The sequence below is a fragment of the Lycium barbarum genome, chromosome 11 (assembly GCF_019175385.1).
Source record: "Lycium barbarum isolate Lr01 chromosome 11, ASM1917538v2, whole genome shotgun sequence".
NCBI lineage: Eukaryota > Viridiplantae > Streptophyta > Magnoliopsida > Solanales > Solanaceae > Lycium > Lycium barbarum.
The window spans coordinates 8,800,523-8,872,611 of record NC_083347.1 but is presented as its reverse complement, the minus strand read 5'-3'; the positions used below and the strand labels follow the sequence as shown (position 1 = coordinate 8,872,611).

General features: G+C 34.0%; 4 protein-coding genes across 14 annotated transcripts in view; 3 read left to right on the top strand and 1 right to left on the bottom strand.

Annotated features, from left to right (window-relative positions):
• LOC132616686 (E3 ubiquitin-protein ligase DA2L-like) overlaps positions 1–7,306 on the top strand; it is a 9,024-nt gene extending 1,718 nt beyond the window's left edge. For both annotated transcript variants that reach the window (XM_060331261.1, XM_060331262.1), the window contains exons 5-9: positions 15–96; positions 227–371; positions 452–554; positions 5,583–5,649; positions 6,270–7,306. In XM_060331261.1, coding sequence (XP_060187244.1) covers positions 15–96; positions 227–371; positions 452–554; positions 5,583–5,649; positions 6,270–6,854 — 982 coding nt within the window. In that variant the 3' untranslated portion in view covers positions 6,855–7,306. The remainder of the gene's footprint in view (positions 1–14; positions 97–226; positions 372–451; positions 555–5,582; positions 5,650–6,269) is intronic.
• Positions 7,307–37,010: 29,704 nt separating this feature from the next.
• LOC132618264 (interactor of constitutive active ROPs 4-like) lies at positions 37,011–40,613 on the top strand. 6 transcript variants are annotated; one of them, XM_060333327.1, is made up of 4 exons: positions 37,069–37,165; positions 37,280–37,316; positions 38,976–39,048; positions 39,221–40,613. In XM_060333327.1, the coding sequence occupies exons 3-4, from the start codon at positions 39,035–39,037 to the stop codon at positions 40,308–40,310; spliced, it is 1,104 nt and encodes a 367-aa protein (XP_060189310.1). In that variant the 5' UTR covers positions 37,069–37,165; positions 37,280–37,316; positions 38,976–39,034; the 3' UTR covers positions 40,311–40,613. The 6 variants fall into 6 exon arrangements, with proteins under 6 accessions (XP_060189308.1, XP_060189310.1, XP_060189309.1 ...); XM_060333325.1 differs by lacking the exon at positions 37,280–37,316 and having other exon boundaries at positions 37,011–37,165; XM_060333326.1 differs by lacking the exon at positions 37,069–37,165 and having other exon boundaries at positions 37,184–37,316.
• A 3,832-nt stretch (positions 40,614–44,445) lies between these two features.
• On the top strand, positions 44,446–57,877 carry LOC132618247 (vacuolar sorting protein 39-like). Of its 4 annotated transcripts, none has more exons than XM_060333306.1 (13): positions 44,446–45,051; positions 47,089–47,300; positions 47,958–48,089; positions 48,202–48,345; positions 50,974–51,086; positions 52,240–52,666; positions 53,218–53,259; positions 53,439–53,753; positions 54,160–54,381; positions 54,600–54,842; positions 55,373–55,822; positions 56,901–56,999; positions 57,375–57,877. In XM_060333306.1, the coding sequence occupies exons 1-13, from the start codon at positions 44,610–44,612 to the stop codon at positions 57,573–57,575; spliced, it is 3,042 nt and encodes a 1,013-aa protein (XP_060189289.1). In that variant the 5' UTR covers positions 44,446–44,609; the 3' UTR covers positions 57,576–57,877. The 4 variants fall into 4 exon arrangements, with proteins under 4 accessions (XP_060189289.1, XP_060189290.1, XP_060189292.1 ...); XM_060333309.1 differs by lacking the exon at positions 44,446–45,051 and adding an exon at positions 45,169–45,967 and having other exon boundaries at positions 47,089–47,295; XM_060333308.1 differs by lacking the exon at positions 44,446–45,051 and adding an exon at positions 45,174–45,967.
• Positions 57,878–66,223: 8,346 nt separating this feature from the next.
• On the bottom strand, positions 66,224–68,648 carry LOC132617661 (gibberellin 2-beta-dioxygenase 1-like). 2 transcript variants are annotated; one of them, XM_060332715.1, is made up of 3 exons: positions 68,223–68,648; positions 67,765–68,122; positions 66,224–66,444 (listed from the first exon to the last, which is right to left on the bottom strand). In XM_060332715.1, the coding sequence occupies exons 1-3, from the start codon at positions 68,573–68,575 to the stop codon at positions 66,385–66,387; spliced, it is 771 nt and encodes a 256-aa protein (XP_060188698.1). In that variant the 5' UTR covers positions 68,576–68,648; the 3' UTR covers positions 66,224–66,384. The 2 variants fall into 2 exon arrangements, with proteins under 2 accessions (XP_060188698.1, XP_060188697.1); XM_060332714.1 differs by lacking the exon at positions 66,224–66,444 and adding an exon at positions 66,484–66,947 and having other exon boundaries at positions 68,223–68,646.
• Between the last annotated feature and the right edge of the window lie 3,441 nt (positions 68,649–72,089).

The window sequence follows — 72,089 nt, the reverse complement described above, 5'->3', positions numbered from 1 at the left end:
CTTAACGATACAAGATGCCCTTTTTGTAAAACTTCAAATTATGCGGTGGAATATCGCGGGGTTAAAACGAAGGAACAAAAGGGGATTGAGCAGATTGTAAGATCCGATCTACTGTTTATTTCCTTTGTGTGATTGCATGAATACAATTACATGTTGCTTTAAGGAGCCTCATACTGAATTTACGATATCTATATCCTTTTCTATCCCCGTCTTGTTGTTACTTTAGGAGGAACAACGAGTTATAGAAGCCAAAATAAGGATGAGACAGCAGGAGCTGCAGGATGAAGAAGATAAAATGCAGAAACGAAGAGAGCTTAGTTCTTCCAGTAGTATTGCTGGATCAAGTGAGATAGAGTGTTGCTCTACAGCAGGTAATTACTTTAGAAATTTATCCTTTTGGCTTCACTACTTCTGATTATGATCCAGTCTTATTTTTCCATCTTGTCTGCAGGACCATCTTTTGCTTCTGCTGTAGAAGGTGGAGAAGTCGCTACTTCTCAAGAGACATGTGCAGCTCCAGCAATCAGACAGCCTCAACGCATGAGACAAAATAGGTACAAATTTTTTTTGGTGTTAATTGGTTCAAATCCCTTTTCCCTAATTTGTGAGAAATTTTGTGAAGAATTTGGGTCATGTGGATGGATCAGATAGTTTGATAGTAGCCATTATATCATCTTAAACATATTAAAAAAAGTAACCCAAATTGCAGAAGCGAAGTGAATAAGTTAGTAATCTGGGTCTGCATGTTGTTTTGAACAAAATATTATTTGCTTCTTTGTTTGCATTTTTTTTTTTTGAAAATGTTGCTTCCTTCTTTGCATTAATCAAGTAATATTGAATTTCACTTGATATAGCTTTGAGCTGATGGTACAACTGTGACAGTGGAAAAAGAATAAATAAGAGAGAAAGGGTGTGGATAGGGAATGAATGTGAGCATTGGGGGAAGAAAAAAAATGGGTTTTTTTCACATTGACACTAGTTTCTTGTGTGATCTATACCCATTTTGGCTGGGTCAGCCAAACCAACGCCACACAAGCATGGTAAAGGGTTGGAGGCGTTTTAAAACATATGATATGACCAACTAGAGGTGTATAATTTTGACAACTGTAAGTTTAAGGCTATTAGAGGTGTTAATTTGATTTAGCCTTTGTACTGAGTCCTGCGTTTCCAAGAGGCCTTTTAGTTTGGTCAAAGATTTGTGTACCAATTCAGGAATGAATGTGAGAATTAAAAAACCTTAATTTGTTTTAAAAGACAAAATATTGAGTATTTGACTGATATCGGCATGAATGGAGTGCACCAGATAACGGATTGATGTAGTTGACGCCATTTGTTTAGGATTGAGGCTCAATTGTTTGATTGAATTAGTGATTGGAATGTCAAACAGGAGAATAAAAAATAATGTTCTTCAACTTTTGATGGAAGCAAAGGAAAAGGTTAATATGGATAGAGTATCATGCAGGTCTTAAGGGCCACGTTTTGTTTGGACGTCAGCTTATAAATTTAATTGACTTAGTTTTATTAATCAGAATTAGTATTTGGTTAGAACAAGAAATCAACTTTTACAGATGGCAAACTGTTGCAAGAAATGAATAGAATTGGAAAATTGATATGTTCAATTACCAAATAATCACTTTTGAGATTAATTAGTTTAGATTATCCAAAGTTAGATGAGCCCTTGTGCCATTGTTTTAAGTTCTCTTTTAATGTTTAGGCTCCGAGTCTAATTGGTCACCGAGAAGTCTTGATTACAACCGCTCCAAGTAGTCTGGATCATGAATCTGGTGCTACAGAAAATGTCGACTTGCACTATGTATTTATAAGAAGAGGCAGAGGTTAAATCAGGTTCTAACAAGTGTATCTGTATCCATGTCCAGGAACCTTAACAAAACTCAGTTCCCACCTAGTCTATTTCGAGAGATAACCGAGAAAACTTAAAAAGCTATCTACATCATATACATTCTGTATGTTACACCAAAAGGCTAAAAAAGATAAGACGTTAAACTTCAGTAGGTGAATGTCCTCTCTTTTGCCTACAACATCCCAGATTTCTTTCTTTCCGTTTGATTCACCGAATGCTTGCTGGTAGGGTTTTCCAGATTTTCTTCCTGCCTTTTCCCACTCCTTCCCCTGTCCGGCAGAACAGCTCTTTGGTAGACTTTGGCATTGCACATTTGAATCCAAAAACACTGAGAAGCAGATTCCACAGTTGAGAAGGCTGTTGGCAGTGAATGAAAAGGTGATTTGCATGTTCTCCTGCCTTCTCACACATGTAACACTTGTTACAAAGGTTCATACCTCTTTGTTGAAGGTTATGTTGGGTCAGGATTGCCTCATGCCTCTCACACTGTATTCACTGCTATTTCCTTTAAAATGAATCCAACAGAATCAGGTGATGCTTATGTGGCATCAGGTACATAGTGATTCCTGTTTCCTGTCATGTTAAACCATAAGACAGTTATAGATAACATGCAAGCAAAATCAAAGTTCAAGCTTTGATCTTGTTGAAACGGGAAGTAGCAAAACAGAGGTTTAACTTGTTAGACAAAGAGCTCATTAGGGACGAAATTACTCCATTGGGACTAAGTTTGACTCTGACAGGCATCTTTTGACTTCAAATAAGCATCATCCATGCATCTTTTCCTTTACTCCACTAGGAGTTTGATGGTTGTGGTGGTTGTAAGGGATATTGTAAGCAAGTATTTTTGAACTTCTATTAGTTATTTGTTTAATATCATTTTCTCCTTATATGAGGGTCGAAGTTAACCGATTTTCAAAGTGAGACTAATTGATTACAGTAATACTTTCGTACAAATAAAATAGATGCAAAATTATTTGTGCTGCTGTGATGCAAGATAAATGACATCATATTGATAATGTTTTTCTGAAAATGAAATAATTATAAATGAATGGAAGACTCTAGAAATGCAAGACATTGGAGGAGAATTATTGAAAAATTATGGATAGGTAAAGTATGTAGAACAAATTGTAATAAAAAGCTCCTTCAAAATCCTTAATCTAGTTCATGCAGTAGCTTTTCTTTAGGATGCTAGGCTTTAGAAGTGTTCTATTCGTTAGTTTCGACTAGTTTATTTTTAAACAAGTTTAGTACGCCCTTCAAACACGAAGTGCAATTTTAATACAATGTCAATGAGATGCATATTCTTTCTCTCAGTCTCAGCTATTTCATTTTGTTGAGATGTGCAAGGACAAGTCATCTCATTAATGATCTCATGAGAGTTTATAAATTGCAATTTGAAGAGGATATTATTCTGGTGCATTATCAGTTTATCACTATGGAAAGTGCGGACCCAAAACCCAAGTTGAATTTGGATTTTTAGTATAGAAAGTCTAAATGGAATGCGGCTTGATTGATTTTTCATCTAGAATATTCCAGTGCATCTTGATTCTTGAATAATCATCAATGGAACTGATAAAGTAGCGGAGTCCCAAAGTAGAAATAATCTGATTAGGAGCCCAAAAATTTGTAAAGAGAAAGGAGACTCTGCCCAATTATTAGGTGTCAAGGGAAGAGGAATGAGTATGCTTTCCGTGTGGGTGAGACTGATATTTTAAAGTAAACAAGTGAGACAAACCAGATACCATCAGCTTTGATTAGCTTGGATGTCTCAATCATCTATGTAATTGATTAGATGTCTCAATCATCTTTGTAATTGATTAGATGACAATAACAACATAAGATGTGGACGATTAGGAAGGCTAAGTTAATAAAGTCCATGATTATGTGATTCATTTCTGGTACCAATTATCTGTTCCATATTGCATTTTTATATGATAACAGAGCTGTAGAGGAAAGTCACTTAGCATTTAGGTGTTTGGGATTAGTGATTGATGAATATGAGATTAAAAGTACAACTAGGAAGATAAGAAACTGTTTAAAGTTAATGAAGTCGGTTAACTTGACCTATTTCGGTTGCTATGGTTTGAGATCCATCGACTGTGGAAGAATTGGGACATTGTACAAAAATGTGATTACCAATGATCCAAGGACTGAGAGTAGGAGAATGGGAGATATGAGCCATGCTACGCTATTACCCGTCTGAATGACAGAAGCTATCTGACAAATGTCTATTTAAGTGTTCAGTGCTAAAGGAACTTATTAGGTAAGACCATCCGACCATACCTATCTGACCAGTCAACTATTGTTGGATCCCATTTTCTTGCAACCAAGTTTCTCAAAAACTAGTGACATGTTGGACGGGGAGAGCTTTAGCAAATAGTATCAAGAAATAATCAAGCTGTCCGAAGCGAAAAGGATCAAAGAAATTGAAGATTAATAGAGAGATTCGCCGACCTCATCCAGCCAGACAGTGTTGAAAAATCGTGAATTCACTGCAAACAGAGAAAGTTGCCGAAAAAATTGACTAGGCTTGGTGAACATATCTAGAGATCTGAAATTAGCAGAAGTCAATGGGTCAGTCGGAAGTGGTAGTTAGCCCCAAAGGAACAAGGATTGGAGTCAGGGATAGCCTAAAAGTGGCTTACACGCTTGGCGCATTTTGTCCACGTGCGGAGGATCAGGAATCTCGTCAGCGCATCCGGCAGTCTTCGGTGAAGCTTGCTGAGTTTTGCTCATCGCAGGTAGAATCTTATAGTGGTGTTGGTTTTTGTACTACACCGATGAAAACTGAAGATAGCGCGAACAACCCTTATGGTCACCAGAAAATCTGTGATCACTATCTTCTTTCTGATGATTGTTGAGCGAGAACTTTCTCACAGTAGCTTCGGTTCCATGTTAATAAGGTGGGCCTTAGTCCTAGTTTAGCCCCAAATGCTAGCTCATGAGATGAGGATTGCCCGAAATCATATAGGGGACAATCGCCCATTCCCTCAACCAATGTGAAACACTTGACACTCGTTGTTACCTCTGCTCAATAGGATTTATACTTGGTATCTGTTGTAGATGTTGGTTGCACGAATGAGCAATGAAAGGAACTATCTGATCAGCCCCTCGATTGTGGAAAATTATCTGAAAGAGAGATTCCACAATACCTGTGTGGTTCCTAGTTCTCTGGTTTATAGGAGAAAAGGTTACATTTGGTGAAGTTGAGACCAATTAACCATTTTAGGGAAGTATGGGTTTTGCAAGTATATCCTAGCAGTTGATTACCTGGAATAGGAAGAAAAGCTAAGGAATCAAATTATATTGTCTTGCTTAGTTGTACCTTCTTATCTTGCAGTGTTAACGTGCAAATCTGGATTGTATTAAAACATTTCCGGGAAGTTAGTGGAGATGAGATGGGATTTGGTCCCATTAGTTGAAATTCCCAGCTATAGTATCACATAACTTTTTAACTAGTCATTACTAACCCTGTCCATCGTTTGTCTCATCGATATCAGAGAGCTAGAGGCACAGCTTGGTTTTGCTGCTTATGTGTCAAACTTATTGTGACAATTGTTATCGACGTTTGTTAAAGAAACTTTAAAAGCAATTGAAGGATGATATTTATATATGTTCGCATTCATATCTGATTGAGTTTTACTACCCTGTGTTCCTAAAAACACTGAGCTTATCTGTAATGTATACACGGTCTGACTTGTTTTCCTGGAATGTGACATAGGGAGGATGATTTTGACTTGGATCTTGAGGATATAATGGTTATGGAAGCCATATGGTTATCCATACAGGTAAATTATGCACACTATCGTTTTGCTTCTTCCTTTGTCATTTTTTTCCTATTTGGGGGGTCACAGTGTTCCAGGTGAAAGTTAGAGCGTCCTATCGTTTGTCCCATGGATTGTTTGAACTTTTTTTTTTTTTCTTTTTCTGAAAATGGTAAAGTTGTATTCCTCAGCATTAAGGGTATGCTGGCCACCTCCAAAAAGTGGGTAACCAATTGAACTTTGAAGTGTTCGATTTCTATTTTCTGAGTGAAGTGCTTGATTTCTGTTCTTCATTGTGGATGGTTGTGGTATAAAGGAGTCAAATGTTTCAACCTTTCTCTCAGCTCGAGTGGTGGAAATGGGCAGTTCTTGTTTTTCTTTGGGGTTTATCATGTTGATTTTGAATTCTGGATTTTCATCTTTTCACATTTTGAAAATCTTTTAGCGGAAAATATTTGACAGTGTGATGTTCCCATTGAAATGGGATATCATTTCTTTTCTTTCAGTGCTTCACCTATTGCCGCTTTTAACATGCTGATAATCTTTGGGTTTGGTTGATAAATTGGTCATGCTTTTTACCCTGTCGAACTTGCATTTTTATGGTATAGCACTTAATTTACCACATGAAACTGATCACATGATAGGAGAATGACAGAAATCGAGCTATGGACTATAGTGATGTTGGTCCATCAGAACAATATACAGAAGAAGATCATCGATGTGTCCCAGCAGTCAGCGCTCCAGCAGCTTCAGGCTCATCTTCTTCTCCTTCTGGTGGTCTTGCTTGTGCAATTGCAGCCCTTGCTGAGCGCCAGCAAATGGGCGGAGAGTCAAGTAGCTACAGTCGGAACATGTCATCGTACAATGAGCATCTTGCATCTGATCGGTTTTCCAATAGGGAGGAACTCGAGAATGATGATTACCCTCATGCTGAGGGCCCCATGCATGTGTCACCTGAAAACCAGTTGGAAATAACAAGGGAGGACGGTGAATGGGCTGATCACGGGTCCATGGTGGCCGAAGTTGGAACTAGTTATACAGTCTCTGACGAAATGGAAGACGATGCTTCTTCATTCCCTATGCAGGGCGAAATGGTAAACGATCTTCAACCCAATACCAGTTCAATAGTTCCTGAGAATTTTGAAGAGCAGATGATGTTAGCGATGGCTGTTTCACTGGCTGAGGCAAGTCATGCGCGGTCTAGTCCACCTGGCGTGGCCTGGCACTAGTAGTGCTAGAGATGTGGGGTTGTGAGGATTCCACTCGTATTACAATCGCCACTCATCACAAAGAAAAGGCCAAAAAAAAAAAAAAAAAAAAAACGAAGTCAGGGACAAGAAAAGAAAGTGCAACTAGTTTTTTAACCTCTCTTGTCCTCTTACCTTTCTTCATCTTCCTTTTCCTACTTTTCCTCTCTTTCGTATTCTGGTTTACTGCTGTACGAAAACAGAGAAATTGATTCTAGTGAATGAAATGTTGCTTGAGCCTGCACATAACAAGTTTTGCAAGTTTAACTCATTCATAAATTGATTGTAAATAGTTGTGGAGTTATAACAAGTTTTGCAAGTTTAACTCATTCATAAATTGATTGTAAATAGTTGTGACTTCAAGTTGTATACTCCAAGTCAAGATTAGTTCGATTATTGAAAAAGATAAAGGGCACTGGCCTCGGGTTTGCATAGTTACATAGTTTCTTCTCGTTTTCTTTTTAAATTAGCCAAAAGGTGAAGATTTCATCCTGATTTAGACATTTTGATTGTCCAATGTTGAATACTAAGATTTAGACCTTCTGAGGCCAATCATCTACAGATAGAGAAGAAGAATCTATAGATGAGAAGTGAGATTGGTAGTATCTTCTATTATCTTAAAGGTGTATGGTGCCCGCTAGATGAATTAAAAGGGATCCAATTGTATTCAAAGATCGACACGACGGTCGGTTATCATCAAATGAGAATGCATATTCGACAAATCATAGGCATCGGCAATAAAAATCCATGCGGATTGACTACTAATGTGCCTGTACATTTTAATCTTTGATATGAGGTTGTCACCAACTTTTCCCTTTTCAGGTCGATATTAAATGCTAATGTACTAGTGGTTAAGCCCGTCAACCGGTTCGGTTTTACCGGTTCAAACCGGTAACCGGACCAGTAAAACCGGAACCGGTTATTATATACCGGTCCGATTTCAATTTTTTTGAAATCGGAACCGGTTAAACCGGAACCAGAACTGGTAAAACCGGTGGAATTTAATTTAATTTTTTTTTAGTTTGTAGCCGTTGGCAGGCTTGGGGGCTCCAAATTGGACCGTTGGGCAACGATCCCCAACTCATTCCCCCCCCCCCCCCAAACCCCCTAAACTTTTTTATTTTTAACACTTCAACCCATCCCTCACCCCTATATAAATCCCTCTCCATTTCCATTTTAATTCACACCAATTCACTCTTCTCTTTCTCTCAAATCTCAATCTCTCAATTATAGTTACTTTGCAACAATTAGCCACTTTAAATTTCTCTCAAATAAATATTATAAAGTCTTATTATAGTTTCAATTATTAATTTTGCAATTATAATATTGTTGGTGGAGTTGGTGATTTTGCAACAATCCGAAGTAGCTTTGGTGGATTTGCAATTGTAGCCGCCTTCACTTTGTTGGAAATTAGTCCGGCAATTTGGTACCTTCGTTCCAACTCTATCTTTATTTTTCGCAATTTAATTTACGCAATTTAATTTGTTGCAATTCATTTTCTTGTGATTTATTTGAGTGTGATTTAAATTAATTCTATTTAATAATGGCGAAGAGATTTAGACGTGGTGCCGGTAGTAGTGGTATTGTTAGGCGTGGGCTTAATGAGGAAACATTTGTGGAAGAAACACCTAATTTAGGTATGGATATTGGTGGAAATAATCCACTTTTAGGTCATGAGGCAATGCAACAACATTATACCGGCACTTTTTGTTACACCCCAGAAAAATTTTGCGTTACCAAAAACTGTAGACGGCTTAGAATGGGCCAAATGGCCAATACAGCGCGAACGAGCCCCCAACGTGGCGCGAACGCGCTGAACAAAAATCTGAAAATCAATTTCAGAATGAAGGTTGTGTTATAAGAAGGTAATAATGGCATATATATGACATTTGGAGACCATATGGTGTAAATTAGTTCATATGTTAATTGACGAAAAGCCCTCGTTGCTGCAAGCTAAGTGGGGCCCACATGTCAAAGTTTTATAAAGGACATATGAAGATGCATACGAGTAGTATATGGAAAGTTGAAGCTAATATAGAAGATATTCCAACAGAGTTGGCAAGCTCCACTTGTTCCTGGAGTGCTACCGAGTCAAAGTACATGTGCTACGATGTCTGATAAATGTTAGAGACTTTGCAGACAGAGTCGTGGGTATAGAGTGTCGGTTCTGTCAGCAGCCTATGTGTCATTTTATGTTATGTTATAAAGTCCATATGATCACAGATTATATTTGATTTGAGTATGATGAAAAAAAAATTATGTATGTAATAGGAGTCAGAGGGTTCGCTCGGCCCTAAGTAAGGGTCGGGTGCCCATCACACCCTAGTAAGATCGGGGTGTGACACTTTTAATGAAATTGATGATGATGATGATGATGAGGAAACACAACCCCTCGAAAATCCCATAGGAGATACATGTCCTGCACAATCACATACACAAGACAAACCGCCTAGAACTCGTAAGTCAACCGCTAAAATTTGAAAATTTAGAACTCGTAAGTCAACCGCTAAAATTTGAAAATTTATGACTAAGGATAGGAAAAGCCAAACAGCTAAATGTACCCTATGTGGACAAATATTTACTTTTAAGCAAGAAACTAGTAAGGATGATGGAACGGGTACACTAAATGGTCATATCAGAAAGAAACATATGGATGTTTGGGGAGAGTAAACGGGTTCAAATGTGGGGGTATTCAAATGACAATAGACCCACGAACCGGTAAAATTTTTAAGTATGACAAGAAAAAAGAGCGTGTAGAAATAGCTAAAATGGTAGCTTATGATTGTTTACCATTTTCCTTTCCTTCGGGTTTAGGATTTGTTACTTACATTCAACGTTGTTATAATCCGTTATTTGAGGGTATTCTTACAAGTACTTGTAGAGCGGATGTTATAGATTTGTATAAAAAATATAGATTTTATTTGCGTCATGTATTTAATTCTTTAAATTGTAATGTTTCTCTTACCGCTGATTTGAGTCTTAGTCCTAACAAGTTAGATTTTTTTGCTATTACATGTCATTGGGTTGATGACAATTGGGTTATGCAAAAAAGAATTATAGCTTTTTTATATGATGAAGGAAAAGGTCGTCACGATGAAAAATTTTTAGCGGATTCAATGTCTACTATTATGAGATTTTTTAGCATTTATAGAAAAACACTTTGTATTGCTTTAGATAATGTTTCTAATAATACAAAGGCGATTGGTCTTTTAAAAAAAGAACTAAACCCTTTGCGAAGAAATATTTTTCATGTAAGATGTAGTTGTCACATTTTATACTTAATTGTTAAAGATGGTCTCGTGCGTTTTGACGATTCTATTCAAAAAGTTAGAGATGCGGTTGCGTTTCTTTTTTGTAATGCTAATAGGGGAAGAATTAGAGATTTTAAGAATGCTCGTGTGGAAAATAACCTTAGACCTAGGAAAATTCAAGTAGAAATTGAGACTAGGTGGAACTACACTTACATTATGCTACAACAAACATATGAGTATATGATTCACATACAATAAGTTCACAACAAATATAATATTAATAGTGATGATTGGTTAAATTTTACGGATTGGGAAGATGTTAAGGAATGTGTTGAACTCTTAGAATTTTTTTATAATGCAACTTTTGCTTTTTTCTAAACAATTCTATCCCACGGTAACCGGAATTTTAGCCTATTTAGCGGATATAGCTAGAGTTTTACAAGAGTATAAATATAAACCCGGTTATCAAGCGGCTATTTTTGATATGACAACAAAATTTAAGAAGTATTTTTTTCCCATCCCAACTTTATTTATATTGGGTTCTCTTTTAAATCCTTGTTTAAAAGTGTCTTATACTAAAGCATTGGTTGGTCAAATTTATACATTTTTAGAAATTGAAGAGGGAGTTCAACCATCTTTAGCTGAAGCCGAAACCGCTATTGATGACGAGTTTAGAAAAGTTTTTACTCATTATTCTAATTTGGAAGAACATGCTACACCCGTTGCTCCACGCCCTACTACTTCTCAAAGTAGCAAAAAGGGCTTGTCGGGTTTAAAAGTTTTACATTCACATCCAACTCCTTCTTGTAATGCAAACTTTGATGAATATCACTTTTATTTGATACAGCCAAATGTTGATATCAAGGAACTAGATAAATTGGACGTCTTAGCATGGTGGAAGAAATACAAGGCAAGTCATCCGATACTCTCAAGAATGGCTCGAGATATCCTTACGGTTCAAGTATCAACCGTGGCTTCGGAGAGTGCATTTAGCCAAGGAAGACAACAAATTGGAGACCATAGACACTCCTTATCCGGCTTTAGCTTGCAAGTACTAGTATGCATTCGCGATTGGATTAGATCGGAGCGACGCAACCAAAACTTAGAAGCGGAGGAAGCGAAGAGGAAGAGATTGAAGATTTGATAGCAAGTGGACCGGACCAAATGGAAGACTTTGAAGATATCTCCATGACCGAATATGATATGGGGAAAATTAACCAAATGATTGAGAATTTGTGATTTTATTCTACTATTTCTTTGCAACTCATGTATTATTTGCAAGTTAAAAAAAAACCACATCTTGCAAATAAATGTTATCCAAGAATGAATAAAATATATGACTCATTGAGCTTTCTTCTATTTACTTGTGTTCATATTTTTACTTATATTAAGTTAGGAATATACCTAAAATATACTAAGAATATACTTATAATATACATCTACTTAAATTAAAAACTAAAAAGTTATATACTTGAAAAATAACTAAAATATACTAAGAATATACTTATAATATAAACATACTTAATTTATAAAATACGAATTTATAAACTTAGAAAAAAATTAAGCTATAAATAACTTAAGTTATAATATATAAGTATATATAGTATACATATAACTTAAACATAGATATATAAGTTATAAGTCAATATAGTATACATATAACTTAAACATATATATATATATATATATATATATATATATATATATATATATATATATAAATATATATATATGTAAATAACTAAGTTATAATATATAAGTATATATAGTATACATATAACCTAAAACACACACACACACACACACACACACACACACATATATATATATATATATATATATATATATATATATAACTTAAGTTATAATATATAAGTATATATAGTATACATATAACCTAAAACATATATATATATAGACAAGTTGTATAACCTAAGTATATTCTTAATATATGAGTATATTCTTAATATATTTTAGGTATATGTAGTATAACTTAAGCATATAACTAAATATATATATATATATACGTATATGCTGCCTGTATTGCTGTTAGTCAGTTAATATATAAACCTTACTTATAAATAAATATAACATATGTAAATATACCTACAATATACAAATAAATACTATAATATATATATATATATAATATACAAAAAAGAAAGGGGTTTTGCCACTTTTGAACCGGACCGGTCTGGTTCCTGTTTTTGAACCGGAAACCGGCCGGTTTGTTAACCGGTTACCGGTCCGGTTCAAACTGGTTAACGGGCTTACTAGTGCTATGTTTGAGGTTTCATAGGGACTTGTATCAGTAGTAATTTTCACGGCAGAGTTTTGTAGGGAGCTACATCTGAGTTAAACTTGGAGATGAGACTCTTTATTTTGGGGGCGTATATGATACCTGGGCTCCAGGAGGGGGAGATGTAAGAAAAATTACCAACTTGACCCTCGCGGCCCGCACCGAAATAGTGCTTTACTCCTAGATGTCTAGTCAACTGCTGCGCCTCAACGCATTTCGGGGAGAACCAACTAGCTCTGGGTATAGGGAAGGACTCGGAAGTGAAAGTTTTGAAAAAATATGAGGAAAATTATCTCATTAAAATTTGGAATAATATAACATAGTACAGTATTAGTTTAATTAGGGTATGCAGAAGTAATGTTTTTCCAACAGTTTATATCGCAGAAACCATATATTCTTAAATACATAAAGCACCTTTAGTAACTACTGACGGTCTGTTTAGTTTTACCAGATCCGTTAGTCATCGGACTAAAATAGCACATAGCACATATTGCTTAATTGAAGGTCAAAAGTGCTTAGTCGAATATCACAGAGATTAAAATTAGAATTACGCGATAACTCAGGGGCTAAAAGCACCGTTTTCCCTTACTTAACCATATTAAATGATAAAAGTTTATATGCAAGGCAATGTCTTGAATTCATTCGTGAAAAAATTAGTAGGTGTTTAGTTTTTTCTCTTTGCATAGTAAGTCGAAATAACTTAAATCCAATTGTGATTCAATTTTATTAATATGAATCAGTAAACTATAGAAACCCCAATCCATTACAGAACAATCTACAGAGAGATATTAATAGATTTTTTCCCAGCTCAACAGATAGAGATATTAATGAATTGAGTGGTAATTTAGGATGGCTAATGGATATCTTTTCCGTTGTTAGATGTCCCAATTGAAACAATTCATTATACTAGTTTCACAAACTTGACGAATCTAAATTCATCTGTTATTATTCAAATCTTTAGGAACTAAGTTTGCACGCTACTACAAATATGAGACTGTAACATTTACATTATCTTAAATCAGTATCCGTTCAGTTCAATTACAATACCAAAATAATATGAGACAACAAATAGTAATTAAAAATGCAGGTCTAAATCCATTGATAGGATTTAGTACATATCCGGGACTGGCAATTATATAAGCTACATCAATTGCAGCTAATGGAGTACATTATCCAAGAAATATAAAAGGCCACTAATTCACAAAAAGAAAGCAATGGAAATCATTAGACAGAACGTTTTTCAATGTTCCCGAACACCTTCATATGGGCAGTGAGACTGATATTGCAGGTTGTGATACTGAGATGAGAAATTTGAGACTGTGTTGGTGACTTTGGTCCCAAAAGTATAATGCTGTCTCATACGACGATGTCGTCACTGCTTTATTAGTTTGGTACGACGGATAAAGGGTAAATAATCACGGGATTAAATTTTAGATGAGTTTATCTCACGTTTGGTTGAGATAAAATCGCAGTATAACTAATTTCGGAATTGGTTATTCCAGGATTGTAGTGTTATTTTATCCCTGTAGAGGGTGGAATAACTAATCTCGGGATAACTAATCACAAGATAAATAATTCTGGGATAACTTGTTTCCAACCAAATGATCCCTAAGTATATTTTACTACAGGGTTTAACTACTGTACATTTACAGTGTAAATTTTATTCCATGATTGTATCATTTAAAATGCAATTGTAGGTGATTACACAAAACAAGTGAATATAAGTTGAATCCTTTTAATTATAATACTATTGAGTACAAGACTACAAATTACCTGTTTCAAAAAGAAAAATGACGTTTTTAATTCTAAGTAGTAAAATAGGACATGATAAAAATAACGCTATCCCTTTCAATTGTGTGCGCTACGTTTTCAAAAGTTGTATGCTCCTGAATTACCATTTTCATTATCCCGAAAATACAAAGTAAATACTCCCTAAAATGTTCTAAAGTTTAATTTGATCTCAAATTAAAATTATATTTCACCGAAATTCTTCATAATTTGAAAATAGAGTAGGTAATATTAGATAAATTAAATCTTAATTTTGAGACACTAAACACATTTGAAAATAGAGTAATAGGTAATATTAGATGAATTAAATTTTAATTTTGAGATACCAGTTACATTGCGCAAAACGTTGATATTGAACGACTTAATCTGTTGGTGAAATTGGAAAGGTACTGTAACTATTTATAATTAAAAAAAAAAAAAAAAAAAGAGGATAAATAACATTATACAGTGTATACCAGCAGAACAATGATAAGCAGCAACACTCTTTCGAGACCAAAATCACCAACAAAGTGTCATTTTCTGCTACTTCTACAATTTCCCCTTGGCATCTCCAGTGTAACAAATTTGACTCCTTTTTATAGACTGTTGATGAAGTACATTCTTTTACAAATAAGAATAGCAAGTACATGTTTGATTGTACTACAGGTAGTAGTGAAACCTATCCATTTTATCATCAAGAATGTCCCTATCCATTTTATCATCAAGAATGTCCCAAGTTAGTACTACGTACATTTTTACTATAGTACAGTTTTAGTACGTACTCCAAACCTTTGTACATTTTATCATCAAGAATGTCTCAAGTTCTTAGTACTACAATTTTACTACAGTACAGTTTTATTACGTACTCCAAACCTTTGTACATCTCATTTCATAATACTAGTATACGTACCCACGCGATGCACGGTGAGTATTAACTATTTGAGTTTATACTCAATCTTTTTATATATACATAAGTCTTATTTCTTTATATTTCTACATTAAAGTTTTGATGTTTGTATTCTTTGTTTATCGTTATAGGTATTATATTCATTACTTGGCATCATCACATTGCCAAGGCTTGGAATTCTTTTGTTGTTCAATATTTCTTATCTTTAATTTTATTTGTTATGGTTTGAGTTCGAATAATCTTACTCAAATATATCTACACTATAAAAAATAATTTTAGAAAAATTCTCTTTTCTACAATTTTGTCCATTACTTAATATCGTTTCATTGACATGTGACTTCATACTAAATTGTCTTTTGTTCACTTCTGTCTATTTAATAAAATGTATAACATAGATTTTCTTACTCTTGAAATATTTTTTTATTATAATCTCAAAAAAATTATTATTTATAATTTTGCATTTATTTTTATAATAATATTCTGTAGATTTATTAATTATATTATCTAAGTTAAGATAGGCTCAAAAGTGAGCTAGGGATGGAAATTGCACGGTAGTTCAGCTTCGGAAATATATTTTCATTATTTTAAAAAAAAATTGTTTTTTTCCTAAAATTTTAGCCAAGCACCTCAATTTCTAGAATAAACATTAAAAAAAAAAAGGATTTTTCATAAGCTTGGGTTAACAGGCTAAATTACCTAGTCCTCAATCTTCTTTTCTATGGGTAATCCATCAATATTTCTCTCAAATTTAGATTAATAGATAAATTATCACCATCATTAAACAACAATAAAAACACATACAATCAACCAAAAGATCAAATAGTAGCTTGAAATTACGACAACAATTAAATACTGTCAAATAACTAAACATGATGGATAGCAGAAAAATACATGTAACATGAAATAAATTACATTCATATAATAATTGTGACTATACCAATCTTATTTAAATATTAAATAAAATAAAAAAATTAGAACCTTCATGACACCATTAACCAATGCCAAACAAATTCTTCAATCAGATCACACAAAAAAATTACTATATCTTTATCATTTCCCATACATTTGTAGCACTACGAAATAAAAAATTTTTTTTGAAATAAATGGAGATTCTTTAACCAATGTACATACATAATGATAGATCCCTCTTTTTGAAAGGAAAAAAAAAAAGAGGAAAACATAATTTTGAAAGAAGTGGTGATTGGAGGAAGAGTAACTTTATGGAGAAACCCTAATTTAACTTATGTATTATTGGAAAGGTATATATAGGAGGTTAAGCCTAGAACTATCAAAAGAAACTAATCGTAGCATATTGATATTTATATCTTATTATAATATCACATCAAAACTAATTTATTCAATATGACACTAATTTTTTTTTTGTTGAAGCCATTTGCTTCTCCCTTGATAAATCAATTTCTCAAATGCCTACACATAAAAATAAATTAGATATTAAAGCAATCCTATACCCTCCCTATTCTTTCTCTGATTTTCTAAAATCTCCTTGCGTGCGAAAGATTCAAAATCATACAAATAATATATAATTGAAAATGTCAACTTTAAAACTCATAGAGAGCCAGATACGCTCCTCCCTGCAAGATATGCTCCTCCCTAAGTATGTAGAGTATATTTTAAAAACCAAAAAAAAAATGTAAATTTAACTTACTTTGGCTTCAATATATAATAGGTTAAGCTTTGTCTTCTTCATTTGAGAACTCAATGAGAGCATTGACACAAAACAGCATGTTATTATTAACAATATGAAAATCGAATTGTCAAGTTTATATGAAAGAGACACAGATAAATTCGTTAATAACTAAATTTCCTTAAATCAAGAAAAAAAAAACATTAAAGCTCTTCAAAATATTTAACTACTGCAAAGGAAATACGAAGTGGCCATAAAAAATTCAAACATCAGTGTTTTAAGTTAAAACATTAATAACTCAAATTCCAAAAGTAAACGTATAAGATGATCAAACATTTCATCTAGACCGCACCTCTTTTTCCACCAAAATCAGTACCTGAGTCTTTAAAACAAATATTTGCACAACTGTCGAAAAAATCTGAAAGAAAAGATATGAAAAGAAAATAAGCAAAGCAAAGAAAGGAAGGAGTACTACTCAACTTTGTTCATCACAACTCATTCTCAATTTATACAATTTATGATTACAAAAAAAGGGTAAACCTCGTATTATAATTGAAACTCTAGTCAATTATTTGTTCAATTTGAATTTACTTATAAATTATTCCCTTAATCAAGGGCAGTTATTTACTAACGTGATTTTCTACATATTTAGATGATATAAAATTGATTGATTGCTAATTGATTAACTTTTTTCATATATGTTAATTGAATGCTAATTGATTAACTTTCCAACTTATTTTACACCATATGAATATTCTCTGTCATACATAAGTCTTCTTATATCATTTCAAAATTCAAATACACAAATATTGAGCAACATTATTATTATTATTATTATTATTATTATTATTAATGCTAATTGATTAACTTTCCAACTTATTTTACACCATCTGAATATTCTCTGTCATACATAAGTATTCTTATATCATTTCAAAATTCAAATACACAAATATTGAGCAACGTTGTTATTATTATTATTATTATTATTATTATTATTATTATTATTATTATTATTATTATTATCCAATCAAATACATCAAATTAGGTGACTATAAATAATATGTCATGCATTTATTACTATTAAGGATTGCTATTGTATTGCCAAATTAGTACGTATACATTTCAATTATGTACCTTTTTTTAAGTTTTTTTAATTAATTATATCGTGTAATATTATATCTTACCATTTAAAGGAGTATTCTTGATTATAAATTAGATTCAAGAATATCAATTAATTATATTTCTTCAATCATGTACACTAAATTAGGTGAGTTCATTTAAGAATGTCAATTTTTTTAATATAGATATAGATATTATTATTATCATCATCATCATCATCATTATTATTATTATTAACAACTCTACTATTATGTGTTGATAATATCGTATGAGTCTATTAGGTGAGTTCATTATTATTTTCTTTATTATTATTAACAACTACTACTACTATGTGTTGATAATATCGTATGAGTATATTACCCGAGTTCATTATTATTATTATTATTATTATTATTATTATTATTATTATTATTATTAAATTAGGTAATATTTTGAACTACAATTAATACCTTCCTTTATAATTAATGCAAATAGAATTTGTTGCCAAGTGGCTTGTTTATATTACACCACTTGGTTTAATATTAAGCTAAACTACTCTCCTTTTATATATATATATATATATATTATTAAATTAGGTAATATTTTGAACTACAATTAATCACTTCCTTTATAATTAATGGAAATAGAATTTGTTGCCAAGTGGCTTATTTATATTACACCACTTAACTTAATATTAAGCTAGACTACTCTCCTTTTATTTCTACTATATTAGAAGCACCGGATGGTGCACTTTTTGTCGTTCGTTTGTGGGCCCAAAAAAATTGTGGGCCCACATATTAAACACAAACCATCCAATATTAAAAAAAAGAAGTGTGATCCCCATATTAAATACAAACTAACCAATATAAAAAATAAAAAATAAAAAAAGTGGAACCCACCATCTCCAAATTCACGGAGAAAAAAAAAGTGAACCCCATATTAACAAAATCAAGCGATAGAAAAAAAAGTGAATCCCATATTAAAAAAACAAACAATGTAAAAAAAAATGTGCAGACTTTGTATTCGTAGCAAACACTAATATAATAAAGTTTTAGATACGGAGCACAAACTATAATGTTATATTAATCGTGTTTTGAACATTAAAAAAAAAGTAGAAAAAGGTGGAACCCGCCATCTCCAAACTCACGGGGAAAAAAAAGTGGGCCCCATATTAACAAAATCAAGCAGCATAAAAAAAAAGTGAATCCCATATTAAAAAAACAAATAATGTCAAAAAAAAAACGTGCAAACTTTGTATTCGTAGCAAACACTAATATAATAAAGTTTTAGATACGGAGCACAAACTACAATGTTAATTGTGGGCCCACATATTAAACACAAACCAACCAATATTAAAAAAAAAGTGTGGTCCCCATATTAAACACAAACCAACCAATATTAAAAAAAAAAAAAAAAGTAAAATAAATGGAACCCATCATCTCCAAACTCAAGGGGAAAAAAAAAGTGGACCCCATATTAACAAAATCAAGCAATATAAAAAAAAGTGAATCCCATATTAAAAAAACAAATAATGTCAAAAAAAAAAAACGTGCAGACTTTGTATTCGTAGCAAACACTAATATAATAAAGTTTTATATACGGAGCACAAATTACAATGTTATATTAATCGTGTTTTGAACATTAAAATAAAAAAGTAAAAAAAGTGGAACCTACTATCTCCAAACTCACGGGGAAAAAAAAAGTGGATCCCATATTAACAAAATCAGGCAATATAAAAAAAAGTGAATCCCATATTAAAAAAACAAACAATGCCAAAAAAAAAACGTGCAGACTTTGTATTCGTAGCAAACACTAATATAATAAAGTTTTAGATACGGAGCACAAACTACAATGTTATATTAATCGTGTTTTGAACATAGTAGGGCACTTTTTCGTCGTCCGTTTGCGGGCCCAAAAAAAATTGTGGGCCCACATATTAAACACAAACCAACCAATATTAAAAAAAAAAAAAAAAGAGGTAAAAAAAGCAGAACCCACCATCTCCAAACTCACGGAGAAAAAAAAAGTAGACCCATATTAACAAAATCAAGCAATATAAAAAAAAGTGAATCCCATATTAAAAAAACAAACAATGTCAAAAAAAAAAAAACGTGCAGACTTTGTATTCGTAGCAAACACTAATATAATAAAGTTTTAGATACGGAGCACAAACTATAATGTTATATTAATCGTGTTTTGAACATAATATATAGTGTATATCTATATATAATCACTATTTAAAGACAACTACATACACATAGATGCATTATAATCTAAAGTGTTGAGCCCGTGCTCGTAGGCCATCTAGTATATATATAAATATAGATTTTGCAAACATCATGATATCGTGGAGCATGAGTACTACCGAGTGTACTACCCAATTTGGAGTACTACCAGATTTACAATCTGTGGAGATGCTTAACCTGCTCTGGACCATTTTAACTAAAACAAATACTATTAGTATTCATTTAATCAGATAAGTTCAATCTCTAATCAAATTCGAGTTTGATAGGCTCTCTGTGTATTACCTCAAGACCTCTCTGCTACCATCATCACTTTATTTATTGTATAACTACTGTTCTGGATCTAAGTTTAATTACTGGGTATTCGAATTTACTACCCCATTAATTCAGATTTGTGACGTGCATGCACAATACTTCTCGCACGTATAAGATTTTTTTCCTTGCATATTTCTTGTCTCTTTTTTTGTTGTTGAGAATATTGAAGAGTGCACCTGATTGAGAGAAAGAGAGAAATCAAGAATGGACTTGGAGCTGAAAGGAGAGTAGGTTCTAGAGGTTAACCTATACCAACTACCAAGTCGCAATTGAAACTATTCTTTATACAAGTTTCAAAAATTACTTGATAATATTATTTAAGACTCTATATTACAAAACATAAGAATATTTTTCCTTCTTTACAAAATATACCAATAAAATTATAAAATATACCATATTTGGAATTAATGTAATACCCCCGATTTTGAGTTTTTTTTAGAAAGAAAATCTGATTTTTAAATGTGAGCTTAATTTTAGGATAGTTATCAATTAGTTTCTTGTTCTTTACCATCTTCTTCTTCTTGCCTGATTACCATGGATGTTGATATTTATAGTCCTATATGTCTCGTTTTCTACTTTTATTACATGATGATTTTTTGTTGTGGATATATGGTACATAAATTTTGTGTACTCCAATCCGGTTTTCTTCTTCATCGGTTCAACCCCAACTTCACCTCTGCAATTTTGCTTCAAACAAGACAAAACACAAAGCATTATACTCTCTCCACTCTCAAATATTAGTATAGTTGCTTTAGCAAATTGAATTTATTTCAAAATAAATAAAGTTTTATATGAAGATGTTCCTTCAAGCCGTACATATGATTTTTATCGAATACAATTTTCTGCAGAGTCCTATTTGTATCTATGAGATCGAATATGGAATTCTTAAAGAACAAATCATTTATCCCCCCATTTAACATGAACCTTTATACAAATTTTATACAGTTATATACATATTTCATACCATTTTTATACAGTTTTCATGCACAAAAAATGTGAGAATTCTAAGCTTTGAGCGAGATATACATATTTCATACAATTTTCATACACAAAGTTTGAGCAAAATTTTTAAGCCTTGAACGAGATATACATACCTCATACAGTTTTCATACACAAATATTGAACGAAATTTTTAAGCCTTAGCGAGATATACACATTTCATACACAAATATTTGAGCGAAAATTTTCGTATATGTCTTGTAAGAAATCTATTGATATGTTTTGTAAACCGAAAAGTATTGTTATTGGTAGTATCTTGTATTATCTAAAGGTGTATGGTCCCTTGCTAGTTGAATGAAAAGGACTCAATTGTATTCAAAGATCGACACGACGGTCGGTTATCATCAAATGAGAATGCATATTCGACAAATTATAGAAATTGACAATAAAAATCCATGCGGATTGACTACTAATGTGCCTGTACATTTTAAACTTTGATATGAGGTTGTCACCAACTTTCCCTTTTCAGTTCCATATTACATGCTAATGTACTATGTTTGAGGTTGCATAGGGACTTATATCAGTAGTAATTTTTAGTGCTGAGTTGTTTTTCACGGCAGAGTTTTGATAGGGAAGGACTCGGAAGTGAAAATTTTGAAAAGATATGAGGAAAATTGTCTCATTAAAATTTGGAATAATATAATGTAGTACAGTATTAGTTTAATTAGGGTATGCAGAAGTAATGTTTTTCCAGCAGTTTATATAGTAGAAACCATAAATTCTTAAATACCTAAAGCACCCTTAGTAACCACTAACGATCTGTTTAGTTTTACCAGATCCATTAGTCATCGTTCTAAAATAACACATATTGCTTAATTGAAGATCAAAAGTGCTTAGTCGGATATCACAGGACTAAAACTGGAATTACGCGATAACTCAAGGACTAACAACGTCGTTTTCCCTTAACCATATTAAATGATAAAATTTTATATGCAAGGCAATGTCTTGTATTCATTCGTGTAAAAATTAGTACGTGTTTAGTTTTTTCTCTTTGCATAGTAAGTCGAAATAACTTAAATCCAAATTTGAATCAATTTTATTAATATGAAATGAATCAGTAAATATCATTATCAGAACTTCTATAGAAACCCCAATCCATTACAGAACAATCTACAGAGAGATATTAATAGATTTTTTCCCAGCTCAACAGATAGAGATATTAATGAATTGAGTGGTAATTTAGGATGGCTAATGGATATCTTTTCCGTTGTTAGATGTCGCAATTGAAACAATTCATTAAACTAGTTTCACAAACTTGACGAATCTAAATTCATCTGTTATTATTCAAATCTTTAGGAACTAAGTTTGCACGCTACTACAAATATGAGACTGTAACATTTACATTATCTTAAATCAGTATCCGTTCAGTTCAATTACAATACCAAAATAATATGAGACAACAAATAGTAATTAAAAATGCAGGTCTAAATCCATTGATAGGATTTAGTACATATCCGGGACTGGCAATTATATAAGCTACATCAATTGCAGCTAATGGAGTACATTATCCAAGAAATATAAAAGGCCACTAATTCACAAAAAGGAAGCAATGGAAATCATTAGACAGAACGTTTTTCAATGTTCCCGAACACCTTCATATGGGCAGTGAGACTGATATTGCAGGCTGTGATACTGAGATGAGAAATTTGAGACTGTGTTGGTGACTTTGGTCCCAAAAGTATTAATGCTGTCTCATACGACGATGTCGTCACTGCTTTATCCTTAAGTATATTTTACTACAGGATTTAACTACTATACATTGACCGTGTAAATTTTATTCCATGATTATATCATTTGAAATGCAATTGTAGGTAATTACACAAAACAAGTGAATATAAGATGGAATCCTTTTAATTATAATACTATGGAGTGCAAGACTACAAATTACCTGTTTCGAAAAGAAAAATGACGTTTTTAATTCTAAAGTAGTAAAATAGGATATGATAAAAATAATGCTATCCCTTTCAATAGTGTGTCCTACGTTTTCAAAAGTTGTATGTTCCTGAATTATCATTAACTATCTCAAAAATATAAAGTAATTAAATACACCACCTACTTAAAATGTTCTAAAGTTTAATTAGATGTCAAATTTAAATGATATATCACCTAAATTCTTCATAATTTGAAAATAGAGTAATAGGTAATATTAGATAATTAATTAAACTTTAATATTGAAATACTAAAAACATTGCGCAAAACTTTGATATTGAACGACTTAATTTGTTGGTGAAATTGATAATGAGTTTACCAGGAAATTAGAAGGTACTGTAACTATTTATGAGACTAATAATCCGAATAAATAAGATAAATAACATTATACAGTGTATACCAGCAGAACAATGATAAGCACCATCACTCTTTTAAGACCAAAGTCACCAACAAAGTGTCATTTTCTGCTTCTTCTACAATTTCCCCTTGGCATATCCAGTTTAGCAAATTTGACTCCTTTATATATAGATTATTGATGCAGTACACTCTTTTACAAATAAAGAGTAGCAAGTACATGTTTGATTGTACTACAAGTAGTAGTAAAAGCTATCCATTTTATCATCAAGAATGTCCCAAGTGTGTAGTAGTACTACATTTTTACTATAGTACAATTTTAGTACTGCTAATTATTGTACATCTCATTTCATAATATTTTGCAAACATGATATCATGGAGCATTAGTACTACCGAGTGTACTACCCAATTTGGAGTACTACCAGATTTACCATCTGTGGAGCGTGGAGTGCCGAAGATGCTAGCTTAACTTGCTCTGGACCATTTTAACTAAAACAAATACTATTAGTATTAATTTAATCAGATAAGTTCAATCTCTAATCAAAATCGAATTTGATACGTTCTCACTAAACCAAAAGAGACTTTTACTGACAATATATTTTCCTTTTAGCAGCAATAGTTATTGCCACAAAAACATTTACCAGCAATTGGTTAATGTCATTAGATCCACGGTCGCTAAAGCCTTTAACGACATTTATTGTTAGAGCTAAAGTTTGATATTAATGGTAATAATTGATTCTAGAATATAATTAGCGGCAAATAAATTATTGCCGCTAAAAGCATATTTTGTGGTAGTGTCTCTGTGACTTTATTTATTGTATAACTACTGTTCTGGATCTAAGTTTAATATTGGGTATACTGGCTGAATAATTCAGATTTGTGACATGGATGCACAATACTTCTCGCACGTATAAGATTTGTTTTCTTGCATAGTCTTTTCTCTTTTTTGGTTGTTGAGAAGATTGAAGAGGACGTACACCTGATTGAGAGAGAGAAATCAAGAATGGACTTGGAGCTGAAAGGAGAGTAGGTTCAAGAGGTCTTGGAGCTGAAAGGAGAGTAGGTTCAAGAGGTTAATCAATATCAACTTTATAGTTTATATGGGTTAAGTTGTGAGAAAAGATCAGAACGATGGAACGTGATGAGAAAAAATAAATGGCAAAGAGCTCACTAGAATTATGTTATGAGATAATGTGAAATAATTTGATTATTCAACCCCTCCAAACTCTTTCAGAACCGATGAGGGATAAGTATTTGTCTAACCCGGATTATGCGTGAATGTGTGCTAACTAAAGTAAATACATATTGAAGTGTGTGACTATTTCATTTAAAAGCTTAAGTAGTTAGAAAGAGCACACTTTTATTTACTTGATTATATTCTCAACACGTTCCTTCATGTGCGGGCTTGATTGTTTTTTCATGGGCCAAGCATGTGATTTTTTTTGATTTTTTTGATAATGATCCGGGACCTCTGATACAATGTAAAGAATGGCCTTACTCAACCCCAAAAGCTAGTTCATGAGGGGAGGATTGCCCAAGTCCATATAAGGATATTACTCATCCCTTAAACCACCGGTGTGGGACTCTTCAACACCCCACCTTACGCACAAGGCTGAACATCTAGTGTGTGGGCAATTTAAAATGGGGGGCCCAACATCGAGAAACAATAATTGGGACGGGCCCTCCTCTGAGACCATATAAAGAAATGGATTTGGGTCTAACTCAACCCCGAAAGCTAGTTCTTGTTGCTAGATCTACAAAGAGCTCTTGGTTCGAAATCGTCACTATACGCTGATTTCTTTTTAGATCTGTCCTTGAGAATCTTTACGACGAAATGCTCAGAATCTTTTAATTATTCTGCTTTCAGGGGGAGGAGGCAGGTAAAGTTGATCTTGCTGAGGCACAAGCATGGAAGGGGGAGGAGGTCGGGGAAGTTGATCTTGCTGAGGTACAGGCAGGTGGAATTGTCGTTGTTGTTGTGGCACAAGCTCAACCAACTCAGCCTTAGGCTCGAACTCATGGACGACCTCATCAAGACCACCAAAATGAAAATCCGTGTCATCAGGAGCAGTAAGATTTGTGGTAAGGCTGAGAATGACAGCAGTAGAGAAGGAATGATTGTATCCTCACTAACAACATTAACGGTGTCCTTAACAGTGCTGGAATAGAAGGAATGATAGTGATGTCCTTAACAATACTAGAAGTAGAAGCAATGATGGTGGTTCCCTTAACAGTGTTGGAAGTAGAAGGAATGATGGTGTCCTCACTAACAACATTAATGGTGTCCTTAACAGTGCTGTAAGTAGAAGGAATAATGATGGTGTCCTTAACAGTGCTGGAAGTAGAAAGAATGATGGTGGTGTCCTCAACAATGCTGGAAGTAGAAAGAATGATGGTGGTGTCCTCAACAATGCTGGAAGTAGAAGGAATGATAGGTTTCCTCACTAACAACATTAATAGTGCTAGAAGTAGGAACGGTAGAATGAATGATGGTGTCATTAATAGTGTCCTCACTAAAAACATTAACTGCGCTGGAAGTAGGAACAACGATGGAAACAACAACAATAGAAGGAATGATGTCCTCACTACCATCATCAGTATCCTCAATAACAACATTAACAGTGTCCTCACTACCAACATTAGTGTCCTCATTAAAAACATTAGCAGTGTCCTCAGTAACAGCATTAACAATAGGTTTAGATTTACTAGATTTACCACGTTAATGGACTAATCTACCACGTTTCCACTGTTTCTCCCGGGCTGGGTTTGGGTTGTGGGACTAGTGGTATCTGCTCTTTGACCTTGCAGGATTTGATCCATTTGTTATTTCAGCAATAGGATGTCATCATTCAGTTTCTTGGCTTTTTTCAGATCAAATCCTTTCTCATAGATCCAGAGGTGCATTGATTCAGTATCATTAGCGTCCTCAAAATACTTGATTTTTTTAGTAAAAAATCCTTAAAATATTTGTTCTTAACTAACCGATCTAAAATATCCTCTTTCCTCTTGAAATAGGGAGTGAGTGAACAGCCCCTACAAACGAGGCTTTTCCATGTGAAGAAACAAGAAAAACATGGAAAATCGGCCATGGCGGTGGGTTAAGGTTTCAAATAAAGTGTTTTTTTTTTTTGTGTGTGTGTGTGAGAGAGAGAGGGGGGGGGGGGGGGGGGAGGGAAGCTGTAATATAAACAACTGAATTTTGGGCCTAATTCAACCCCAAAAGCTAACTCAAAGGGAAGAGGATTGCCCAAGCCTTATAAGGAGCCTAGTGTTCTCGTCAGTCACCGATATAGTATATTTGTTTCACCCCCACGCCCAGAGCCGAACATTCTTTTTATTCGAAATCTACTGTCCGGTTTGGAGACTGCAATTCATGGACCGGGGTATTTCTACCCCCATCGGCCCGAGATCGATCAATTGGTCCGAGGACATTCCGCCTCCTTCATTCGGGGGCCTATATCTGATCAAGCATGGGTTTGGCTCTGATACCCTATTGAAGTGTGCGGCCATTTCCAAGGACGTTTCAATAAAATTAGTGGCCTAAAGCCAAATTTTAATGCAAAGCCTTAAGTATATACATATATATAAGAATATTTAGTGTTGCCTTAAAGTGAATCAATCCTCACTATTATAAATATCAATGTTACTATGTGAAGTAACGGCAACAACAACATACCAGTGTAATCGCACAAGTGGGGACTGGGAAGGATAGAGTGTACGTAGATCTTACCCCTACCTTGGGAGGTAGGGAGGCTGTTTCCGAAAAACTCTCGGCTCAAGAGAAAGCATGACAAAAAGGGGTCAGATAAGAAATGCCAATAGAAAAGAAGCAATGACAAAATACTATAGCTAAGCATTACGAAGACAGTAACAGTAACTGCAAACTAATACAATAAAAGAAGTACAAGAGACAACAGATAGTCGAAATACTATAATACTACTACCACGACTATAAAAGGGTAAGTAGGACAACACTCAACTACCTACTAACCATCTATCCTAATTCGTGTCCTCCATAATCGCCTATTTAAGGTCATGTTCTCGGTAAGCTACACCTGTACCATATCCTGTCTAATCACCTCCCCCCAATACTTCTTCAGCCTACCTCTACCTAATACGCTCAAATTACACCTATTAATGATGTAAAGCGGACATTGTCAAATATAGTAACCCAACAAGGTTGGGGTCGAATCCCACAGGGAATATGGAGAGAAAAGAGTACTAATCGTATGCGATACTAGTCTTTAAAAGCTTTAATCCTATTCCTGATAATTTGAAATAGTTGTTGAATAATGTAATTAAGTATTTTGACTGAAATTGTATTTAATGCGAAATAGAGACTAAGGTTGTGTTCCCCAATTTGATTAGATATTATGCTTCAGGTTTCAATGTGATATACTTCTAATGGTTGTTCTATGAATATGCACTTGGTCTCTTAAGAACTTCTTAATGTTTTCCAACAGTTAAGTCGTATTTCCTCTTTATGATTCTTCCAAATGTAAAAGAGTTGCAATCGAAGAATGACCAAAAATGTCAATTTAGACTTGTTCTCATCCCTAAGTTAGTCTATTAAACGAGGGTTAACGCCTCGAGTCATTGTCATTCAATCTTACCAATACTAATTTTCTTTCCCAAGAAAAGTTAATATAATGGCTTAGGATAATGCTTGCAATCATCACCCAACGCTAAATCACAAAAACTGAATGAATACCAACAACCATTATGCATATATCAATAATAGAAACTCATTCACATAATATCCACCATGGGACTCACAACCTTAGCTTTAAAATTAGCTACTCATAATCTTGACTAACAAAGAAAGCTTAAAAGTTGACATAATGCACTTACAATGCAATTACAAGGTGGAATGGAAGTGAAGTAGTTGCCTTAAATGCTCCAAAAACTTCTAATATGAAAAACCTAGAGTTTATGTTCTCAAAAATGAATCTGACTGCTGAATTAAAACCCTACATTAAGTATTTATAGAGCCAAAAATCGCGCCAAGTTTCTGGACAAAAATGCCCTTACGCCGCATCGTTACGGACCGTAACTCAGGTTACGGTCCGTCCTTCATTTCGTCATTTGTCCACTTGTTGTTACGGCCACCATGCGACGGACTGTAACCTGTGTTACGGTCCGTCCTTCGGAAGCGTAACTTGTGACAATTACTTGGCAACTCTCTGGAATTTTGGTTGATGTTACGGTGAGATGTTACGAACCGTAACATGGGTTACGGACCGTAACACGACATCGTAACACTGATGTTTCCATGAAAAATTTATGGAAATTTGGCTCTTGTTACGGTTCAATGTTACGGACCGTAACATGAGTTACGGATCCAGTTACGGTCCAATTTGTCCATTTTTCAGCATTTCATCTCATTTCCGATTCTTAGTTAACCAACCCTATAAAACACAAAAATAACATAAGAAACAATGTAAAAACACTTAAAAACAAGCAACACTTCTAGTTACAAAGGCATAAAATGTGCCGAAATTCACGGCACATCACTACCTCTCCTGAAACCGACATAGCCAACCTCTCACACCTCCGCACTGGGGCATCAGTGCATCTCATCTATACATGTCCGGACCATCTTAGCCTCACTTCCCGCATCTTATCCTCCACCGAGGCTATTCCCACCTTGTCCCGGATATCATCATTCCTAATTCTATCTCTCCTAGTATGCCCATACATCTATCGCAACATCCTCATTTCCGTAACTTTCAACTTTTGAATGTGAAGTTCTTGACTGGCTAACACTCTGCCCCATACAACATAGTTGGTCTAGCCACCACTCTGTAGAACTTGCCTTTAAGCTTTGGTGACACCTTTTTATCGTACAAGACTCCAAATGCGAGCCTCAATTTTATCCGTCCTGCACCAATACGATGTGTAACATCATCGTTAATCTCCTCATTCCCTTAGATAATAGACCCAAGATACTTGAAACTTTCTTTCTTTTGAATAACCTGATTACCAAACTTCCATGCTTGTCTCAGGCTTGTTAACATTACTGAACTTGCACTCCAAGTATCTCATCTTGGTCCCACTCAACCTGAACCCTTTAGACTCCAGAGTTTGTCTCCAAACTTCTAGCTTAGCGTTCACAACGTCGCGAGTCTCATCAATCAGGATTATGTCATCCGCGAATAACATACACCATGGCACCTCACCTTGGATTTGACGCGTCAATAAACCCATCACCACGACAAATAAAAATGGTCTCAGAGATGATCCCTGGTGCAACCCCACCACCACTGGAAAATGCTCTGAGTCACCTTCCACTGTCTGTACGTTGATCTTCGCTCCATCATATGTCTTAAATACATTACCTTGGATGTTGTTGTAAAAACTTTATTTGTTTAGTTCAAAGTTATAAAAATATTTCTCTTAAAAAGTAGATAGTTCTTCTTTGTTTCTTTTATTATATAATTTTGTACTTCTTTTGACAATCTTCAATATTGTCTAAGATGAAAAAAAAATCATAAAATCCATCTTTAATTTTGGGGCCTAAAGCAATGGTTTACTGGCCTCACGACCTCACTCTTGAGTCACCCTTGACCATTTCATCTAAAAGCTTAAGCTGTTTGAGAGAACACATTTTTATTTACTTGAAACCTAGAATTTTAAATTAATGTTTGAAATAATTAGTTACATTTATTCTTTGGGACCATTAATAGAAAACTGTTGATGCAGAGCTCCTGCAACTGTATGCATCCGCCACTAATGATGGAATTCAGTTGATTAAAATGTTACAAATTGAGCTTTCTCAGTATGATTTGAAAGGTTTTAAGGCAGAAAAATAAATAATTAAATTTCAGGAAATGTTCTACTAATTGAATTTTGTAGAAGACAAAGAACTTTGAGATACAAATTAATGCGTATGTGATTGATATTGCACCGGCATTCACATATCACTTTTAAATTAGATATTGATGGGGAACCACGCTTGAATTTCAATCAATCATTTCTTTATTTAACCTGTAATAAGAAAAGTCTTCGTCCGTGTTATTATGACCCATCATCTGATTAATTAATGCATACTCCCTGCAATTTATGTTTCAAGATCTAAACTAAATCAAATAATTCAATATTTAAAAGTAAAATATTAAAATAAGAATATATATCACTTAACTATAATTTGGTGATAAAGTTTTCTTAACTAAAATGTTTTTCTGAGGGTGTTGAAGACTCAGTTACGTATTTAGGTACCTCCACAAAGATTATTGAGTGCAACTATCTGAGTGAGGTTGGAGATTCAATCCTATGTTTATCTTATTATGTTTTATTTTTATTTTTTGGGATGGGCATTTCTGGTATCCTTTTGTGCGATTTAATTAAGCATTTTTTTTTTATTTGGTTTATTCTTTCAAAAAATTCAAGTGTAACACATTAAAATTTATTTTCTCCTTTTGTCATCACAAACTTTTATATAGTTAAACCAAATGTGTATACTAAACTCAGTACAAGTGAAGGATGTAGCAGCGTATAGTCAATGAATTCAACTAATAGCAAACATTTAAATTAATAAACCCCTCCCCCCTCCCTCCCTCCTCCCCTCTAATCTTTTCATTTTATTTCAAAATAAGTGGCGTTTCACATAATCGAAGATGCATTAATGATGTTCTTCTAATTTTACCCTTATTTAAATAAAGGGATTTTACATAGCCAAGAAACTACTAAAGATACATCTTACTTTCTAGGAATGAGTAGTTTTCTTAAGGGGTGTGCCCAAGCTAAAAACACCATTTATTTTGAAATGGAGGGAGTGTTATTTATAATAATGTGTAGCACCACGTACCTCCTAACTAAGTTATGTTCATAATTCGAGACTTAGAAACCAAGACGGGAAGTGGTTGGATTAAAATTTCCTTTGGAACGGTAAAAATACGCCTTACGTCAAATTGTGTGGGTCGTACTTTTTGGACGTACCTCTCATGGGAGAAAACAGAACCACTAGAATTTGACATTCCAGGTACGGCCTGAATGTACAGGCTGTACTTATTGGCCGTACAATTTATACGGGACATACTTTAAAGTACGGGCCGTACTTTTCATCATGTACCTCGCAAACTAAAAATCGTGGTTTCTGGAATTTGACATATGAGGTACACCTAGATTTTACGGGACATACAATATTGTACGGGTGTACATTGTGCCCGTGCTTTCCCTGCTTCAGCAAATAGTATAAATTCGGGACTTCAATTTTTAATCCCATTTTTCATATTCTCAAGCCCTAGCACGAAGTTCTTCTCCTTCTACCATCAAGATACACTATGGTAAGCCTATTCCAAGCCTTTCCAGTGAATTCTAACATATATCCATGATTTCTAAATAAGAATTCATTGTTCCTAACCTAGGGTTTTCAAGAAAACCTATTTAGGGGTTTCAAGATTAAGGCTTTTGGATTTCTTCTCCAAGTTTAGATAATTGTTTCAAGTTTTATAGCGATTAAGGTATATAGGGTTTCTATCTACGGGTGGAAATATCATTGTTCTTCCCCACGCCACGTTCTTCCATGATTATACGAAAGTTCACCAAAAACTAGGATTCTAGACATGTTCATTATAACCCTAAGTACATGTACCATGATATACCATGTTTGTATTATTAAATTCGTTATTGTGTTCTTAATAATCCATTTTGGTTCTTGAGAATCTGTCTGTAATCCATGAAAACTGATACTTTGAATTCCATGGGTTCTTAAATGCAAGATATGAACTTTTATGTTTATTTTCATGAACTTTTACATGCTTCCATGTTTTCATACAAGTTATACTATATATCTATCTTCATGTTACCATACAATCACGAATCATGTTTATATAATTCACAGGCTACAAAGCAAATTATATCCATGTTCATGTTTTGGGAGTTTCACAGATTACCGAAAAGGTTTAATACCTGAAACTACGTATGCCAACGTAAGATAAGGATCACTCCACCCAGTTAGGATGATACCTTCATGTTTACCCATTACGAGTTAATGGATCCATTCATGTCATATTCATGTCTTGTACCCTGGCAAGGTACATGATGGCTTAGCTGATCAGACAAAAATCAAATGTCACGTGCTTACGTGGTGGTTACATGTCGGTTATACTAATACTCTCCCACAGATAACTTTACAGACTTAAAATATCTTATTCATGTTATACATATTCAGGTTAGATGATATTCATGTTCATGTTCAACTTACAGATACAGTTTCAATTTCAATTTGTTATTTCATGTGTCATGCTTATTTCATACAGTTTCAGTTTCAATTTGTTATTTCATGTGTTGTGCTTATTTCATTCAGTTACTTTACATACCGGTGCAATTCGAATGTATTGACGTCCCCTTTTATTTGCGTGGGGAGTTGCATTTCACGATGCAGATTTACAGGACGATAGATCAGCTCGTTAGGACTCTACACGTATCAGCTATTGGTGAGCCCCATCTCATTCGTGGTTTTATCTTTATTTATTTATTGTCAGTTATGCAATAAAGGTATGCCGGGGGCCTTGTCCCGATAAACAGTTTAGCAGTCAGACTCAAGTCAGAGGTTTCATAGACTAGACTAGTTCAGTTATGTCATGTCAGATATTCAGAGTCGTATAGCCAGTATTGGCTCAGCATTTATCATTTAATTTCAGACTTATGATTACTTAACATATGCTTCATTGTCACCATGCATGTTATATTATATTCTGCATCAGTACATGCACCATATTGATTCAGCAAGTCATGTGGTTCTCTCGGTCACATACGGCAAGACACCAAATGCCGTGTTACGCCCAGACCATGATTCAGAGCGTGACATAATGTTTGACTAATAATTTAAAGAAGTACAATCTGATTCGTTGGAGCAGTTGGGATGCATTTAGACCTCACATGCAATGTTTCTTTTCATATATTAAAGCCCAGCTACTTTTTTTCTTTTCTTATCTAAATAAATAATCACGGGCCAGTTCTCCTCACCACCCTCTAAACTTTTTTAATTGTCCCAATCCATGTCCTTAATTGATGATGAGGGCCACTTGATTAATTGATGATTGAATGACTTTTCAAGGTCCTGATTTGAAATTTGCACTATTAATTAAATAATTCATGAAGATCCAGAATGTCTAGAGTCCTTCATAATGAACTAGAAGTGTAAGAAAAACATGCTGCAAGTTTTGGATAAAATCAAGCTAAAGACAAAAGTTGTTTCTTTTATAAAACTACGGTATTGCCGTTAACAAAATCAAAATATAGTTGAATCTTAACATCATAATAATCCATTTAAATCATTATGTGAGAATTTGAATAAGAAAGAAAGAAAATAAAAAAAGAGAAAAATAGTAATGTAAAAAGAATAAAATCAAACATTAGCAGCATATTGCCTCATTCATCCATTAATTTAATTTGATCAAAGTACTAACATACATATCTCCCGACATGTCATTAGTAATGACATGAAAATAAAAAATTCTTCTTCTTTATCACAAAGCCACACTAAAAGAAGGGGAAAAAAGAAGAAAAAATTAGATAAAAGATCATCATATCCACATCACACGATCACAAAAGCAAAGATTGAGATTCATTCACAAACCGAAAAGAAATCCACACTTTATTTCAAACTTCTTTAGCAATTTTCTCAACAACCAAATAAAAATTGAGAAAAAAAGAGCCAATTATCTTTTAAAACGTAGAGATACGCAAATATCTATTTGTGGGACGATCATAACTTGTAATACTTGATATGGGTTCTTCCAAAGTTTTTTTGAACCACATCCTATTTTTTCTTGTTTTCAAATTTTTATAGAAGTGGTTCCATTTCATATCCATGGTGCTCTTTGGATCAGTAATCCTTAAATAGTCAATATTGAGAGCAGGGGAAGAGTTTTGCAACATCAATACAATAATTATTACAGTATTAATATGGTGGTAACTGTTGGGAGTTTATAGAGAAAGCAAATGACATTTATACTAAGCCACTAACAATAACAACAATTGAAAATCAAACGGACAACTTTAACTTTTACTTGATAGGACTTTAATTACTGCCCTTTTAAATGTACATATAATTGTCATTATGAGCCAGCATACGTACCAATGATTATTAAATTAGTAGGTAAATTCAAATAAAAGGGATAAAAAGCCAAAAAAAAAAAAATGAGGTACTCCCTCCATTCCAAAATAAGTGTCTCTTTTAGCTCATGCACACCTCTTAAGAAATTGTTCACTCCTAGAAAATTAGAAGTGTTTTTACCAACTTACCCCTAATTAATGCTTAGAAAAAGAAAAGTTATTTAATAATTCTTGATAATAATAAGGGTAAGTTTGGAAGAATGGAATTAATTTCTTCTTGAAATCCTAAAGTGTCACTTATTTTGGAATAAAATAAAAAGCCTAAAAGGACACTTATTTTGGAATGGAGGGAGTAATAGATAAATATGAATGCTGGCTGCCAACATTCATATAATAGATATGGGGTATATTTGACCATTTTCCGATAGTACAAGGGTATATATATGGCTAGTGTTAATTATCTGGATTCTTGCATAATGGCTGGATTATGTCTAGGATGGATTCTAATTTTGGGCAATAAAATTGGACTAATAGAGTCAAACATAATGTATATCTTATCATTAATCTCCATGATTAGCTCAATAATTTAATTGACCTTAAAGATTTGCCTTTTAATAAGTCTACAATGAGAACCATGCATAGCAAAAACAGGTTGGCTTTTTATTATTAAATCCTGCCTAACTAAGAAAAGTTTCTCTAAGTTATATAGTATATAGTATATAGTATCTGATATATAGAGAATGCATTTTCTTTTTTCTCTTTTGGGTCTAAAAAATGATGAACAATCATATCTCCTTTTCTTTTGAATTTTTATCTTAGGTCATAGACAAGATCATTTAGATGAACCAAAGAGTAGCAAAAGTTACCTGAAACTTTAAGGTATAACATGGATTATACCGGTACTAATTTTTATACCACGTTTGATATAAGGTATAGATTTATCCCGGGATTATTTTATACCTTGTACCAAACGTGGTATAAAAATTAGTGCTGGAATAACTCAACTTATACCTTCTTAACCCACTTATACTGGTATTATTTTATACCATCTTTCAGATGGTATAAAATAATACCAACAGATTGTATAAATTAGTCCCGGAATTGTAATCCCGGGACTATTTTGACCTCAAACCAAACGACCACTAAGATCATAAAAAATCACTCCCTCCGTCTCATATTACTTATTCACTTTTTTTTTTTTAAAAAGTCAACCTATATAAACTTTGATCAACATTTTGAGATATCTTTTTTCACCATATTAATATGAGAAGAATTACAACTTGTAGTACTTTTCGTGTAGTTTTTAAATATCTAAATTATAATTTTAAAATATGAAATTGATTTAATCCAATTTAACTCTGAAAATTAGTCAACTTAACTCTCAAAAAATGAAACAGGACAATTAATATGAGATAGAGGGACTACCTAAAGTATTCAACTGTTTTTTAGCAATTGCCTTTGGTCAAGAGCTAGTTACAAGTTAGACCAAATGGAACACACAGCTCCTTTTTTTCATGCTTCAAAGTCCAATTTTTGTTTCTTGGTTTTGGTGGGTAAAATCCAAAGGTTAAATGCTCTTCACTATTATCCATAATTTACATGTTGATAAAGAGACAGAGATTCAGTAATCAAGAAAAGTAAGTAGTTTGAAAAGAAGAAAAGGATAGTAAAAATAAACAACAGGGAAAATGGTCAGCTTTGCTATTGTTACACATGGATTTTTCAATTAAGGTTGTGATTGAGTGATAAATACTACTCTCTCTGGATCAAAAAGAGTATTTATTTACTTTTTTTTTTTTTTTTGGTTAAAAAAAACTTTTCACTTACCAAATCAACAAACAGTTATTCTTATTCTCCCAAAAGTGTCCTTATCAAATGTTAAATGATCAAATCTCAATACCTATTTAATTAAGGATAATTTAGTCAAATTACTTATTTTTGTCAAGAAGTTAGTATTTTCTTAAGGGATATGCAAATGACTAAGTGAACATTCTTTTTAATCCGGAGGAAATATTATTCATTCTTAATTAAAGGTATCGGGATCAAACTCTCTGAATAAGTATTCACTTTTATTAGAATGAGCTTTACCCCAAATGTGATATATTTCGGCATAAATATGGATTTAGTTAAAATTCCGATACGAATACCGAACGCAGGTGTTTAAAAAAAAAGGAAAAAAAAAAGAGATGGAGTTTTCCTAGAACACAGTGACAATATTTGGTGTCCCCATACTTTGAACGTTCAAATTTACTGTCTTGTCCTCTTCCCTCTCTCCGTGCCACTGCCTTTAATTCAAACTTCAAACATCCAAAGTTCAAACCTTTAAAATATTCCTGTACTAAGCTTACTTGGGTGGAAAATTTTACTGCTCCACTGAAATTATATTGCTGCTCTCTTTCAAAAAAGGAAAGGGCTTTTAATGCTGGTAAGCCCTCTCATTCATCCAACAACTAACTTTCAATTCTCAAAAAGCTAAAGCCTTTTTTCTTGATTCTGCTTTATTCTCATTTGGCTGTTTTTTTATTTCTTCATTCTGAAGGCTTCTTGTATCAACTACTTAAGGAATAAAAGGGAAGGTGTAGTTTTGCTGAGAACTAGCAATTCTTACTATCTTAATTTTTCCATTTTTCTCTTCTTTTGTCATTTCTTGTTGCTTTGTCTTTGTACCAATTAAATAAGTGATGCATTTAGTGTCAGAAAAATAAAAGTTTGTTCCTTTTTAAGGCCTCATGTTTGCTTGGTCAAAGTGATTTGTGATTGTCGTACTGTTTCAAGAACCTCAGTGGGCGTTTGGCCATATTATTCACTTTTTTTCCAAAAGTTTTTTCCATTTTTTTATTTTTAGCGTTTGGTTAAAAAAAATTTTCATTTTTTTTTTTGAGTTGTATTCCGGAATACTGAAAACAAGACAAACTTATTTTTCAATTTTTTTCCACTTTTTTACACTATATTTCACCAAAAACTATGGCCAAACACAACTCCAACTTCAACTTCAAAAATTCCAAAAAAAATGAAAAAGTTTTTGATATTTATGACCAAACGAGCCCTTAAAATAAGAGAAAATCTCACTTTTTTTGAGGTTATTAAACTATAGTCATTCAAAGAATTCAAGTTTATGTTTTCAACAGGTATTCATCTTCCTATTCTTATATACCAATGATTTATTATTGCTGCGACTCTTAAAAATGTTAATCAGTGCATGTTGGATAGTGTACCTTGGAAAATATAACGATATTTTTGAGAGTTCGTTAATCATGGGCTGTATTGTTGCTCCGATTTTTTAATGATGTTAATCAATGCATGTTGGAAAGTGTATCTTGAAAAATACAACGATATTTTTGAGAGTCCACATAACTAATCATGGGCTAAATTGTTGGATAGTATCTTCATTTTGGTGAACATTTGAGTATATTCATGCAAACAGACATTATAAGAGTAGTTTGAAGTAGTTCCTATATGAAAATCTAATAATTGAACACCACCCACCCCCACCCTTTCTAGTGTTTTGAATATGTGCACATCTTTCAATGACATTGACCTATGCATGGGATAAAGGTGACTGCAAATTTTCCTTTTGCTCTGTTCTAAGCGCATGCTTCACAAGTCTCTGCTGATTTTTGTCTCCTTTTCCTGCAAAGAATGTTTTCCCTTTTCTTTTCCCTCTTTCTTTTATTTTGTACTTCCTTCTGTCCAAAATAATAATCGAGGATTTAGCTTCTAAAAATTAATTCAAAATAATTAAAATTTTAGTTTTTTTTTTTTTTAAATTTACCTTAGACACATTCTCATATTTCATAATAATTATGTCTTTCTAAAAATAAAGAAAACCATAATTAAGGATATGTTAAGAAAATCATAATTAAAGGTATGTTAGTCAATAGCTCTCTTAACTTTGGGATTCAATAAATTCTTCAATTTATGTGCCCAAGTTTAAAAACCTCAATTATTTTGGACAATAGGAAGTACCTTTTACTTTTGGATTTATTACAAATTAATTACTTCCCTAAAAAAGTGTTCTAGTATATTTGTGGCTTTGCTGGAAAAGGTGTAATTCAATTATTCACTCCATTGAGATTAATACTCAAAACTGTTTTTTCCAGCTTCTATTGTGGTTGTACTTGTATATTCTTTTCTTGAAATTATTTCAACTTTCAATTCCAATTTAATGTGGTTCTACACTTCTACTTAATGCATTTTGATATACTTAAAAACTGATTGATCCTCCACTTCCACAGATCAAGACTTGAAGTGCTAGCACTCTTGCATCATTTTAACATTTTAAGAAGGTACAACAATGCCACGATCAAGGTGAGTTCTTGTGATGAATTTTCACTCCCTCTAAAAGCAGTAGGAATAGACAATTTTTACAATGCCAGTGTATTTTAACATGTTCTAGCAGATTATCTGAGTCTCCTATGTTACAATTCATAGTTTCTAACAGCACCTTTTGTTTTATGTTTTTGTCATTTTGAGAGAATAGGGGATCAGAAATGCCTCAAAGGCAATCGCCTCGAGGTCCTCCACAACTCAGAACATCAAGCTCTGATTCCGATCCTCTACACCATCGGTCAGTGCCTGACCGGAGTCCTAAATTAGGCGATCGTCGCTCTCCACGAGGTGCTCAATCTGATCCACTGAACCAAAGGAAACTTGGTACAAGAATTGCAGATTTGGAATCCCAACTTGGTCAAGCACAGGATGAGCTCAAATCTCTTAAAGGACAGTTAGCTTCAGCCGAGGCTGCAAAAAAAGCAGCTCAAGAACAGCTAGAGAAGAAAAACAAGAAACCAACTGTTGCTGAGCCTGAACAAATCCAAGAAACTGACAACAACAACGACGACGATAACAAAAACAATCCAACTCATGAAATTCCAGATAATGATGAACTGAAAGAAACTGATGTTTTTGAAGTTCCAGTTGAGAAGGTAACTGTGGAGCGTCCTCCAAATGTTGAAATTAGCCACCCCTCTACTGAATTTGAACCAGAGAAACCATCAGTCGAAGAGCTGAATTTGAAAGATGAAGGAATAAGCTCATTGAAATCCAAGTTGGAGGAGAAAGAGAAAGAGGTTCAGGCTTTTTGCCAAGAAAATGAGAGCCTGAAGAAGGAGTTGAACGAAAAGATGCTAGAGATATTGTCCGTTAAGGCCAAGGAAGACGAAATGACCCTCAAGCTAAACCAAGTAACACAAGAGCTTGAAACAAGCAAGAATGATGGAGTTAACATAAAGGAGAAACTCGAAGCCACTGAAAAGGTGAAAGAGGCATTAGAAAATGAGATGAAGAAACTAAGAGTCCAAACAGAACAATGGAGGAAGGCTGCAGATGCTGCTGCAGCAGTATTAGCGGGAGGAGCTGTGGAGATGAATGGGAAAAGGATATCGGAGAGGTGTGGATCAATGGATAAGCACTATGGTAATGTATTTGAACCAGCTGTTGGAGGATATGGAAGTTACATGGGTTCGCCGGGGTTGGTTGATGATTCTGATGATGTTTTCGCACATGGTAAGAGAAAAGGTTCTGGTATTAAGATGTTTGGTGACCTCTGGAAGAAGAAGGGCCACAAATAAGTGTCGTTTAGATTAAGAAAAATGCCTGTCATGTTTTGCCAGCAAAATGGCCGCTCGCCATTTTAACATTCTTGGCTAATGTATGAATCTTCTTCTTGGCATCTGGCCAATAGTACTACTATAATGCTGAGTTTAGATTTCTGTATTTGTAGTCTTATATCTTTGTCATTCAGGGCAGTGTGTTTAGATCCATAACTGCAGGTCTGTGTGGTGGATGACAATTCCGGTGAGCATGATTCATATTAAGGCTTCATTTTTACTAATGAACTTTGCCCTTGATCAGCTATCAGTTGATCACAAGAACTGCCTACCTCAGTGAACTAGAACTAAGTCAGTCAGTCACGTAGAAGTGACGTTCTGGTAACTACTCACACTTCATGATTGAGTTCCACTAGAAATGTATTAAAACTGCAACGTTTATCTTCGAGTTGTCTTTTCTATCAAGACAAGAAATTTCCCCAGTATGTACAACAATATCAGTGTCCCTATTTAGGAAAGGCATTGCTTCCTGACTTTCTGGAAATTACCATGTTGCTAGCAAATGTATTAGAGGCAATTGCTCTGTGAATCCACAGATGACAAAATTTAGTCCAATGATTCAGCCATTTCAAAGACACAAGAATAAGAAAATGTTCTTAAAAACTTCTCTCTCAAACTGAACGTTTACTTTCTTGAATCGTTATCTTAAACATTATACAACATAAAATTACACCAGATCCACGTTTCCATTTTCTCGTGCAGCTTTTACTCTTCTATACTCCTAGATGAGGTAACTAGAAATAACTCTCCTTTTCTAAGATTTTTCATATGGTAAACACCACAGTCGAACCTTTCACCCAGGAGCACAATAGTGATCCTATTCCTCAACCTAATGGTTGGAGGTGGAGGGTCCTTTCCATTAGACTATCCCTCTGTCATCAAGTAAAAGTAACTTTTTTGATTGTTCAAGTAACTAAAATTACTTCTGGCCTTAAGTTCACCCAAAATATGATATTAAACAATGCCTTCCATGTAAAAGAAAGATTAAGCAATGGCTTTATCAACTCTCATCTTAATAATTTCATAAAGTCAATCATGAATGTTTAGCTTGGGGCATAGGACTAATTTAAATGATAAAAATTATTATCATTATGGATATCAAGCAATCACACAAGATTTTAAGCCTTCTACCAAACGAGGACAGCGCCTTTAACCTGAGCATGTAAGTATAGCACTCTGACTAGTTTGAGGATACGGGGAAGGTGACTATTATCATACTTGAGTGTGATATAAATTTGTCAATTTTGGGTTCATTTCCTGCATAATATTTTTCAGGGTTTCCCATTTCCGAATGGAAATAAAACTTTGGGCAATTCGCGCGAATGCCCTTCAAATGCGTTGGTCTTTAATTTTTGCCCCCGTAATGCGTGGTCTTTAATATTTGCCCTTCTAAGCTAAAAAATAATAAGAAAAGACGTTAGTACCCCTACCCATCACATATAAAAACCTGAAAGTCTGTAACGAACCCCAAACATCCAATTAAACCTATCCATCATTCCAACAACAAACCTTTCAATCGTTCTATCGTTCCAACATTTCACCGGAGAAATCTCCATTGATTTTGCTGCTACAACATCGGAAAAGATAAATACATAATATATAGCGTTTCAATTGAACGTAATTCAACTCAATTTGATGCTTTATTAAGTTTAGATTTGTTAATATTTGAATATAACAACAAATCATCTTCTATGAACTAAACAACTGATATTCAGTTGAGATTTAACATTGCGAATCATAATTTTACTCAACAACATAGAATTGATCAAATTTATTGCTTTGTTCTGATTTTGATTAGTTTATACGTTCCATTTGATTAGTATACAATGCTCAATGACTTAGACTTGAAATTATAGTAACTTCAGTTGACAAAAAATAATCAGGCAAAGTTCTGAACAAGTATGCCGGAGGAGGCAGAAGTTCACCTTGCAAAAGAACAAAGTATGCCGCTAGAGTCAAACTTTCATTTTCATAAGCAAAACATCAAGTATACAAGTGTTAAGAACTAGAAAAGTATGCCGGAGGAGGCAGAAGTTTACTTTACAAAAGAACAAAGTATGCTGTTAGAGGCAACTTTCATTTTCATAAGAAAAATAAAAAAGTACACAAGTGTTAAGAATTAGACAAGTCTGCCGGAGGAGGCAGAAGTTCACTTTACAAAAGAACAAATTATGCTGTTAGAGGCAAACTTTCATTTTCATAAGCAAAACATCAAGTATACAAGTGTTAAGAGCTAGAAAAGTATGCCGGATGAGGCAGAAGTTTACCTTACAAAAGAACAAAGTATGCTGTTAGAGGCAACTTTCATTTTCATAAGCAAAATAAAAAAGTACACAAGTGTTAAGAATTAGACAAGTCTGCCGGAGGGGGCAGAAGTTCATGTTACAAAAGAACAAAGTATGCTGTTAGTGGCAAACTTTTATTTTCATGAGTAAAACAAAAATTTACGCAAATGTTAAGAACTAGAAAAGTATGCCGAAGGAGGCAGAAGTTCACTTTACAAAAGAATAAAGTATGCTGTTAGAGGCAACTTTCATTTTCATAAGCAAAACAAAAACATTATTAACAAAACAACACCAAAAACACATAAGATTGCATAAAAACCAAAATTATTAACAAGACAACACCAAAAAACCAAGCACACATGAATTAACTTAATTCATGAAGTTATGCCGGAACAAGCATAACTTTATGCGGAACCGGCATAACTTCAGTTTACAAAATTACAAAGTATGCCGTGAGAGGCAAACTTTCATTTTTCATAACCAAAACAAAATATTATTAACAAAACACCAAAAACACATAAGATTGCATAAAAACCAAAATTATTAACAAGACAACACCAAAAAACCAAGCACACATAAATTAACTTAATTCATGAAGTTATCCGGAACAAGCATAACTTTATGCCGGAACCGGCATAACTTCAGTTTCAAAAACCAAGAACTCTGCCGGACCCAACATATGTTGCCTTAGACAAACACATTCTTCACAAAAACCAGATTATTAAATAAAAACAACAGCAACAACATAAAAACAGCTGTTCACAGGCAAAACTTCAACGATTCAACAAAGAGAAAACCAAAACGCATATCAAAATCAACTATAACATATTACGACATTCATAATACGACATTCAAAAAACCAAAATATATACATGGGGAATGAAACTAAAGTTCAAAAAATCATACAGACACTATAACAAAACACTATAATTTTAAATAAAAAAGGATCAATTAAATATAAAAAACGATGAAGACAAGGATATCAATTCAACAAATAACAATTTAACATAAAAATAAATATTGAAACGAGCAAAAGATCCAAATTCGTACCTAAGTTTTAGAACAGATGAGACAAACACAAAACAGAGGAGGAAAGAAGAAGCAAAAAAAGAAAAGAAAAGGGCAAATGACGAAATAAAAAGGATTTTAATGGGGTAAGAGTAATTTTGTCAAAAAACTTTCATTAAACAGGCGGCAAGGGCAAAATTTAAAGAAGACATAAATGAGGGGCAAAATATAAAGACCAGCCCAAAAGAAGGGCACTCCGCGCAAAAAATTGATAAAACTTTACGAGTGATATTAGTTGAGGTTGGGATATGAAGACTAAAAAAAAATGTTGAAGTGCGGCGAAAATGTTAGATAAAAATTGTTCACTTAAGTAAATGCTGTGGTAATATCAAAAACTATTAAGTTAATCTTTTTGCCCACTTCGGCAGATGTTACCTCTCATAGAAAAAAGAACTTCAAAACTTACATAGCGAAAAGAAAATATATCTCCGACGTGTGGCCCTCTAGCAGTTTCTTCTGAGCGATCTCATGTCTGAGTGAGTTGACATGTTTTCTACTAGGTGTCTGATCAATTTGCCAATAAATAAATGAATACATAACGAGCCCGTTTGGATTGACTTATAAATTACTAAAACCAACTTATAAGTTATTTTTAAATGTTTGACTAGTAAGCTTATAAGCCATTTTGTGCTTAAAATAAGTCTAATCACCGTGCCCCAAAAATATTTTCATTTATTAGAATATATATTAATTTCTAAAGGCATATACATAATTTTTTGGGAAGCTAACGTGGATATGGAAATAGTGAAGGAAGAAACTCCAAAAGAGCGGGACAAAGCACATAACCGTAAAACTCTCGGTTATAAGCGTCTGAGGAACATTAACATCCCAAAACGACGTCGTTGCACAGAGACCTTTGACATCGTAAAACAAATCAATCAAAGAACCAAAAAAAATCAAAAACAAAATGGTACACAGTGCTTACGATTCATTCGAACTGCTCAACAATTGTCCAACAAAAATCGATGCAATCGAATCGTACGGTTCAAATTTACTCATATCCTGTTCCGATGGATCACTCCGTATCTACGGTCCAGAATCCTCCGTTTCAAATCAATCTCCACCGTCCGATTTCCATCCACAAAACCTAGGTCTTCAACAAGAACGATATGTCCTTGAAAGAACTGTTAATGGATTTTCTAGAAGACAAATGCTTGCTATGGAAGTACTTGTTTCACGTGAACTTTTGCTTTCCTTTTCGGAATCAATTGCCTTTCATCGGTTGCCTAATTTGGAAACTCTAGCTGTGATTACTAAAGCTAAAGGTGCTAATGTGTATTCATGGGATGATAAAAGAGGGTTTTTGTGTTTTGGTAGGGGAAAGAGAGTTTGTATCTTCAGACATGATGGTAATCACTTGAATTCCAGTTTAATTATGATATTCGTTTCGTTTTGTTTGTCTGGTTTTGATTTGAACGTGAAAGAAGGATTTTTGGGTTTCATGGTCTTAAACTTGAAGATATGTAGTTGAATGTAACAAAATGTCATTTAATCTTGTGGTCTTAAACATGTCACGCAGAAAGTTGAAATTAAAAGAGTTGCCAAAGTTGGAAACTTTAGCTGTTATACTAAAGCTAAAGGGGAAAAAGGGTTTGTATCTTCAGACATGATGGGTAATCACTTGAATTGCACTTTAATTAGGATACTCTGTTTCAATTTAAGTGTTTTAGTTTGACTGGGCACGGAGTTTGATAAATAAAGGGGAGACTTTTGAATTTTGTGGTCTTAAATTTAAAGATGTGTGTGTGGTCCTTTAAATCTTGTGGTCTTAAACTTGTAATGTAGAATGTTGGAATTGGAAAACTTACTAAATGCAGAAAGAAACACTCTTTTTGGAACGGACTAAAAAGGAAAGTAAAACACTTAAATTAGTTGAAAATTGGACATTGTTGTCATGACAATGCTATTTCTGATGGTTTTAGATGAGTGAATGTGTATTTTAGTGCCTGCTAGATGTGAAAGGAAGTGTTTTTCCATTGGCTGAATCGTTTTATGATGTTACAAACATAATTAGAACTATGCTTTCCCACTATAAAGGTAATGTTTAAGAGGTTGTTTGGTTGCTGGTTAGAGTTATGCACCTATTAGTAATACAAGCATTAGTTTAGTTATTCATGTAGTATTAGTTATTCCATTGTTTGCCCAATTTGGAGAGTTTGGCTGTAATTACTAAAGCTAAAGGTGCTAATGTGTATTCATGGGACGATAAAAGAGGGTTTTTGTGTTTTGGGAGGGGAAAGAGAGTTTGTATCTTCAGACATGATGGTAACTACTTCCATTCCAGACTTCCAGTTTAATTACGAAATTGTTAATTGAAAATGTCGTAATAATGCATTTCTGATGATTTTAGATAAGTAAATGTGTATTTCAGCGTATGGCAGTTTAATTACAATACTTGTTAGTTGAAAACTTGGCATTGTTGTCATGGATATGCTATTTCTGATTATTTTACATGAGTAAATGTGTAATTCAGTGTATGGCAGTTTAATTACAATACTTGGTAGTTGAAAACTTGGCATTGTTGTCATGGAAATGCTATTTCTGATTATTTTAGATAAGTAAATGTGTAATTCAGTGTATGGCATTTCAGTTACTATATTTGTTAGTTGGACATTTGACATTGTTGTCGTGGAAATGCCATTTCTGATGATTTTGATTAGTGAATATCTGCCAGATTTGAAAGGAAGTGCTTTTACATTGGCTGAATTGTTTTATGATGTTACAAACATAATTAGAGCTATACTTTTCCACTATAAAGGTAATGGTTAAATGTGTAAAAAGAATGCACTCATTTTTGTTTTGCCTCTGGTAAGCGGAGACATACCCGTCGAACTGTAGCTAACCTTTTGCGTATTGTCCGGGTGACTTTTAGGGGTTCGAATTAGCTGTGTCCCTTGTCCTTGCTACTAAAGAAATCTATAGTTTTGTTTCCTCCCATTTTATATGGAAATGTTTGAGTAGACAGAGATACTAACTTGATTTATATGTTACAAGAAGGAAAATAGAAGAAAAGATTAAAGTAAGCGTTGAAAAGATAGTTTGATATGGAAAACATCAGATAACCCCGAATTTTTGTTGAATAGTTTGATGATTTGAATTTGCAGAAGTTGTGAAAGTTGTATAGAAATGGCATGGTTCAAACATTTTGTGACATCCGAAACTAGCCGGAGTGTTACATAAATTGGGACAATGGGAGTATAGTTTTGTGCTCACTGCTTTTAATTTAACACAAATATTATAATGCACGTAATTTCTTTCTTCTTGCACTTGGTGACTTGACTTTCAGGTTTCTTGCTCAAAGCAGTTTGGATATTGATGATAGTATTTTTCTCATGCTATAAGAGTTCGGTTACTGTTAATCTGATTCTTATTTGAAACTTCTATAGGGGGGAGGGGATTTGTGGAGGTGAAAGAATTTGGAGTCCCTGATACAGTCAAGTCAATGTCTTGGTGTGGTGAGAATATATGTTTGGGGATTAGAAGAGAGTACATGATATTGAATACCACCAATGGTGCATTGTCTGAGGTGTTTCCTTCAGGGAGGATCGCCGCACCTCTTGTGGTATCTCTTCCCTCTGGAGAACTTCTTTTGGGTAAGGTAATGTTATCAGTATCACTATCATCTTTTCTAGAAAGTTAACAATAATACTATATATCATCAGCACAAAGGTTGTGCAGAAACCATGTTGACATTTCAAAAGAAGCAAAATATCTTCTTGCTCTTCTTACAGTTATTCAATAATTTCTATCAAATATTCAGCATCATCTAGGAATTTTAGTTCTTTCCACACTCATGCATACAACACTATGGCTTGATGGACCGGGGGTGGGGGGCGTCTTCCCTATGTGTTGTTACTTTTCAAATTCCACATACCAGAGCTTCAATGTATCCATAGAGCAGGGGATACATACTTTTACTTCAGAATATAATTCATCAGTATGATGCACCCTCCATCTTTTATTCCGTGGATCACATGTGATTCCACAGGATCTATAGTCTACTCTCTATGACTTGATGAAGCACTTGTGGATCATCTGTCACTTCTCTCGACTAAAGTCCTAACCTTTGAAAACCATCCGTCCAGCTGCTGCTGCTTCTTCTTTTTTTTTTTTTTTTTTGTGTGTGTGTACTGAACCAGTACCAATTGGTTCTGGGTTAATCTTTTTCAGTAAAATTAATTTTACTAAAAAAAAAAAAAAAAAAAGAACTATGCAAATTACCTGTATCCATAATTGTTGTTAAGTGTTGTTTCAGGATAATATTGGTGTCTTAGTTGACCAAAATGGAAAGTTGATCCAAGACGGGAGGGTTTGTTGGTCTGAGGCTCCTGCAGTTGTTGTTATTCAGAAGCCCTATGCAATAGGTCTCTTACCGCGACATGTTGAGGTAGCTTGAGAGTTTAGTTTGCTAATCCGTGCTTTTTGTTCATTATTAAGGGAATACTTTAGATCTTAATAATCTGGAAAGATAATGCAGTTTGATGTTTTGGGTATTGCAGATACGTTCTCTTCGTGTTCCTTATCCTTTGATTCAAACAGTTGTCCTTCGGAATGTTCGTCGTCTTGTTCAAAGCAACAATGCTGTTATTGTTGCTCTTGATTATTCTGTTTTTGGATTTTTTCCTGTTCCTCTTGGTGCACAGGTAATTGTCACTCTAGAAAGTTCATTTTAATATTATGTTGAACATCTTGCTTATGCTTCTAATCCAGTATTGTAACTGTAGCACATTTATGTCTCTGTGAAACCGAACAACTCCTCATTTTGGAGGGACTGAGGTTTGTCATGACTAAGCTGAGAATGCTTTAGGCACACAAACGGATAATCTATGACTTGCAAAATAAATCTATATCGCAAGTTGTAACTGATCATGAATAGTTTTGCTTACAAGACCTGTATGAGCCATAATAATATTTTTTTTGACTTATCAAAAAAAAAAAAAAAAAGGAAAAAGATTTAGTTTAGTTTAGAGTTTTATGGAAAGAAATTGGTGCCCTGTGAGGTATGCCCTTCTGGTGGGTTGTTCCTTTATCTTTCTTTTCCATCCAGTGCCTATGTCAGGAGATCTTCGTCTTTGATCTCTCTTCGCAGCACATTTTAAGGGCTAAGGCTTTCTCTTTATATAAGGTCCAAAATATGGAAGAAACACGCGTTTGCATGACTCTACCACCCAGTCAATTCTATTCCACATAATCCCTCTTTCATGGCCACATTTCATTCCGGCTAAGGAATGGGAAATCTTTCTCCTGCTACGTGAATCCGTTTTCATTTCTTTCTCGACAGTACCTTTGTCATTTGATCCAACATCATTCTATTAGATAGGGACATATTTGATAAATACTGATAACTGGCAGTGGACTAGTTCGACTGACTCTATTAGATTATATATCTATCCTTGGGGGGGATATTAACACTGATCAATAGTGTTTTGGATGCCATGCCCACATACATGATGTCCCTATTCCCTATTCCTAAGAGAGTTATTGAGAGATTGGATCTCTTGAGAAGGAACTTCCTTTGGGAGGGTAACAGTGACACTAAGAAGATCCACCAGGTTAAATGGTAGGCTCTAATAGGAAGCAAAAGGCAGGGGGCCTGGGAATCAGGAATTTGAAAGCTCCAAACCAAAGCCTTTTGATGAAATGTCTTTGGAGATTTGCTTCCAATGAACAATCCTTGTGGAAAGAGGTGATAAGTGTGAAATATGAAAGGGAAAACAACTGGACAACTAAACCTGTAACTAGTACTTATGGAACAAGTTTATGTAGAGCTATCAGGAATCAATGGCCAAAGCTCAAGGGAAATTGCAAACTAAAGGCAGGAAATGGCATGAAGATATCCTTCTGGGAAGACAATTGGTTAGTACATGGTAATTTGAAACTCTTATTCCCAGATATATATATCCTCAATCAGCAACAAAATGCCTCTGTGGCAGAGGTATGGTCTAAGCAGGGGTGGAATTTGAGTTTTAGAAGACTACTAAATGACTGGGAGATTCAGAGACTAGCAGATTTCTACAAGACCTTGGAGCAATTTAAGGGACCATCTGATGATGAAGACTGCCTAATCTGGCAGATTCACAAACTAGGCAAGTTTTCTGTCAAGGAGGCATACAAGACTTAACATTTACCGAAGCCAGATTGACCACTGGCCATGGAAATTGATATGGAAAGTTAAGATCCCTTACAAAGTTTCTTGTTTTGTCTGGCTGCTAGCTAAGCAGGCAGTACTAACTCAGGAAAATCTCATGAAAAGGGGTTTTAATTTTAGTCCAAGGTGTTTCTTTTGTGGTGAAGAAGCAGAGACTGTTAGTCACCTCTTTATTCACTGCAAAACTACCTTTCAGATATGGAGTTTATTCATCAATTTGAAAGGGTCAACATGGATAATGCCTGAAAAAATTGTTCAAGTCCTGGAGATGTGGAATAGTTATGCCAACCTTTCTGGCCACAAAGAGAGATGGAGAATTATACCAGCTTGCATCTGGTGATCTGTGTGGAGTGAAAGGAACCTTAGATGTTTTGAAAATAAGTGTAATTCTTTACAGAAGATGAAAATGAACTGTCTTGCTTTATTCTACTTTTGGTGTAAACAGGAGTATATGGAAGATCTAGAATCATTTATGGATGTCTTAGGTTCTATATAAGTTTTTGTTATAGGATTGAAGATCTTCTGAATACTCCTTTGTAACTATGAGACCTGTAACTGTTTGTGGCAGGTCTGATTTTTGGATAAATATACAAATGTTACCTTATCAAAAATAAAATAAAATTATATAGATACCATCATTTACCTCCAGAAAGCCGTATGCTTTGGAAGAAGCTAGTGTAGTTTGGAAGGGGTTTTGATTGATCAAAAGAACATCTTCACATACTCACAGGACTATTTCGACTGACTCTACACCCGTTTCATGGACGCCGCTTCCTTCTTATAGTAAACATGACTTTCTTTTTCTTTTTTGCTCCCATGCTTTCCGTTGGTTAACTACCAACTATAGTGCTCTATACTTCTTCACTGCTCGTACAGGCTTGACGGAGTTAAAGCTGTATTGTGGGAATCATTTTGTCTCAATCAATCATGCCGTATCCTTTTTTAATGATTCATTGATCAAATGCTTTATGGGCTTTCTCGCTTTTCTCCTAATACAGGCAAACCTCTTAGTTATATTTTTTTGGGTACCCGCAAAGACATATGATCAAGAGGTTCAGGAACATACCCATTATCTACTGAGTTTATTATGAGAATGTGATTCCAGCTTATCTCTATGATGCAGATTGTGCAACTAACAGCATCTGGAAACTTTGATGAGGCCTTGGCCTTGTGCAAAATGCTACCACCAGAAGATTCAAGTCTTAGGTCTGCAAAGGAGCAATCAATTCATATAAGGTGATTCCCCCCAAGTGCCCTTCTGCGTTTAGCCAAATTTTGTGCTAATTTTTGATAAAGGATAATACTGATTAATTTATCACAATGGGATGACTGGTACCAAAAGAAAGAACTTTTAGTTTCCATCATATCTGAAGAACTTGTGCTTGGGAAGCTTAGTTTAACCTTTACTTGGTTCTGGTGTGTTGGCATGTCTCAGCAATGTATGTGTAAGAGTTTTCGCGTGCTCACGTAGTTTATATGCATAGCATACCTGCTGTAAGACATACAACTATAGTTGCTTCACCTTGACTCTCTGTCTTCTCAATGTTTTCTTATTGTTGCCTCACCAACTTTGAGATTTTGCTTATTGTATCTTCCGTAGAATATCAGTTATACTTTTTGTCTAGGGTTTAATTCTTTCTTATAGAAAGCTGTTGAAATTCTCAATCAGAAAGTCATGGCTTCTTATGGGTTTGATAATGTGGGATCTAACAAAATATGTCGCATTTCTTGATAAAGCTTAGACTATATAGAAGCTATATTAGAAATTAATCCTTATTGAAAGCTTTGGACTTTTTATTTTACTCAAAGAAATAACTCTCAATACAAATGTAAACATCTTTTGATAAAATATAGGCTTCAACCTAAATGTGAAATTTTGATAGCGATATACATTTTTTTCCTTTGGACAGGGATAATGGATAGGATATTATTAACATAAACTTATTTGAGGTGTTATGTTTGCTAGGAAGTTTTACTTCATCTAAAGACTGACAGCATACTGGCTTGACCAGGAAACTCTCTTGGCTCGATTTTATAGTCAGTATCCTTTTTTCCTGGAAAGGTTAAAATATGAACAACACTCAAGGGTGTCGCCTAGTGGTCAATGAAATGGAAAAGCCCTGGGAGACCAGGGTCCAAATTCCAGCAGAGACAACAAAAGATACTAGGCGATTTCTTCTCATTTGGCTAAACCTTGGTGGACACAATTACCCGATATTTGTGTTGGTGGGATGTAGAAGGTAACATGGATTAGTCGAGGTGTGCACAAGCTGGCATGGCCCCACCTTTATGAAAAGATTTCATTAATTATTTTCTCTGAAAAGAAGGAAAGAAAAAGAAAGTGCTTAGCCTAATATACATGAAGAATTTTAACAAGTTTTTGATACAGATATGCGCACTTTCTGTTTGAAAATGGGAGCTATGAAGAAGCAATGGAACATTTTCTGGCATCTCAAGTTGAAATCACTTATGTGCTTGCCTTATATCCTTCCATTATTGTTCCAAAATCATCTTTCATACCTGAACCACAGAAATTTGTGGATGTTGGGGATGCACCATATCTCTCCCGAGCTTCCTCTGGCCTGACAGATGATCTGGATTCGATGCCTTCAAATGTCTTAGAATCTGATGAAATGGATATAGAATCCAAAAAAATGAGTCACAACACCTTGATGGCTCTGATTAAGTATTTACAGAAGAAGAGATACAGTGTTATTGAGAAAGCTACAGCTGAGGGAACTGAAGAGGTGGTTTCAGATGCTGTCGGAGATAGTTTCATTTCTTATGGAACTGGCCGATCCAAAAAACCAACCAAGGTAAACTTTGGGTTTTTATCTTATGCCCTCCATCGTGGGGAAATTATTTTTGTTGAGTAAGTTCCCAATTGAAATGAAACCCTCAGGGGTTAGCCTGGTGGTAATTGGCTTGAGCCTTGGGGTTTGCTCCCTTTCAAGGTCTGTCTCAAGTTCGAAACCCACTGAGTGCAAACAATTTCTGAGGGCCATCGGACTGGGGTAAAACCCTGAATTACCCGTGGTGCACTTGCGGGAAACTCCTTGCCGAGGGCCTGTGCACCCCCGGGATTAGTCGGGGCTCAAAGAGACCCGGACACCCGGTGCTTAATCAAAAAAAAAAAGTTCCCAATTGAAATGACTAGCAATGTATTTCAGTATTTATAAGCAAAGCTTTTTAGAAATTCCAAAGACTCCAGAAGGGAAATTGTTTTTCACATGAACCTTTCTTTGTATCCAAGTGTAAATACCTTTCTGGCTGTCTGTGTTTGATGTACTTCTAATTACCGAAAACCTTATTAGAAAGAAACAATCCAGTTAGTGCAAAATTTTCTGATGGATTATTCAATTTATAGATCATTTATGGCCTACCGGAGGAAAGTCTAAATGTCAGGGAGGTAAGTTCTGATCTGCAAAAGTGCTGGCTTATTTTAGTGGATCTACTGAAGGGAAAAACCACTTAAAAAGGGAAAAATAACTAATGTGCCTCGAAGAGCTGTTAGTACTGTGGTAATTCTACCTTGCTGTATTACTTGCGTAATTTACATCTAAAATGTTGCCTCCTTGATCTATTTAGGGCAGAATTCATGCTCCAATCACTTCCATCGCTAGGGATATGGCTGCAATACTGGACACTGCACTTCTTCAAGCTCTGCTTTTAACTGGACAGTCCTCGGCTGCTACAGATTTTCTGAAAGCCCTCAACTACTGTGATGTGAAAATATGTGAGGAGTTCCTGCAAAAAAGAAGCCAGCATGCTTGTCTGCTAGAACTTTATAGGAGCAATTCAATGCATCGTGAAGCACTGAAACTTCTCCATCAATTGGTAGAAGAGTCCAAGTCAGAGCAAACAACGAAGTTCAAGCCTGATATGATCATTGAATATCTTAAAGTATGCTTCTTTATCTACTTTTATTTTCTTTCCTTTTAGGTTTTAATTACTTGAGCGATGTGGAAGCTTGTAAAAATTTTGGATCAACTATTTGGAGGGCGGTATGAGTTATGGGTCCATGTCAGGGCAGATATCAGGCATAATCGTGAACTGCCAACTTGACCGTCATGGAAGATTTCGGACCGTGATATGTCTAGGAGTACTTAATCCTTTTAATATTTGATACATGTACGTTTGTGGAAATTCTTGGGGTTATTTCCTATCATACGCTGCATTTGTGCTCACTGCTCAGCACAAGGTTAAGCGAAGCTCTCTTGAAGGAACTTTATGGAACAAAACTTCGTCAATGCAGTTATTATATCATTTCATAAATATACACCTGATTGTTTCTTGTTTTTTTGGACAGCCCCTTTGTGCAACTGACCCCATGCTTGTCCTGGAGTTCTCGTTGCCTGTTCTTGAGAGCTGTCCTATGCAAACCATTGAGCTATTCTTGTCTGGTAACATTCCAGCGGACCTGGTGAATTCTTACTTAAAACAGCATGCTCCAAACATGCAGGCAACATATCTGGAACTCATGCTTGCTATGAATGAAAATAGCATCTCCGGGAATCTGCAGAATGAAATGGTAGAGGCACTTGTTCATCTGTCTGGTTTTTCTGTAGCGTCTCTTTTTCTTTCCCCTATGTTCCTTCTACTGCGTAAAAGCTACGAAAGCAAATTGAGTGAATCGAGAAAATTGGAAACAACTATCTAGCTCCAATACTGTTTATCAGGGGATAAGTTTTTGTGCTTCAATTCCATGCTTCTGTGGCTATGATAAATGCGCTTAGTAACTTGTGGCAGGTGCAAATTTATCTCTCAGAAGTGCTTGATTTGTATGCTGAACTTAATTCCCAGCAAAAATGGGATGAGAAAACATGTTCTCCGACAAGGAAAAAGCTATTGTCTTCTTTGGAGAGTATCTCTGGATATAATCCAGAGGTGTTACTGAAGAAACTTCCACCAGATGCTTTGTATGAAGAACGTGCAATTCTGTTGGGGAAAATGAATCAACATGAACTTGCGCTGTCTATTTATGTGCACAAGGTATTTCTCCCACCTAAACTGCACATGACATCTTTTAGGATAGTCTTTTATCTAATGCATTGGTGTTTTCGAGGGGACTTAAGGTATGGCAAAAATCAAAACTGTACAAGTTCTTTATCGTAAGCATTATTACAGAATTGTATTGTGAACTTGCATTTGCCGTTAGATCTGTTGACTAATCTAGCAGTTAATCTCAGTAGTGCGATCATTTCACTCTTACTTTAGTTAGTGTACCTGTTGGTCAGACATGTTAACCTTCTCATAGTTATCTGGATAAATAATTGTTAACTTTCTCATAGTTCTATTATATAATTGGATTTTGCTTTTACCCTTTCTTTTTCTATATGTTGTTGGGCTAGTATGCAATGTTAAGTAGGGGCATGGGATATGACATCTTTTTTGTCATTAATACATGTCTAATTTTTTGAATTTGATGGCAGGCATTGAAGTCTTTTCAGTTGTCTCTTTTTGTTGCATTTTACCAGCTTGAATGCATTTTACTGAAGTGAATTGCTCTCTTTGATTTATAGCTTCACGTTCCCGAACTTGCACTGTCCTACTGTGATAGGGTGTACGATTCAGGACTTCAACAACATTCAGCAAAATCTTATGGAAACATTTACTTGACTCTACTGCAAATCTATCTAAATCCCACGAAGACAACAAAAAATTTTGAGAAGAAAATTACTAATCTGGTATCATCTCAGAGCCCTGGGATTCCAAAAGTTGGTTCAGGAACTACAACAAAGGTTAAAGGAGGCCGCTTCAAGAAAATTGCTGAAATTGAGGGCGCAGAGGACACTCGACTCAGTCCAAGTGGCACTGACAGCGGTAGGAGTGATGGAGATACAGAAGATGCTGCCGAGGAAGGAGGTTCTACTATTATGATAGATCAGGTGCTGGATCTTTTGAGCAGAAGGTGGGATCGGATTCATGGGGCCCAAGCGCTGAAACTATTGCCAAGGGACACTAAGCTACAGGTAAATGAACCATCAAAATGTGATGGTATACATGAGCTAGATGAGGAAGGTGGTCGATATTTAACCAAAATGGGCTGAAGTAAACAATCATTCCTTGCGTGCAGAAGTGATTCTCTCAGAAAAGAAACCAGAGATAGGCTCTGCTATACCATCATGCCACAACCCCCACCCCTCCGGCTAAAAGCTATAAACAGAAAAAACTCACTAGAACACTAGCTAAGATATCTAGTCAAGAGGGATGGTACTTTCTGCATCTGAGCACTAATCATGTTAACAACAGCATGAACATGCCCAGTATATTCCCACGAGTGGGGTCTGGGAGCACTGAACGTGTTAATATGTCCTAAATTCCTAATGTGTGGTTTATAGATTAGTCACGTTCCTTAAACTGCATATGAGATGTTTCCAGCTATATTATTTTTAAATATTGACTTTGGGATAATACACATTAAGGAAGCTGCAAGGTGAAGTTTGATCAATCTGTCTTTCAAATGGTCAAGTATACCGAATTATCTGTTTGAAACAACTGCGCCAAGTAAAATACTGTCTAATGTTACTCCTGATACACTGGTAGATATCATGTCAGCATCTTCTTGGTTCTCTTTGGACAAAGAATCGTTTTAGTTTTTCTTTATGTTCTTATGAGAAGATAAGGTAGTAGAGCCTTTAGGGTTTTCTGAAAATACACATACACTACTCTGGGATAGTTCATGCAACATTGTTTATGTGTTAGAGTAAACAACCTTTCATGCCGTGACACAGTGGCGGAGCCAGGATTTTTCACCAGGTTCAAAAATATAAAAGAGTAGGAAACGAGGAAGCCAAGGGAGTTCAACATCTACTATTTATACATAAAAAAATAATTTTAACCTTGTGTATACATGATAATTTTTCGCTGAAGGGGGTTCAGGTGAACACCCTGGCCTCCACTTGGCTCCGCCCCTGCCTTGACATGCTAAAATTGCAACTGCAGAATCATTATCTCTAGCTTTTCCCTGTGCATGGATGTGTGCATGAGCAAGAATGTTTCACATCTTCCTGTTATAGTAATATATTGATTCATTTTGGCATCATGCAGAACTTGCTTCCATTTCTTGCTCCTCTTCTGAGGAAATCCAGTGAAGCGTATCGGAACTTTTCAGTGATAAAAAGCTTGAGAGAAAGTGAAAACCTACAGGTAAGTCTTACTGTGGTTAGACCAATACACACACAGTTTATATTTGGTCCTTTGGGGTCTTCTGGCTTCGCTTTTACTTGTTCTTTTGTTCGCCTGACTGCCAGCCAAGGCTTAAGTGGGTAAGGAGCAATTAGCCCGGTTATATCAGTGTAGAGTACATTGATTTTCTTTACTGGCATGTGAATCATCTTTTTTATCTGTTCTATGGCAATTACCAATATCATCTTTGCAATTTCTATTGTTTTAGAGTTTATGTTAGAGAACGTGTGGAAATTTGAAAATTAATCCTGGAGTATTTAATATGTATGATTAGATTGTGCACTAAAGATGTGGTTTAGTATTTGTTCTCTCACTGTAAAACTGTGTATGAAACAGGTTAAAGATGAACTGTATAGCCAAAGGAAAGCAGTCTTGAAGATCACAAGTGATAGCATGTGCTCTCTTTGCAACAAGAAGATTGGCACCAGTGTCTTTGCAGTCTATCCTAATGGTAAGACAATTGTGCACTTTGTTTGCTTTAGAGATTCACAGAATATGAAGGCAGTTGGAAGAGGTTCTCAGTTGAGGAAGAGATGATAACGAGAAATTGGATTTCGTTGAACTGCATTTTTTGGGTTGCTGTATATGGCATTGATCCGTTTTCTTTATGTTAGGACCGTTTAACATGTTCTGCGGCTTTAAGTTTTAAGTCACCATTTATTCCTGAAAGTAGGATACTTGTGCTCTCCGTGTTTCTGTAAGTGTTCTGGTGTGTGCATGATTAATACCAAGAGATATGAAGCGTGGTGGTGATACACCACAAAGGAATGTGTAATGCTCACTTTGTTGTATATTATGTCAAATATGGAAGTGAATGTGACGGATTTGAGGTTGTGTGATGTCAGCTTGTATTCGAGGTTTGTTTGTGACTTAATTGTGCAGTGTGTCTTTGTATGCATTGTTTGTTGCAACTCTGGCTGTGAATGTTCAATTATTGTGCAATAATACACAATTTTCGGTGTTGTTTGTAAAGCAACAAACCCCATTGTTAAGCATGACAATAAGATTCACACTGACATCCCACTAACAACAAACCTTGGTTGACGATAGTGGCTCTCATAAAAGGTGCACAACCACCCCAATCGTAGAGCACGTATGATTTGGACATCAAAAAGCTTCTTACATCTTCTCAAATGAGGCATCACAAAAGCTTTCTTTCCACCCCCCTACAAGAATACAGAGGATCATTGAGGTGATCATGGTACACCACATAAGATACCTAAAGAATTTGCGGCACAGGAGGGAAGTCACAGAATCTTGTCCCACGGAATTCTCTTAAGGACTCTTTCCAACTAAAGAATTAATTAACTCAATTTTTTAAAGAAGAACAAATGGGTTATATAAAAAGGATGCTACAGATATTCTGAAATAAGTTATGCTCACCGAAAGAATTGCATCCTTTAAAAAATCATTCAAATCTATCGAATTATTTGACTTTTGATGCAAAAGATTCATAGATGGAGCTAACCATTTTGATAATATATCCTAAATCACTCTCTTAGTTCAAAGGAAATCCTATAGATCCAACAAACAAAGTAAAGAGTCCTAATATGGTATCGAGCTGGAACAACACGTTCTTCTTGAATATCCTGAACTTGAGAAGTGCTTATCTCAGTAGTCAATTCTTTTGGTGTCCTTAGAATTTAAAGAACCTAAAGGAGCATGAATCATATATCCTTCCGGATGCCAATTTTGACAAGATTGTAAGTTTTTTTTTACTAATTTGTGAAATTCGTGAAAAAGAAATATGGGGGTTGTCCAATATCTTTCTTATTAGTTGATACCTCAAGGGAACTTTAAGAACCAAAATGAATTCAAAAAGCTTTAATTACTGAATCGCTGCACACCGCTAGTTTTCGGCTATGAGATATCCATGAGTCCATCCAAGTCAATACGGATGTATTTTTCAGGTGAGACATCTAAAGGAGAATCACATTAACCTTAGCACCAAGAATTGCAGAAGCAGCTGTTCCAACAACGCCAGTTCAAGAATACCAAGGTAAGCGGTGTTGATACGCAAGGGTATTTGTCAGGAAAGACCTTGAAATGGGAGTTGAGCTGATTACTATGTCGGAGTTGATAGGAATAAACACTTGTTGTTGCTGCTGCTTTGTCGCTGCTGCTTAGTTGCATGATTCGTGTCTTTGTCTTGGCCATCATCATAGTAAACTGATTGAGGTTGTCTGTGTCAATGTCTCCCTCGTTTTCCATGCCAATTCTTGCCCTAAGAATCAAGCATTTTTTCAATGCAATATTGTCTCTGACGTACCCAAAAAAGAAAGGGTAATCCCACATTTTTTTTTTATTTTTTTAAGTAGGGAACAGTTGTCAATGGTTTTCAAAAAAACGACTTAACTGACCAAACCGCACCGTACCGAATCGATTTGTAGGTTTATTTTAATAAAACCGATGGTTTTTATATAAATATATAACTGTATCGAATAATTAGGTTGGTTTATAATTTTATAAAAATAAACCGAATAAATACCGAACCATACAAAATAAGTTTATATGTGTAAAATATATTCTATATATTAAATTTAAATATATAATTTCGCCTTAGGTTCAGGATGATGAAAATGACCACAAGGCGGCAACATAATTAACACCTAAAGTTCCAACTCTGAAATTTATTATACTTCTCCTATTGAAATAAATTAGTTCTACCATCTCGAATAATAACTAGCTTGTAAACACAAGATATTTCAATGATCTTGGATAGAAAGTTACAAAGTATTAGATATCTTTCCTCTCGTAAGATTTTATATTTCTCTTATTTTGGACACTTAATCTTAGTAGACTCAGTTCTCGAGTCCCATCTTGATTGATTTTTCCCCCTCGTGCGATCTAAATTATACTTTTTGTCTTTGCTTAACACTGTTTTACACTACCATAAAATAGTGGAATTAATCTTTATTCTTTTCGTCTTTCATATTTTCTTTATTCATCATCTTTTAAACAGTAAAAATGTTTCGGGAATTTTTGCCAAAGTCCTATAGAAGTATGCATGATATCGTGTCTTTAACTTTTACTAGTGAATATAACATGATGTTCTTTTAAAAATAAAATACTGAAAATTAACCGAACATACCAATACCGAAGAGAAACCGAGATGATGAGACGGTTTCGAAAAGTTTAATTTTGATTCTACAAAATGAAATAACCAAAAAATTGATATGGTATAAATTTTATAAAATAACCGCTCGAACCGTACCATTGACACCCCTAGTAGCTATCCTTTCGGGTGCCACTACTGAAAAATCACCATTTTCCCATTGACTTCCCCCTGAAAAATTTCCAGTAGCTATTTTCCACTGAATGTCGGTGGAAAAACATAAATAGTAAAATTTTCACATGAAAAAATTATGAAGTTTCCCAGCGTTTCAATGGGAACCTGTTTCCCACCATGCATTTTCCCAGTGATATTGTTCGGTGGGAATGAGATGGAAAAATCATGTTTTGTAGCATAAATTTTTCATTGAATGTCGGTGGGAAAAACCTCTTTTTCTAGTAGTGTGCGCTCTGGGTAAATTCCGCTCCTAGTGCAATTGCCCGCAAATCAAACAAGAGATGTAAACCGCACAAGGCAAACCCTGTACAACAAATTCGAACTGAGAAAGTTGTTGGCGAGGAAAATCGTCCTCAAGTCTCACGTGGGAAACGCCTTGTTGAACCAATTCAGCCGCCCTTGCGGGTGATAATCACACTTTTAATCCATTAGTCTCATTAAATTTTGATTTTGGTTCGTCTGATATATGATGAAATACATTTAATTTTCAATGTATCAATTATACACTTTTATATTACAGTGGTAAGTCTCCAGCACTTTAAGGGGTCTTTGTTGGCCAGAAAGTGAATTATTCATGTATTAAATCAGTATAATCAGTGCTCTGTATCATGTTTAGTAGCATTTTAGTTGCTATGTATAACGTTCAGCACACCAAGTATGGTATTTGATTATCAGTCTACAATCCCACATAGCTAAAACATGTATAAGTTATGAGTCAATTTATTTATTATTTATTGAGGGTAGAAGATGAAATAACTAAATACATTGGGCTCGTATGATATGCGGGATGAAATAGACAAGGATATTCAATGGGATTACTATCCCACCCTTTATATAGGATAACTAATCCCACCATTTAGTACATTCTATGAAATTGTTATCCCTTATCCCACCAATCAAACGCAGAATAAAATAATCTGCATTTTGTCCCATGTGATTGTTATCCCATCCCGCATACCAAATGAGTCTTTAAATGCTAACTCATATATAAATAATTGAAGCATGTATAACTAAATCTTGCATGTAACTCTAACCAAACGACCCCTAATAGCTCTGCCCTTCGTATCATTCGGAGTTAACACTAATTTATAGATGATTTGGTCCCTCCCTGGCTCTATATTTAAGGTGCTGGCCTTGTTACTCTGAAATCCCGTTTCTGTTGCATCATATATAGCTGAGCAAAAGCCTGTAACCAATTATTGTATGTCTGTCTTGTTAAGTTCAGATGTAGAAGTACCATAGCCACAAAAATAAGTACACTATTCGTACATAAAACTTTTTTCTTTATTTCACGTCATAATAAAAATTGGGAGGACAGAGTGCGGTCCATGCCTGGTCATATCTTTTGCGTTACCAATAGAAGCCAGAAAACACCGATGTTTTTTCTTGTAGCACTTGTTATTGGCACATTCTTCTGCACAATTAATAAAACGAGGAGATATTAGTTACTACTACTAGACTTTTCAAATCCAACTTGTCAATACACAACTGTTCGTTTACATAAACTATGTGCTCTCCATCTTCTATACCAGTTGCTGCTCGCTAGTTGGGAGCATCTCGTGTACACCACCTATAAAATGTGGGGTCAATTTGGTTGCTGGTTAGGAAGGAAATTATTCCTGTATTAAAATTAGCATAATTAATATCCTATTTGGTAGTTTTTTAGTTACTTTGTATAAAATTCAGCTCACCAAATATGGTGTTTGGTTATCATTTTATAATCCCACATAACTAAAATATGTATAAGTTATGAGTTAATTTATGCATTATTTCATGCAGGATAGAAGATAGAATAACAAATAATACATGTATAACTAAACCTTAGGTAACTAATTCACGTATTACTAATACTTGCATAACTCTAACGAGCAACCAACGACATTGCATTACCCTAACGAACAACCAAACGGCACCTCAATGTAATAGTATTGTCATGTCATATTATATTAATGGTATATATAAATTAAACTCAATATTAAATACCATTCACATTATAGCTCTGGTGGAGTCGTAATTATAGACGGGGGAGATGCTTCTCAAGCAGTAGTAGCAGTAGCAGTACTAGTTTTATGTGCAAAAAGCTTTTCACTAATGTATCAAATACCATGGGTACTTTATATTAGTTTAGTACTATATATATACTAGTTATGTGAGGTCAAGATATAAAAGTAGATATTTTAACTAAAAAAATATAATCTGTGTTAGTACAAGTGTACAACAACAACAACAACAACAACCATATACCCATTGTAGTCCCACAAGTGGGTAATTATATAAAAGCAAAATTTTCATTCCACTGTTTTAATATTTTAACTTCCATTTTGATAAAATTATTTACTTCAAATCAAATGCGGAGCCAGAATTTGACATTTATAACTTATGTATCCTAATTTTCTGAAGTTATTTAGTTCTAAATAAATAATCTATACATAGTTAATGAACTTTTAAGACAAATACATAATTTAACTTGTGCAGCGGATGGAGCTGCTCCTCTCTTAATTAGGGATTAGGGGTTCGAACATGGATATGGAAAAAATCTTTGGAGGAAGTGTTCCCTCCGAATAGGCGCGATACAGTGCTAATTATCTAGATTAATTGGGCTTAAATGCGGATATGGAGCACGAACCAGAAAATCAAAGAACATGAAAAATGAGGTAGAAGGTTCGATAGCTTTTGAAAAGTAGACCTTAAAAATAAAAAATAAAAAAATTGACTTAAATAAATAAGATTAGGACCCAAAAGTAATTAATTAATTTTTTTTTAAAGAATTAGAAATTATTGTGAGGACTACAAAAGTCCCCAGGTTCGATAGCTTTTGAAAAGTAGACCTTAAAAATAAAAAAATAAAAAATTTACTTAAATAAATAAAATTAAGACATAAAAGTAATTAATTAAAAAAAAATTAAAAATTTGGAAAACTCTTGTGAGGACTACAAAAGTCCTCACATTCCCTCTTATATTTTATAGTAAAATGAGAATCTCCAATTCTGTCGTCCTCACAATGCCAATACAATCCACCAAGCTTCTACACGTGGCTGCTTTCTTTTTCATTTTTGCACTCATTATTTTTTTCCTCATGTTTATCCCTACGTGGGCTTAGTATTTGGTGTATACCCCATTGATATTTTAGTAACTTCCTGTGAATCTTTATGGCTCCTTTCTCCTTCCTGTACATATTTTGTGGTTATTTTAAGTTTTTATATTTATTTTAAAATAAATAATATTTTATGTCTTTTGTCCCAATTTAAGTATCTTAGTTTAACTAAGTATAAAATTTAAGAAATAAAAAGAGATTTTTCAATATCGTGGTCCTAAATTAAAGATGTGTATAATGTACTTAAATGTTTTTTGAATTTCCGGTTATAAACTTGCAATGCATGATGTTTATAATGTCAACTTACTAAATATAGAAAGAGTCACTGTTTTTTGACAGACAAAAAGGAAAGTAAGACACTTAAATTGTGACGGGGGTATATAAATTAGTATTCTCTCCATCCCAATTTATGTGGCACCTTTCAGATTTCGAGATTCAAACAAGCCTTTCTTTGACTGTAATACTTTAAATCTCTTTTAAATATTCTTAATTATCACTTATTGTGATTTATAATACTTTTTATATAGCTTTTAAATTTGTAAATTTTATTTCAAAAAACTAAAAGATTTCATGGCCAATTCACAGTAAAAAATAAATTGTTTGACTCTTGAAATTAATCTAAACTGTGCAACATAAATTGGGACAAAAGAAGTAGTTTTTTTCTTATTCAAATTTACCCTTGTTTATATGTGTGAATTTTTGCATAACCAAGAAATCATATTAAATTGATACTATTTAATTAAGGAAAATTTAATGAAAACAATTCTTACTTTCTAGGAGTAAATGATTTCTTAAGGAGTGTGACCAAACTAAAAACTTTATATAATATGGACCTAGGGGTATATTAGATTACCCTTTACATTTTTGATAAAATTTAGGCAAACTTTCGAGCCACATTTTTGTTTCCAACTGGAGCATTTATTAGTTTTTACTAACTACTCTGTTCTGTTTTAATTTATGTGGTACTTTTCGTTTCGCGAGAGTCAATTTAACTAAAACTCAAAGCTAAATTAAATTAGACCAATTTCATATTTTATATAAAATTTAAATATTATAAAACTATGCAAAAAGTACTATATATTGCAATGAGAATTAACATTTTAAGCATAATAGAGAATTACATTAACTCTTGAGATTCATTTAATGAATTTGGTTTTCTCCCTTAAATTCATCTAAAACTAAGCTTAAATTACCACATTTAACTAGAATAATCTCTTGCCACATGAAATATCATGAGTGAAATTAAAATTTAATAAATACCAAAAGAAATAATTATTTATATCCATAAATAGAGAAATTAAATGCTCACAAATTTGTAAAAATATCAATATTTTTAATTTAGATTTCACCGAGTGGTAATTATTTTATATAATTTAAGTGTTACTTACAAAATGCCAACTCATTTTTGTCCCTTTGATATTTGCTAATTTTCCTGCCAAACTTCCTTCTTCATTCGTTTTTTTTTTTTATTATTATCTAGTTAGGTGTCTAAGAAACTTTAATGCTCCCTCCTTTTTAATTTGTTTGTTAGATTTAAACTTAACACGAAGTTTAAGAAAGAAAAAAAAACTTTTGAATCTTATGATCTTAAATTAAAGATATTTAGAATGTATCAAAATGTCCTTTAATCTTGTAGTGTTACAAATGCAATGTGAAAAATTGTAATTAAAGAATTGCCAAAAAAAAAAAAAGAGGCATCTTTTTTTACACAGAGTAAAGTACAAACAAATTGAAACATATGGAGTAATTATGAAAACTTACCAAGGGTACTAAATTATACTAATTATGTAGTGAAAAAATATAATAATGCATACTATACACTTCATTGATTAAACCTAGGGGTGTTCACGGTTTGGTTAAAAACTGATCCAAATCGAAAATCAAAACCAAACCGACTAAATAAACCGATATTTACTTGGGTTAGGTTTGGTATGGTTTTGAATTTTTAAAAATCGATAATATTTGGTTTGGTTTTGGTTTTGGTTTTACTAAAAGCAAACTGAAGAAATCTAACCGAACCGACAAATTTTATACATAATTATATATATACAATATATTATTTTAAAAAATACTTTTAATAATTTATATACTTTTTAAGCAAAATTTTATTTATCTCTAATGGGCTAATGAACTTTATACCTTTAGTCGATTTAAAAAAAAGAAATCCATGAATTCAAACTCATGTATTCAAAGAAACAACTATATGAGATTTACCTAGATTATTTTTTGCATTTCTTATAAACTTTCTTCACTTAATCAAAATCATAAATCTTAGAAATTTTCTCCATAATGCAAGAAACTATAGCTACCACAATAAAAGGGTAATAACGGATTCTAAGTTGAAAAAGGATATAAAATTCTCTCCTAATTGCAGGAGAAAGAGAAATACCCTTAATTTTCTTAAAAACCGAAAATCCGACTCAAACCGAACGAAACCGACTACAACCAAACCGATGGATATGTATTATATTTGGTTTGGTTTGGTTTTAATAATTTTAAAAACCGATTAGATTGGTTTGGTTTTGATTTTAACCCAAAATCGACCCATGAACACCCCTATTTAAATTATTACTACTTTTATATCTTGAACCCGGGCCTCATAAAACTAGTACGTGGTATATATAGTTGGAAGTAGAAAAGCAGTTGGCAAGCCTACTTGTTCTGAGGAAATACAGCGACTAAAATGTCACGGTGTCACAATTTTGAGTTACCTCATCTTTTTCCAACAGTATATACACCATATATACAGTTGGAATTAGTGCATTATAATTTTTTTTCACTGTATATTGAAGCCAAGCGTCGCACTTCCCTGCCTGGCAAAAAGGCAAAGGGGTTCAATTGAACCTTTTTCATTGAAAATTTCCACTTACTATGTAAATAGGATAAAAATTGTTTTTTTTTTTTTATATATATACACACACTCACCCACACATAAGTTGGTTGAATCCCTTTAGATTTTTTTATTATTTTCTTGGAATTCCTTTCCGCCACTGCTGAGTGCTGACTGAGGATGTATATTTGAGCTGTCCCACAAATAATTGGTAGGTTGATCAGTACATGGATTTGAAAACTATGGACTTCTTAATTGTATCATTAACAAGACCGGTAGTTACAAAACAGTATGAGAAAGACAAAAAAGAAAATACAAAGTTTGCTATATATAGGAATCCAATCAACTATCCTTTAAGCCCACAATGAGCATCTTGACAACCCATAATTCCTAACATGGTGGGACTTATATTAGTCACTTAGATAAGAAAAAGAATTAATATTATTATGAGGCTGCTATTTTCTCAAAAAGGATCAATCTATTATCAGCCAGTCTAGTTTTATAAGCTGAATTTTTGTACTCAAACCATGTAAATTCTTTGTACAAGCTGCTATCTTCTCCTTCCATTAGTGATGGCAAAGGTGCTATCTTTTCACTCAATGGTGGTCCTCCAAAATATATCATTGATAGTCTTGATTTCACACTGTTGGTCAATACCCTATGCTTCACACTCTTAAACCTCCCGTTAGTCATAACCTGAAATCAATATTAAACTGGACAATTTAATCTTAGCAGTTAAAAATTAAACTGAGAATTAATGTCACTCATGATTAAGTTATAAATTAAAGTGAGAATAAATATCACTCATGATTTAAGTTATAGTATATACAAATAGTTTCAAAATCTTTTTTACTATTAGTGTATTTTGACATTTTATGGAAGATTGCTTTCCATTTGTCTAAGGTTACAAATTGATATGTTTGCATAGGAATTTACCAATAATTGATTTTTAAGTGACTTGATTGTATAAATCGTTTTTTACATTATTAGTACATTAAACCTATGCGTCACGGGTTCAAGTCGTGAAATCAATTATTGATACTTGCATCAAGATAGGATGTTACATTACACCCCTAGGGTACGGCCTTTCACAAACTGTGTGTGAACGCATAAGGATTCGTGCACCTGATTACCCCTTTTTGGTACATTGAACTTGTACTATATCACTCAATTATAGTTATGCGATAAATGTATATATGAAACACTTTATCTTACATATATTAGTTTGATGAAAGTACTGGATGAAACCAACTTGCTCAAACTCCTATTACTTGAGACAACATTCTGACTAAAAACTTCCATGCACTTCATGTTCACATCACATCTAATTAATACATGAAACGTGTTTGCACAAAAGCTTTTCTTGTCAAGGTTTTGACCTTAATTTTGTTAGACAGTGCTAGAAAGTGTAATACTTGAGAAAGAAAGTTCCTCCCGATAACAACATAAAGTGCAAACAAACAAACGTTTAAATTTTGTTTAAAGTGAAAAAACATGGAGAAATGTCCTGTACCTGCAATGAGTCACCAACGTTGACGAAGAAAGAATGTTCATCAGGTGGGACAGATATCCAATGGCCATCTTTTAGTAATATTTGGAGCCCCGAAGTGTTGTTGGATCTTAATACTGATATGATTTGTGGGTCTGTATGCTCTCCAAATCCAATCAAATTATTAGTATTATTATCACTAAATTCTTCGATTTCTCGACATGGTGGATAGTGATTGAGCCTGAATACAGAGTCGCTTTTTTCATCCATTAATAGCTTACTAAAAACATTCTTAGGATGAATCTTTAATCCTTCTGCCAACATTTCAAGAATCTCACACGACATTTTCTTCACCGCTGACACATAATCATTTACCGCAGCCCTGCAATAACAATAACAAAATCAAGAAATGATAAATAAAAAATCAAGATTTTAATACATTACTCTGTTTTCCTCTGTTCTACTCTGTTTTAGTATCTTACCGAATGTTTTCTGGATTTACACCTAATATAGATGCAAATTTGTGGTAATTGAACTCAGAGTTTGTTGACACGAGAATGTGTTCGACCCAACCGAAATCGTCATTTTGTCCAATCTGTTTATTGCCATAGCCAAAAGGGTCAGCAGGACCTGCTTTTAGTTTCTCACAGAGGGGAGAAGAGAAGAATTTAATGGCTTCTGATTCAAGTTTACTTATGAATTCCATAGGGACATCATGGTTTATGACCTTGAAGAAACCGAATTCTTCGCAAGCCTTAACAATGAGGTTCTTGGAGTCGGGTTTAGAGAGGTCTATCAATGGAACACCATTGAAGAATGAGGTTGGTTGGGACATATGGTTTGCTTGGTGATAAGTGTTGACCAGTATTTGTTGTGTATAGAAATGTATGAGCTTTATTGTAGTTGTGAACACTTGGATGCCTTGCTATTTATAGGGAACTCTGTGTCAAATACGCGGCGTGCACTCTATTGAGTCCGCTTACGCAGAATTTTACATAAGCGTTGTCAACCTAGTTAGAGAATTCAACTTATGCACGTGTTTGAGTCTCGAGCTTCAGGATTCAAAAACTTCTGGTTACTTTTCAAAATTGACGTTTACAAGTAGTAACTTTCAAATGGTTAAAGCGTATTACTATCTCTTGCTTCATTTGCTTTATATTTTGCTATTTTAATGCCATATTTTCTTGCAATTCTGATTCGTAAATTTTTCTTTTGAGCCGAGAGTCTATCAGAAACAGTCTCTCTATCCCACAAAGATGGGGTAAAGTCTGCATATATTCTATCTTCTCCTGACCCTATTTATGAAATTACACTGAGTATGTCGTTGTTGTATATAAAGAGTTAAATATGTGAGCGGAGTGCTTACGGATGACATCGCTCTTGCACACCATATATTTGGAGAAACTTAATTCTCATTCATGTATCTTTTGTCTGAAAATTTTATCACTTATAATTAATTAATATGTATTCTTTTTATTTTATGACTTTCAGTGTTACATTAATTGGTTTGAGACAAATACATGGAGGATATAAGTTTTTGTCATCCACAAATCACTGTGTCCTCGAAAGATAAAAGTAAAACCCATCAATAGGCACCTGTAGTCGTTCATTTCTTTCACTTAAGCATCTAAAGTAATCTTTGTTCCATTTAGACACTTTAGGTAAGGTTCGACTGTGTCACTTAGACACTTTTTGCTAATCTGACAACTTGGGTGAATTGCACACCAAACAGGTGCCTGAAGAGCCTCAAAAAGCAGATTTTTTTTCTTTTTGTTTCTTCATTCTTCTTCTTCATTCTTTTTCTCTACCATCACCAAGCTTACTCCTTTAATGGAGATTGGATTTTCCTACTCAAATTTGTTACGATCGCTATTGCTGCCATTTCCACCACCACAACTGCTACACCTAATAATCAATCTACCAAAATTCCATTTCAACATTTGCTTCATTTGGATTCTTAAAAAAAAAAAAAAATGGATAATTGATTTTGTTCTTAATATTCACCAAAATAGGATAAAACTCTTCTAATTTTAGCAACTTTTGGAAAACGTATCAATGGAAAACACAATATCAGATAATAATTCCCAAAAAAAAAGGGTCAGATTCAATTTAAATGATATTGTTCACCACCTCAGAATGCAATGCAGTTGTCTAATAACTTTGGAAAATGAAGAAACGGGTGCAGTGGTAGTTTTACGCATACAGTTAACATTTGCTTCATTTGGATTCTTAAAAGAACCAAATGGATAACTGATTTTGTTCTTAACATTCTCAGATTGATTAATTCAATGTTGTCAGTTCATTTCTCATTTAGAGTACGAAAAAATGATGTTCGTGGTGGGGAGGGGGATGGGTGCGGCGAGGAAGACGATCAGATCTTTGTTGGGGGGGGGGGGGGGGGGGAATTTATTTTAACATTATTATTTGATCAAACGCTGCATGTCCTAACTTAATTTGTCATTTTGCCACGTCATCGGCTAGTGTGTTACACACATTTCACATATTTGGCTGATTGTGTAAAAAATGTCTAAATGACACAGTTAAAACTTACCTGAAATGTCTAAATGGAACAAGAGTTACTTTAGGTGTTCAGGTGAAAGAAGTGGACGACCATAAGTTGATGATAACAATACCACCAAGCAGTGTGCCTTGAAGTTTATTTTATTAAAATAATAAAAAAAAATCAATCAGGAAAGTACAAGTATAGGGACCAATTCATACTCTTTTTTTTTCTTTTCACAATGAATGAATAAAGGTCACTATTGGTGGTAGGCACAGTGAATGCACTTGGTCTAATCAAGAGTCCGGAATCAAAATGCCCCAAAAAATCATTTTAACTAAAATAGCTTAACAAAAAAAATGTTACAAAATTATCTTTAGCGTAGTATTTTACTGCGCTATAGCAATTTTTCTCTCACCTATAGCGCAGTAAAATACTGCGCTATAGGACTCCACCATTTTCCAAAAACAGCCTTTTTTTTTTAATTCATTATTTGTTAAATGTTTATGAATTGTTAATTTGTTAAATGTTTATGAATTGTTAATTTGTTAAATGTTTATGAATTGTTAATTTGTTACATGTTTATGAGTTGTTAATTTGTTAATTATTTATGAATTGTTAATGAATTATTATTTTGTTAATTGATTATTTGTTAAATATTGATTATGAATTTATTAGTTGTTAAATATTGTTTATGAATTGAAAGAAGTTGATTGGTAATGAATTATTGTTTTGTTAACACTTTGTTTGGATGATTGTTATGTATTGTTTCATAATGTATCGTATTGTGTTGTATTGTATAGGACCAAATCAGTGGTTACATAAAATAGGACATTTCGTCGTTACATAACAATAAAATTAAAGTAACAATCAAAGCAAACTTTGTGTTTAAACTAACAACATAATATAATACAATAGGTAACAACCATCCAAACAAGTTGTAAATGATTATGAATTGTTAATCTATATTATTTTAAAAGCGTGAATATATATGTTAAATAAAAAAAGATTATCTAAAAAAGAATAGTTAAAGTTCTTCTTTTCATAAATACATAAGTTAACGAAAAAAATGTAAAGTTTGTACGAAAATATGTGGTCGATGAATATACCTTTTTAGTCTAATTTTATCGTAGTTGTGTTGGCTATTTGGTCAACTAAAAATATATCAAATATTCAAAATAGAGTTCTAAACAAATATTACTGCTGAATTTCGATTCCCAAACTAATTAACTTAAAAGTCTTTGCCATCACATAATTCAAAAGTAATTAACTTAAAAGTCTTTGTCATCACATATGTGTCCTTACTATCATATATTAAATTTACTGCATATCCCATGTAAATTATTCACAAGATATAATACTACATAATTCACATATTCCCTACAAATTATTAATTAGTTAATATAATTTATCTTTCATTTCAAGAATAATGACTAATTTAGTTTGTACAGACCGGACTATTTCATGAATTTGGATGTTCCCCCTGGGCCCGATGTTCCCCCAGGGCCCGATGATCACCCGGGGCCCGCTGATAGATCAGTATTGTCTTTGCAAGGCAATCATAGGTCAGAGTTATTATGGGCCGGTACTATAGGGATATCTACTAGGCTCCGTCCCCGTAGGTTGCAGAGAGCGTGGACTCTTTTACGCGAGCACCCCCCATACCCTCGCGTCTTGGATATATTGTTTCGGGGCGGCATCTACAGTTGCGTGTCTGTTGGTCGGGTACAGCATGATTAGCGCTCATCACAGCCATGGTTAAGCGGTGGAGGCCAGAGACACATACCTTCCATCTTCACACTGGTGAGGCCACAATTACACTTCAGGATGTGGAGGTCCTCTTTGGATT

Bases quoted from the DNA above. Each gene is read 5' to 3' on its own strand.
- LOC132618247 (XM_060333306.1), top strand. From the start codon at position 44,610: ATGGTACACAGTGCTTACGATTCATTCGAACTGCTCAACAATTGTCCA. The intron at 45,052-47,088 runs GTAATCACTTGA...AAACTTCTATAG, and splicing joins TTGTATCTTCAGACATGATG to GGGGGAGGGGATTTGTGGAG. The intron at 51,087-52,239 runs GTGATTCCCCCC...TTTTTGATACAG, and splicing joins GAGCAATCAATTCATATAAG to ATATGCGCACTTTCTGTTTG.
- LOC132617661 (XM_060332714.1), bottom strand. From the start codon at position 68,575: ATGTCCCAACCAACCTCATTCTTCAATGGTGTTCCATTGATAGACCTC. The intron at 68,123-68,222 runs GTAAGATACTAA...TTGTTATTGCAG, and splicing joins GTAAATCCAGAAAACATTCG to GGCTGCGGTAAATGATTATG. The intron at 66,948-67,764 runs GTACAGGACATT...TATTGATTTCAG, and splicing joins ACGTTGGTGACTCATTGCAG to GTTATGACTAACGGGAGGTT.